At 45.0% G+C, this 70,493-nt stretch overlaps 5 protein-coding genes and 1 pseudogene across 7 annotated transcripts; 2 read left to right on the forward strand and 4 right to left on the reverse strand.

Annotated features, from left to right (window-relative positions):
* Nucleotides 1-3,349: 3,349 nt before the first annotated feature.
* On the reverse strand, nt 3,350-8,005 carry LOC116908813 (zinc finger protein 69 homolog). 3 transcript variants are annotated; one of them, XR_004389028.1, is made up of 4 exons: nt 7,886-8,005; nt 5,749-5,918; nt 5,480-5,569; nt 3,350-3,486 (listed from the first exon to the last, which is right to left on the reverse strand). XR_004389028.1 is itself a non-coding variant. In XM_032912218.1 (4 exons), the coding sequence occupies exons 1-4, from the start codon at nt 7,916-7,918 to the stop codon at nt 3,467-3,469; spliced, it is 273 nt and encodes a 90-aa protein (XP_032768109.1). In that variant the 5' UTR covers nt 7,919-8,005; the 3' UTR covers nt 3,350-3,466. The 3 variants fall into 3 exon arrangements, 1 of the variants encoding a protein (XP_032768109.1); XR_004389029.1 differs by having other exon boundaries at nt 5,480-5,572; XM_032912218.1 differs by having other exon boundaries at nt 5,480-5,572; nt 5,792-5,918.
* A 7,044-nt stretch (nt 8,006-15,049) lies between these two features.
* LOC116908812 (E3 SUMO-protein ligase NSE2-like) lies at nt 15,050-16,084 on the reverse strand. The gene has a single exon (XM_032912217.1). It carries the CDS (start codon nt 16,005-16,007, stop codon nt 15,267-15,269), a length of 741 nt encoding a protein of 246 aa, XP_032768108.1. The 5' UTR covers nt 16,008-16,084; the 3' UTR covers nt 15,050-15,266.
* A 3,371-nt stretch (nt 16,085-19,455) lies between these two features.
* Znf354b (zinc finger protein 354B) lies at nt 19,456-29,218 on the reverse strand. The gene is made up of 4 exons (XM_032912216.1): nt 29,140-29,218; nt 27,445-27,571; nt 26,633-26,728; nt 19,456-21,390 (listed from the first exon to the last, which is right to left on the reverse strand). The coding sequence occupies exons 1-4, from the start codon at nt 29,170-29,172 to the stop codon at nt 19,841-19,843; spliced, it is 1,806 nt and encodes a 601-aa protein (XP_032768107.1). The 5' UTR covers nt 29,173-29,218; the 3' UTR covers nt 19,456-19,840.
* Nucleotides 29,219-49,615: 20,397 nt separating this feature from the next.
* On the reverse strand, nt 49,616-52,076 carry Prop1 (PROP paired-like homeobox 1). Its single transcript, XM_032911715.1, has 3 exons — nt 51,968-52,076; nt 50,689-50,912; nt 49,616-49,954 (listed from the first exon to the last, which is right to left on the reverse strand). The coding sequence occupies exons 1-3, from the start codon at nt 52,074-52,076 to the stop codon at nt 49,616-49,618; spliced, it is 672 nt and encodes a 223-aa protein (XP_032767606.1).
* Nucleotides 52,077-55,990: 3,914 nt separating this feature from the next.
* LOC116910264 lies at nt 55,991-58,074 on the forward strand (annotated as a pseudogene).
* An 8,519-nt stretch (nt 58,075-66,593) lies between these two features.
* Nucleotides 66,594-67,541, forward strand: LOC116909969 (olfactory receptor 1361-like). The gene has a single exon (XM_032913747.1). The coding sequence runs from the start codon at nt 66,594-66,596 to the stop codon at nt 67,539-67,541; it is 948 nt and encodes a 315-aa protein (XP_032769638.1).
* The last annotated feature ends 2,952 nt before the right edge of the window (nt 67,542-70,493 follow it).

The raw sequence follows: 70,493 nt of genomic DNA on the forward strand, positions 1-70,493 counted from the left end.
GGTATTTATTGACGAGGGGTATAATTGTGAGCATTGACATGGTTAACTTAGCAGAATCTAGATTTATCTAGAAGGAAGCCTCACTGAGGGATTGCTAGATTGGGTGGCCTAAGGACGTGCCGATGGAGATTATCTTGATTACATTAATTGATGTGGGAAGACTGTGGATGGGATTGTCCCCTAGGCAGGGAATCCTTTACAAGGTGGAGTAGCAAGCTGAGGACCAGCAGGCCTGCACTTACTACCCTCTGCTAGATTCACGTGGCCAGCTGTCTCTGTCTCCTTCTACTGTGCTTTCTCTGCCATGATGGACCGTAACCTGCTACTGTGAGCTGAAATACCTTCTCCCTGCCCTATGTTTGTTAGAGCAACCAGAAAAGAAGCCAAGATGCCCATCTACCCAGCATTCCTACTAGTAGTTTCCTACAACCCTACACCAAATCAATCTAAGGAAATACCAAAGTATGAAAAAAGTGTTGTGCCTTCGGTCACATGTACACGTTTAAACCATGAATTTTAACACTACCTTAATGATTTACTTGTTTCTTTGGGAATGGGCTTTCATAGATCTAAGAGAGGACAAAATGATAATGAGTAAGACATTATCTGTAACTGCCCTTGGGGGATACCCTCATCCACAACATAAAGAACAAAACACAACTCTTAATGGGGGACGATGCTGTTTTAAACGCCTGCTTCTTAACTTTCAAGCAGACAGTTCTACTCATGGATGTAACAGGCCCAAACATCCCTACTCTTCCCTAAATTTCTTTCTATGAAGTGGAGGATTTGTGCTGAGCGGAGAAAGGTGAAGAGAATCTGTTGACCTGCTAGAAGTAACTGAGCAAAAGAAGGGACCCTGGAGTCGCTCAGGTTCATAGGCCCCCATGTCGTATCACAGACAAAATGTCCCAGAGGCAGTGAGGAATGAGGACAGGAAATTGCAACCTGGGAACCAGCTTTAGCACTGTCAATCAAAACTAACATAGCGAGGATTAGCATGGGGAACAGTAAAGCAGCTTAGAAGCGAGAAGAATGTGTAACAGGGCTCTTCCCTTCCGTGCTGACCTGCCTTAACAAACAGAGAAGTCGGACGTCAAGCAGGAGTCACCAGCAAACACTAAGGACTGCCGAGAGAGTCTCTCTAGTGGTATCAGCAAGCAGCACAGAGGCTGGCAGCTGTCTTGCTCCAGCTCGCTCTGGCAGCACCGTTACCCACTCAAGTTCTCTGAGAATATGTGAATTGCTACCCGGAATCCAACAAAAAGTGCAGGGGAAGATCTTTTAGCCCAGATAAACAGCGCTGCTGTGAAGAAGAGCCAGAAAGGGGTATTGTGAGGGCTGATCTCGATTGTCAACTTGACTACATCGGGGCCACTTCCTTCATGGAGAGGACATTTGTCCTAACTGGAATAGATTCTTTTTCTGATTATGGGTTCGCCCTTCCTGCTTGGAATGCTGCCATTAGTGCCATTTGTAGACTGATAGAAAGCATTCTTCACTGTCGTGTTATTCAATATGGCACTGGTTCTAGCCAGGGAACTCATAGCCAGAGAAGGTGACAACAGGCTCATGGAATCCAGCATCCCTACACAGCTGGCCTGATTGACAGGATGATGGGATTGCCTTTTGAAGGCACAGTTACAGTGCCAATTAGGTAGCAGCAGCCTGGAGGGCTGGAACAGAGTTCTCCAGAAGAAGGTATATGCTTTTAATCTTCACCCAAATATAGCAGTTTCTCCCAGTCCAGGAATCAAGAGTGTGGAAATGGGAATAGTTCCTAGTGATCCGTTTGAAAAAAATTCTGTGTCCTGTTCCTATGGCCTTAAGTTCTGCTGGCCTGGAAGTTTTGGTTCCAGATGGGGCTGTGCTCCTGCCAGGACACAACAAAACTCCACTGAGCTGGAACCTCAGACTTGCCCCCTGGCCACTTTGGGTTTCTGATCCTCTTAAGCCAACAGGCTAAGAAAGGAAGAACAGTGTTAGGAGGGGTTACTAATCCAGATTACCAGGGAGAAATTGGATTGCTTCTCTACAATGGAGGTGAGAAAGAGTAAGTCTGGACTGACGGAGATCCTTTAGGGTGTCTCTTGGTGCTACCATGGTTTGTGATTAGAGTCAATGAGAAACTACAGCAACCTAATCCAGGCAGGATGACAAAGGGTCCAGACCCTCAGGAAGGAAGGTATGGGTCACTCCTCTAGGAAGAGGACCAAGACCTGCTGATGTGCTTGCTGACGGTAGAAGAAACATGGGTAGTTAGGCCACGTGACAAAAAAATAAATTGCAATTGACATGAGTGTTTCCTTCCTATTTTGTTAAGGATGAGTTTGTACATATATACATATACATTAACTGATATTTGTGTTCCTTTATTTCTTTGCCATGTAATATAACATCAATTGAGATAACACGGGCCACAATCTGTGGCAGCTCACATGAAGGACACGGAAGAAGGAAGCTTTTGTTTCTGTCTGCTTGCCCTCCCTCTCGCTAACAGCTCACCCACCCTGCTGCCAGGGCTTTCCTTTGCTGGTGTCAGAACCTACTTCTTTGTGGTTCCAATACAGACTGAGAAGCAGCTGACACTCCCAGACCCATGGGGTTTTGGCCTTTCCTTCAAGAGAGCCATTGTTGGATGAGCCAGTTGGACCACAGCCTGTATACCGCCCTAATCAACCCCCTTCCATCTCTCTAGAGACTTATATGGAAATGATCACACATCAGAATAGGGGTCAGTGTTGGGTAGAGGTTAGACCGTGCAGGGCATGCTTGCTTTTGCTCTAGGTTCTGGACCCTGGGCGTCTGCTCTCTTTATTCTTCACTAATTTTCACCATCACCAACTACAAAGAAAAGCAGGAAGGCATAGTGGTTAAGTAGTAACTCTGGAGTCTGATTTTCTATCCTGCTCAAACTTGATTTCAGCCACTATTAGCTGAGTGACTGTGAAGGCTTCTTGACCTCTGTGTGTGCCAGGCCCCTCGTCGGCTGAATGAGACTTACCTTAGAGTATTTATAAAAGAAAAAAAAAATAGTAAAGCGTTCATTTATTAAGGGTGTGGCAGAATTTGTATTGTGTCAAATAGCATATACTTTATAAATCCTTCTGTTTATATATACTTCAGAAGCCAAGCGAGACAAAGAATAAAGCATTTGTTATTCTGCAAAATTGCTTAACAGTTTTTTTAAAAACTGAAAACACCATAAAAAACTTAGTAAGGTTCAATGTATTCTTTATTAATGTTAGCTGCCTAATTTAAATGTAAATCCTGAAGACTTAATTCTTTTTTTTTTTTTTTGGAGCTGGGGACCGAACCCAGGGCCTTGCATTTGCTAGGCAAGTGCTCTACCACTGAGCTAAATCCCCAACCCTAAGACTTAATTCTTAAGAAAAAGAAAAGCAAAAAGATTACCTACAAAGTTTTACAAACCGGCCTAGGAGATCCTCTGAGGAAGACAGGATGCTCAAAGACAACATGGCAGGCCTGCGAAGGTGAGGAAAAAGCCCGGTGACAGGAGAAGTGGACTCAGCCATCACTGCACATGCACAGAAACCTAGACACCCTCTGCAGCCAGACACTTCCCCACCAACACGACACCACTGAACAGACAGTGATTGCTGTGCACTGCACTCACTGTCTTCCCTAGCCTTCACCCTGTTCTCCTCTCTCCTAGCTCCTCACAGTTTCTCCTTGTCAAGAGGATAATTCAGATCCATGCCCTGAAGAGCACAGAGCTCGGGAGAGAATCTTTACAAGATAGGCTGTTAGTGCTGACTTGTATCTGACCTCATGTCCTCACTGCTGTTAGCTAAACTTTGGGGATGTATCTGAGAACTGACCTCTGCATTGATCAACAACCTCACAAAGAACACAGTGTAATACCAACACAGCCCAGTAGCCAGAATTTTCCTGCTTTCCTAAACTCCTAAACTTTATAGATGCCCCTCCAAGGTACTCAGTGGACATGTTTGTTTATAATGTCCTTTTGTCTATGCCTATAAAAGCTATAACAGCTCCCTTTTCTTCAGAAAATACATTCAGGGTAACCGCTGTGCCTATACTCTAGAGTATCTGTTTTTCTATTTCCTGGACAAACTGCACAAACAGAGGCCTCTAAGTCTGCAGGGGTCCCCAGGGAGAGGCCAGCACAGAAGTGGGAGTCAGACAACAGCCAGTCTCTCCTCAGCCTCCTTGGCGCGTTTATAATTTTGTGAGTCTGAATCCACAGAAATAAGAGAACAATGAACACATCTGACCCTCACCCAGAATCTCTGTGTGCAGATACTTGGGCCTCATTTATTGTTTCTGTGTGTTAGGCGTAAGTACTGGCTTTGCTGGACCTTCTTAGCTCACTGATTTAACATGCTACCCCTGCACACCCCAGCATCTTCTCCTGTGGACATTTTCTGACAGGTCACATGGTACTGATAATGGCATGACAATCAATGTAGTACTGTATCCTTTTGTTTTTGAGGCAGGGCTGATGTCAGGTGCCTCTATCACTCTCCACCTTATTGTCTGAGACTGGGTGTCTGACTGAACTGAAGCTCACCAATTTGTCCACAGTAGCTGGCCAGAGAGCCTAACGACCTTCCTGTCTCTGCCTCCTCACTGCCGAGCTTCAGGTACGTGAGGCCTGTACTCTACAGGCATGGCTTCTACGTGAACACTGGGAGTAGAACTCAGGTGTTCAAGCTTACCCGGCAAGCACGTTACCAAACCACCTCCAGGTCCCTGGCTCACTCTTTAGCTATAAAAAATACATTTTAAAACAACGGGGCTAGAAATGTGGGAAAGGCAAGATGTAAAACGTGCTTTCCGTGGAGAAAAGCCAAGGATATTGCCTCATAGAGAACTCTCGGCTGTGGTGGAGGCTGACCAAGGTACAATCGTGAAGAGCTGAACGGCGGGGAATAAATCGATGGTGGACACAGACGGGACTTTTAGAGCTGTAAATGGGACACATAAGATGTAAAGCTGTTGGAACTGCAAACAAAACCACAGCCATTTCTCACTTTTTAAAATATGCAGCCTATTCAAAACCCTTATCAAGGCAGGAAGAAGAGAAAGCTCTCAAATGTTTACAAATACAAGGGGAAGGAAGCTAGGAATATAGGTTAAGCCTGGGAACAAAAACAGTCAAAGGATGTGTTTCAGTCAGGGACAGATTTAACTGAACACAGATGAAGACAGAGAGGAAACAGCCATTGCTAACACTTCCAAATGCTCAGTGGCTCCAGGCAATGTACAAATGCTACATGTGTAGGTACTCAAGCCTCACAATGTGTCCATCCCCTCTGCCAAGACTGGGACTTAAGCTTGAGTGACAGAGGACAACTCTCATTGGCATGGTGGCACTGTCCACCTGTCTTCCTACAATACGCATCTGTGGGAGCTGGTCTCTCCAGAGACCCACAATCCCGTTCACGCTTCCTCGTAAGACACACGTTTCCAGTCCTTGCATCCTGACACTTACCCAGAGAGATGCAACCTGGGAATTCTCCTTTTCTCAGGGTCAGTTCTTGTTCCAGGTCAGAGATCACATTTGGTTTGGATGGTTGATGCTCTGCTTGGGAAGAAAGAGACCAAGTTTAGGTTCTAAGCTCAATCAGCACATACCCCCAGGACTGTTCTAATTTCCCCCTCTCCATTTTCTCTGTTCTCTACAGACTTTCCATCGTGAGAGAGAGGCACTAAGGCACTATCCTAAACAATGTCCCATGAGAGGAGGTTTTTGAGTCAAACCTGTGAATTCCATAGGCAGAAGGCTGAAGGTGGGGCTGCTCACCCAGGGAGACCAGGGTGCTCCAGTTCTCCAGCATCACCCTGCCATACAGGTTCCTCTGTGCAGAACACAGTTGCATCCACTCCTCCCAAGTGAAGTCCACAGACACATCTTCGTATATCAGTGACTCCTGAAAATACAAAATTCTCCTTGAGAAAAGACCAAGCAGGACCAGAAGGATGAGGGTATAGGCTACATTCTGACAAAAACAAGACATGTGCAACAAACCACAGACATTATGAGCCAGAGGTAAAAACGATAACACAGAGTGGTTTGAGAGCTGTGGTATTTCCTTTCCTGTTTCAAAAGCAACTTAAAGGAGAAAGAATTTATTTTGGCTCATAGTTCAGGGGTGCAGACCATCATGCTGCAAAAGACAAGGTGGCAGGAGCAAGAAGCAGCTGGTCACATGACAGTTGGGAAGCTGAGAAGGATGAATGGCCGCTGCTCAGTTCCCTTTCTCCACGCACAGCCCAGGGTCCTGGCTAGGGAATGGTGCCGCCCACCATGGGAGGGTCTTCTCACTTCAACCTAATCAAGATGGCATGCCTAAAGCCCATCTCCCAAGTGATTCCAGACTCTGTGAAGGTGGCAATTCACACTGACTGTCTCGAGAATCAAGGATAGGAAAAGAAGGTACACAGAAGTGCTATGGTGTGTCCTGAGGTGGTTTGACTCAAAGGCTCAAGTGTTAGAAGCTTGGTCCCCCTGTGGCAATGTTTAAGAAGACTGGTGAGGTGCAGCAGTAGCTAGAGTGAGCAAAGCAAACAAGCAGACCTGAGGTAAGTGAAGGAGTTAAAATAAAAACTACAAAAGAACAGCAGATAAGGGGATAGGACAGAACAGGCCTGAGACATGCCCGGCCAAGCCTAAAAACAAGGTCAAGAGATTGTTCCAGGAACTAGCTAGCCACTACCAAACTCCCTGCTCTACAAATAAAGATAAGACGCTCTCCTACATTGTGAACACTCCAGCCCACACGTACTGCTTGCTGATGAGACCTTGTACCCATTTCCCTTGCTGATATATAAATCAACCAATCAAGTATAACCACGCTGAATCCCCTTGCCTTCCCCTATAAAAAGCTTTAAATTTCGAGTCTTGGGGTCGACTCCTCTGTCTCTTGTGTGAGATACAAGCTGTCCCAGAGCTCTGATAATAAACTGCCTCGTGTGCTTTACATCAAGAGCCGGTCTCTCGAGTTTCTTGGGGGAGTACAATCCCGTGACTGGAGTGGGGTCTCCTAAGAGGGGGTCCTACATTAAGATCCTGAGGACTCACATAAAAGGACTCCCATATGTTACTGGTCAGTTAACATAGATTGAATGGTGAGCTTCTGGTTCAGTGAGAGACCATGTCTAAACATAAAAACATCATGAAGTGACAGAGGAAGATACCTGTGACCTTGTCTGGCCTTTGCAAACATAAGCATGGGCATGTACACACACACACACACACACACACACACACACACACACACACACACAAACACGGGGGGGGGGCAGGAGAGAGAGGGAACTGGTGGGACCTTTAAGGACTGGGGTCTAGTTGCTACAGCCCTTCCTATATGGTCTCACCCACTCACCTGCATTCCTGACACTGTGACACCACCCACTATGCAGTCTTCACCATAGCTAAAACAGAAGCCAGTACTGTAAGACTTAACCACGCTATGTACATGGCAGACGCTCAGGAAATGGCTGTGATTTCTATCACCACTGTGGAGGAACGACATGACACATGACTGCTAAGATGGACTCCATATTGAAACTTGCACCTGCACTACAGAAAACCCTCTGTGGCTTCCTTTCCCAGACCTTGAGATGAGTGGACACTCCCTCCTCCTCAGGCCCCTGACCTCCCCTTTCCTAGGCTTTTCTGACTCTTGATAGTGCGTCAGCCCTAGAAGCACCGATCCACCTCTCCTGTGACCTTGGTTCCTTCTCTAGCCTTTGAGTGCCATCAAGAACTCCAGCGGCAGCTGAGAACGGGGTGAGGGACAGCGAAGGGACCCAGTACTCCAACACATCCCTGTCCCCTGTAATGAAGTCCCTTCCCATTATGGGAGTTAAAAGATGTCTGACAATGAAGTCTCACCTGAGCTCCCAATGGCAGAGTTCCAACAGCCATTGCCTTCCTCCTTCCTGTGGGGCCTTCCTAGAGAATGCACCGTCTCTAGAAGCAGAGCTGAGGGATGGAAGGGAAGCCATGAGAGACTCCTGCTGCAACAAAAAAATAAAAGCCCTACAAATAAATTAAATAAGAAGTATGTGGCATCGACGCAAATACGGCTAAATATTTTACCTATGGATTTTGCTTTATTAAGCTTACTTGGTATAAAGCTAATTATGGAAAAATTATTAGTTAATCATGTTGTATAACATCTCTCTTTTTTTTTAGCTTTATTTTCTGTGGATCAGTAAGTGTTCTGACCGCATGTATGTATGGATGTGCACCACGCTTGTGTCTGGTGTTGGAGGAGGTGGGAAGAGGGTCTGATCCCCTGAAACTGGAGTGAAGGATAGTTTTGAGTCACTGTGTGGGTGTTGGGAACAAAACGTGGGTCCTCTACAAGAGCAGCAAGGGCTCTTAGCCTCTAAGCCATGTCTCCAGCCTTTTAAAAGAATCCTAGTCAAGACAAGCGCCAGATGTTCTCACTCACATGTGGAAGCTGAGTATGTTGATTTCACTGAAGCAGAAAGCATGTAGTGGATACCAGACCCTGAGCAGGGGAGGCAGGCGCACAGGGAGGTTAGTTACCAGGCACAGGAATAAAGTTAAGCAAGCCATGCTGACGGGAGCCTGATGCAGCTGTCTCCTGAGAGGCTCTGCCACAGCCTGACCGATACAGATGCGGATGCTCACAGCCAACCATCGGGCTGAGCACAGGGACTCCAATGGAGGAGTTAGGGGAAGGACTGAAGGAGCTGCAGGGGCCTTACCTGGCATCAGTGGGAGGAGAGGCCCTTGGTCCTGTGAAGGCTCAATGCTCCAGTGTAGAGGAATGCTAGGGTGGTGAGGCAGAAGTGGGTGGTTGGGGGAGCACCCTCATAGAAGCAGGGTAAGGGGAAATGGGATAGGGGGTTTGCAGAGGGAAAACCAGGAAAGGGGATAACATTTGAAATGTAAATAAATAAAATATCCAATGTTTAAAAATAGAAAAAATGAATCAAGGAAGTATTTTTATATAAGAATGCTTTTAAAACTTAAAAAAAGTTAAGAGACATATCTTTTCACCTTCTACAGCACAAAAAGTCAGCTATAATTAACTCACATTAGCCTATTTTTAAATTAGCAAGGGATTTTCATTTTTTGATTGTATATATGTATGTGTGCTATGTTCACACACACACACATGTCTGTGTGTGTGTGTGTGTGTGTGAGAGAGAGAGAGAGAGAGAGAGAGAGAGAGAGAGAGAGAGAGGGGGCACAGGGGAAAGGACATTTGGTGTTCTGCCGTACTCCTTGAGACAGTCTGTGAACCTGGAGTTTGGCTGCTGGACAGCAAACTCCAGCAATTCTCCTGCTTCTGTGCCTCACCTCCCCAGCACTGGAGTTACTAAAGCCCTCCCAGATACCTGCATGGGTATCGCCTCCGAATTAAAGTCGTCATGCATGCTCAGAAGGCACTTCTACCCACCCAGCCATCTCTCCAGTCTCCCTTTTCATTTTTTGAGACAGTGTCTCACACAGCCCAGGCTGGCCATGAACTTGCTGTGTAATATGGAGCCTTCAACCCCTGCCTTCGGCTTCCAGGTGCTGAGATTACACTCAGCTGAGGAAAGCATCTTCAATGCTCCCAACAGAAAGAAATGGGAAACATGTGAGTTTATGGACTAATTAATCTCATTTGACCATATACAGTGTAATCGATGTGTAACACTACAACTTAAAAATATGCACATTGTTTCAATTCAAAATGAATACTCATGCAAGAGAACGTGTTCCTCAGAATTTTAAATGGCATTTCCTAGAACACAGTTGTCTTAGGGTTACTGACTGCAATGAAGCCTCATGACCAAGGCTTGGGGAGGAAAGGGTTTATTCGGCTCACACTTCCACAGCAGTGTTCATCATTGATGGAAGTCAGGACAGGGACTCACACGGGGTGGGAACCTGGAGGCCGGAGCTGATGCAGAGGCCATGAAGGGGTGCTGCTTAGTGGCTTGTTCAGCCTGCCTTCTCATAGAACCCAGGACCACCAGCCTTGGAGATGGCACCATGCACACTGTACTGGGCTCTCCCTTCTCAATCACTAATTAAGAAATGCCCTACAGCCCGATCTAATGGAGGCATTTTCCCAGTTGAGGCTCCCTGCTTTTAGATAACTCTAACCTGTGTCAAGTTGGCACAAAACAATAGTATCACTGAAGATTAAGTGTCTTGTCAACATCTACTGTGAGAACAGCTTCATGCCAAACAATGCCAGAAATGGCTGTAAATACCACAGGCAGTCTCCAGCCTCATGGATGTTATAGCCCAACAGGGAACACTAATGGACAATTGCAAATCCTAGCAGTTCAAGTAGTTCAGGGAAAGCATGCATATCTAGGAATTCAGGTGCTGAGTTATTACAGTTCAGTGGAGGCCCTGGGTTTGATCCTACAGTAAAGGTAGAGGGGTGGGATGGACTGGGGATATGAGAAAGTTAGCGTTATCAAGAAAGGATTAAATATACAATAACACATAATAAGGGCTGTCGTTTGGAAAAAGAATAAAGATGCATAAACAGAGTGAGAGTTCTACGGGAAACTATAAATGAACATCTTTGTGATATAATGAAACAGAAGGCCTCTCTAATTATGGTTAAACACAGTGGCGGGGGAGGGCGAGGGAGCTGGCCCTGGGGAAAGATGGCTCAGTGCTGTGCAAGCATGAGGACCAGAACACAAGTGGGAGGATGGGATGCCCGAGGGCTTGGAGGAAGACCAAGGATGCTTCTCACCATGTATGTGGATATATGTGCACCTGTACCCATACATACACACAGACATAGACATACACATGTGAATTGTAAAAAGAAAACACAGAGGAAGGTTTATAAGACTATAGGCATGTGCGACTTTTCTGTGTATCCATCTGTTCATACAACCCATGTGAAAGTTAGGAGTAAAATGAGCTGGAGTTTAGCATAGGGGTATTATTTGAGGAAGGGTCTCACTAAGTAGCCTTGGCTGGCCCAGACTCTCTATGTAGAGCAGGGTGGTCTCAAACTCATTCCCCTACCTCTGTGGGATTAAAGGCACACACTACCACACCTAGTCTGCACCTCTCCAAGGCTTAAGAGACTACTAGCACTTCAAGTTGGTGTGGGGCCATCAGTCACTCCTACACTGCAACGGTCTTTAGAAACTGCTACTTTTCTGGAAAGAAGACGGGAGATATCCAAAGGTCTAATTATAACATTGACCTAGAAATTTCACTTGAAGATTTTGTGGAAAGGGGCAAATACAAAGAATGGCACAACTGTACCATTTACAATATTAAAACAAAACACAACAAAACCAAATAACCCGAGGATCAAAGGGGACATGAGCTCTGAGAGTCAATCATACTTTCCCTACAATTCATGAAAATGATAGCTTTAACTGCCCTTAAAAATTAGTGTTGTAAGTTTATTCTCATCTCCATTGGGTGGTGATTTAGAAGCACCTCAAGCATCTTACAAAATGCATTTCCTAACTGAAAGGCACTAACATTACTTTTTTATTTTCTGGAAGCAAAAGGTTTCTATTTATACATATAACACAATACATGGACTTTTGGACAAATTTCAAATGATTTTGCTCATTTATTTTCTAGTTAACCAATAATGAACTTAAAGAGAGGAAAGCCAGTAGGCATGTTCTTCTCCCTTAGCCAGGACCCACTCAGCAGGCCCCTCCTTCGCTCCCCCAAGCAGAGGGCTAATCCCTAGCAGCGGTGCACACAATGGCCAGAGCCCCGGACTGTGGTCCTGTGTCCTGCCAGGCTTCTGAGAGCGGGTCTCTCACGCGTTCACAGCGCGTACCGAGCGAGAGCTGCTCAGCCAGGTAGAGCTGCGGAGCATTCGGGCGCGAATGACTCTGGGGTACGGGAGGGACCGAGCCAGGGTCTCCGTCTGGGTGTCCTGCGGCCTGGCGCCGGCATGAGCAGCACACCTGCGACTCCACGCTCCTCGCCGACGACGGAGCACCGCTCTGTCCGGCCAGCCCCGCCCTCGGGCCACAGAGCTTGGCACCAGAGCCCGGGGATCCCAGTGGGAACGCCTCTGCCTCCCGGCCCTTGGACCACCCGCCCGAGGCAACCCACTCACCAGTCACTGAAGAAACCAGAGGCTGGCCGCGAAGGCAGCCGCACTGGGCGCGCGGGACTACATTTCCCACAAGGCCATGAGGCGTCGCCAGGGCTTCCAATTGCGCAGGCGCGATCGGAGGGCCGCTAGTGAGGGATTGCGCTCCTAGTGTGCAGGCAAGGACCACTTTAAAGAAACCGGTTCTAGAACCGGTTCCTTCCCCAAAGTAAGAGGACCTTAGACATCCCCTTGCATGGGGTTAGGATGAGAGGTAAGTTAGTAACGCGATGTAGATACTTCATAGCCCTCTGTAACTGGGAGATAGGGAATCACGCACTGGCCCCGTGAATTGTCACTGTGGAAAACCAACCACCTCTATGAGTGAAACTCATGGATGCTAAGGTAGTTTCGGCTGCATCCATGGCTTTGGAACTAGAAGAATATCTTAGGATATTTTCCATCTTATCTTAGGATAAAAGATAGTTTACAGACTGTAATATTTGCTTCTTATATGGTCGTCTGTCTTTTTAACGTTTTTCTTTAAAATCTGACATCATGATACTTGCATACTGCGCACTGTGATTCACCCCTAGCTACCCTAGTCCATTGCTTCCTACTTTCATTGACCTCCTTTCTTCCCAACTAGTCCTTTTCCTACACTTTTGGTCCTTTTTTCTTCCTTCAGAAATCAAATCGTCTGTTCCATGCAACAAAGACTGTGTCCTGAACCAAATGCTGGACAGGCATCTGGAGGCCACTTTTTGACGAGACTCAAAAATCCAACTATGTCTCCACACGTGCGTGCGTGACCAAATTCCTTTAACCGCACACTTTGTGTCTTAGGTCTTTGGCATTGTATTTCTGCTTTGATGGGAGGGTATCCTGGGACTCAAAAGTCCAGGAACCATACCACTCTGAGGAGAAAAGCTATCCCAGTGCAAGGGTATCCTGAGACCCAGAGTCCCAGGAACCACACAGCTCTGAGGTGAGATAGTGTCCCAAGAGAAGGGCATCCTGAGACATGGGAGCTCAGGAAACACAGTTCTAAGAGAAAGGCTCCTCAGCAGAGGCGTTGCAGTTCCAGGGGATGGTGTCCCCAGCTGAGCCCAGGAACTCAGTAGCCTGCGCTCATCACCCCTTCTCATCGCTTCTTCTCTTCATTGCTTCTTCTCTTCATTGCTTCTTTACTTCGTTGCTTCTTCTGACGAGAGTCACTTCAAGCAGAAAAATCTCATGAAAAGGGTTTATTGGATGGACCAGGGTGTGAAGGGATGAATCCAAGGATCTCTGCCCTCTGTTCCAGGGAACAGACAACAGGGAATTGGACAAAATGGCAGTGCTTATATAGTGTTTAGGGGGCAGAGTTTTGCAGCGCAGAGATTTCCAGAGTGACGATTGGTGGAATTTCAAGGTAGTTCAGGGATTGGTGTGCTTTCTGATCAAGGGTTGATTTTTTTTGGGGGGGGGGAGGGGGAGCTCAGGGATTGGTGGGGTTTCCTGCTCAGGGATTGGTGGCTTTTTTCACCCCCTTTTTCTTGCATCAGGCCCATGGATGGGAAGTCCTTCCCGTCCACAGGTGGCTTTGACTGAGGCACCATCTCTGTGAGCTGGAGAGGAGGTGCTGGCATTGTGGACAGCTCCTGAAGTACTGTTTCACCAAGGCTGTGTGTGGGCTGAGGCAGGAAAGAAGGTGTTGTCACCGTGGACAGCTCCCCAAGACAGCAGTAGTCTGAGGCAGGAAAGGCGTGGCTTCCTTGAACAGCTCTTGAAGGCCAGCTGAGGCAGGAAAGGAGTGCACCACCGTGGACAGCTCCCGAGATGCCACAAGCTGAGGAGGTATCATGGTGCCATCATTTTTACTGGAGCCTCCATTTTCGACACCTCCCGTAGGACATTTTGCTGCTCTCTCTGTAGGCTGGGGTGGGAGTGAGGGGCTTGCTGCCATTTTGACAGCTTTTGTGGTGCACAGCTCAGGGACTACAGACATATCTTTAGCTCCTCTTTGGTGTCCACTATCTCTCTCCTTGTTGGCTATAAATTTCTAGCTGCCTCTTTTTTTTTTTTTTTTTTTTTTTTAAATTCAGAGATGAGCTCTTGTTTAATGCAAGTGGCAAGTGGCTACCCCTATTGCCAACATACAAATAAAAATTCTATTGCTATTCACTGGTAGTGTCTGGCTCTTTTTCATAGTTGTCTGTACTATTTAAAAATATGAAAAAAAGAGAAAAATGTCACAATTGAGGGTTTGAGAGATTAAGAAGTTAAGAATGGTTATGCTCATGTAGAGGACTCAAATTCTGTTCTTAACACCTACTTCATGCAGTTCTAACCAGCTGTGACTCCATATCCAGGGCATCCAATTTGTCTTCCGTGGACACTTGCCCTCACGCACCCACACATGGACAGTTTTTTAATTGAAAATTTATACAAAATATCACAGTAATCCAGGAAAAAGCAACTACAGGTAAAAATGTGTCCCTTAGTTGGGCATACTGGTGAGCATCTATAATCCCAGTACTGGGGAGGCAGAGACAGGAGGACTGATACAAGTTCAGTGACTCCTGAATGCTGAAATCGCAGGCCTGCACTTCCGGCTCAGTCCCTCCAGAGTTATTTTTAGCCTACTCTCTCAGGAACTGATAGGCTGACCAGAAGCATCACTATAAATGTGGAATCTTTGAAGAACAAAATTAACGAGTTTGATAGATACCTATAAACAGCTCTCCAAAATTTGAAGGAAATAGTTTATAGATATGATTTTTTTTTCGGAGCTGGGGACCGAACTCAGGGCCTTGCGCATGCTAGGCAAGCGCTCTACCACTGAGCTAAATCCCCAACCCCTATAGATATGATCTTATATTGGTTTGAAAGTAGTAACACATTTAACAGAATTGGTCTATAGAACATATTCTTTAATGATATAAGTATGATACACACCTTTTTAAAAGACTAGAGAGTTTTGTTTTTTGTTTTGTTTTGTTTTTTTTTGAAGATTATCAAAGTTTTATTTAAAATTTCAGAGCACTTGAAAATAAAGACTATAATGTACTTGTGTTTTTATTGTGTAACTTAAAAAATGCTTTCAATTACAGTTAGCCTTGAGGGTCACTGCAGAGCTTGCCGGGCCTATTGCTGTGTACGCTCACTCTCTGGTGGCTGCGGGGAGGTAGGCTGCGGACACCCCTGTGGGCAGGGGGCTGGCTCCTACTCGGAGTGGTGCTTTTTCTTCTTGTTATGGCTCTCGATTGCCCTTCTCAGGGCTTCATCCGGAATGAGATCTGACATTCTCATGTCTGTGTGGCTACAGTCAATTTTTGGGCAACAAGCCTTCTTCCTCTTATGCTTGGATACGATCATGCGAACAATGGCTTCCTCTTCGTATGTGTGGCCACACATTTTATTTTTCACTGGCTTCTTCATTTCCAACTGTGTTATGGGGCAGATGAAATTGGTTTGGCTCTGGGTCACAATCATATCTTCATCCATTCCTTCTATCCCATCATTCTCTCTGTCTGCATGAATACCATATTGCTTCTTCAGCTCCCGCAGCTGCTGCTTAAAATGCACAAACTTTTCATTCTCTTTAAAGTCGGTGTCAGAGTTCTTATCCTGTAAAGCCAAAAATTTCTTCTCCACCAGTAATTTTAAATCTGGTACTTTTTCTGGACGTTCTTCTTTTACATGATTTATTGTAGACTGGACAGCCTTAACATAATGGTTTAGTTCTTGATCCATTTTAGCAAATTCAACCATGGCCTTGTCCATACTGTACTCACTACTCACTTCAGTTTGGGTCTCCACAAGGTCCAAGGCAATACTAGAAACTGTGTCCATCCCAGAGCTGATACAGGACTGGAAGGTTTTTAAGGAGGAGAGCGCTGACTCTATGCCACTGAAGGATATGTACCGAGTAGAACCTGAATTTGTACTGGACCATCCTGGCATCTTGAAATTGTTACCTGGCTGTCCCACCTAGCTCAGCGATATCTTGCCGAACGTCGCACACCCAGACCCCGATTTCTTTCCTCAGCCTACTTCTCCAGTGGCTGAAACGCCCCCGAGAGTTTTGTTTTTAAGATGAAGAGACTACTTAGAGGAGTATTTGGATCTAAAATAGAATGACAGTAAAGAAAAGACAGCTGGCCTAGTAGAACACATGTGAAACCTTAAGAGTTAATGGTGGAGTCAAAGATAACTACACATACCCTGCACAACATAGTACCTGGACATCCGAGAAGACAGAAGCAGAAAGCTCACTCTTCTCTCTCCTCTGAGCACAGCACGAGATTCTCATGCAAGAATTGATCCCACCATACCCAGAGAAAAGAACATCATTATCTCTGAAGCCCTAGGGTCACAGAGAAGAGCCTGAGGAAACAGATCCTGCTATGGCTCCGCACCCAGTGTATTACCATTAGATCATACACTCTTTGTTCAGTTACATTTCTCAAGGAGGCAGAAGGAGAAACGGGGAGGTCTCACAAGGCAGTTCCAGGGCACGTTCCAAATGACCTAAGTATCGACCATAAGCCCACCCATAGCACTTCCAAGCCGTGCCATGCTGGGAGCAAGCATCTCTGACACTAACTTGATACACACTTGTTGTCATCTACCATAGCCCTCCTGCCATTATGGTTTTCCTGGTCCTTATGAAATTTTTATTAACAACTATTTTAGTAATATTTTATAAAACTATGAATTTTATTTTTAAATTTGGCTTGCTTTGATATTGTTAGATCACATCCAGATGAGGCCCCACCCACCCAATTATAGCCAATGGTATTTTACCCAACAGTATACTAACATTGCTACTAACAATACAGGGAAATTGTAGGTTTTTTTTCCTCATCTCAACCATATTGTTTCTAAATAGAAATTCCTATGACAGACATTTAAAGTTTTGAGCAGATACACACTCTTAAGAATCCCACAGCAATAGTTCAGTGCACTAGCCTGTGATCCCAACAATCAAGAGGACGATGCAGGAAGATCACACATTGGAAATGGGTTGTACAGTGAGGTCCTGCCTCAGGACAAAACAGGACAGGAGGAAGGGAGGAAAAGAGAACAAAAACCAAACCAAAACAAAAAACCTTAAAAAGTAAGGAATTAATTGGTCAATCTCTGGTATTGAAAATGCCAAAGGCTATGTAACTTAGAACAGTATAGAGGCTAGAAATACACATTTTTTTCTTGACTCTTATTCAGGATTCTCATGGAAAGTTATATTTCAAAATGAGAAAAATCATTATATTTTTATGGGAAGTATTAGTACTGAAATAACTATAACCCGAGAAAGACAGACCTATTATCTTAAGTTATATCTTAAGGCTTTGAATGACTGACTACAACTTGATTTTGAAAAATAGGTTAGCTTTAGTAAGACTTTTACCATTTGTAGTGTTTGGCAAAATATCTGGAAAATTGTCTAGCTCTAAGAACAGAATTAGGCTTTTTGTTGCTCATTAAGAATAATTTTTCTCAGGCTTCCAAACTTTAACCTGTGAGCGACAGTTTCTCAAGCTGGGGGGTGGGGCGGGAATCACCTTTTCCAATCAGTCAGTCATTCTATCTTCATGATCATGTTGAAATTTTTTATAGTCTTAGAGTACAGGTGCTACTCAAGATCTCTGATGGCTCCTCTCAGCTTTCATTCCAAGTACTAATTTCCTTTAGAAGGAGTCCTCTAAACTAGGAAGGCTGTCTTCCACTGTTCCTACAGATGCTAGATCCATACTTCCTCTGGGCTTTTTTTTTCTGGCAGTACTCTTTACTTTTATTTTATGTATATAAGAGCTTTGCTTAAAAGCATGTATGTCTACCACATGCATGCCTGTTGCCTGCAGAGGCCATAAAAGGAAGCCAGATGCCTTAGAACTGGAGTTAAGGACAGTTGTGAGCTTTGGCAATCTCTTAACTTTGCCTTCTTCCTGTCCAGGTGTTGTTACTGTTCCATCTAAAGTACAGATGTGTGGATGATAAAAATTTCTGGGGCAGGGTTGGGGATTTATCTCAGTGGTAGAGCGCTTGCCTAGCAAGCTCAAGGCCCTGGGTTCAGTCCCCAGCTCCGAAAAATAGAAAAGAAAAAAAAATTTCTGGGGCTGGAGAAATGGCTCAGCAGTTAAGAGCACTGGCTGCTCATGCAGAGGGCCAGGATTTGGTTTCCAGCACCCTCATGGTAGCTCACAACCATAACTCCAGTTCTAGGATATCAGATTCTTCTGATCCCCTCGGATACTGAAAACACATGGTACACATACATGCCAACAGAACACGCATGTACATAAAATAAAGAAGAAACCTGACCTACACACAAAGGCACACATTATGCAGCTTGGTCAATCTACATTTATGCCATCTATGCACCATCAAAATTAGACCACTTGCTGGGTGCAGTGATGCATGCCTATAATCTAACACTTAGGAGGCGGAGACAGGAAGACAGCTGCATAGCTGACTTCTGTACCAGCCTGGACTGTTATAAGGATGCTGGTGGTGGCGGGAATCTGAACAAAGTTATTCTTTGGCGAAGAGAAAAACTATTACTTTTAGTCAGTGCAGAAAGTGGAGGCAACCTAATGGTATTCCTTTCTTACGACAAAGCTCGTAGCACGAGAGCTGTGCAGTCAATTTCAGAACAAGCACCCAACAACGGAAGCTAGTGTGATAAATGGGAAAGTATTATTGTTCATATCTGCTGTATGGTGCCACGATGTACAGAAAAAATAAATAAAAGACATTTATCAGGAGAGAAAAACTAGAATTGTTTAGGTAGTGCCACATTGTCAGAAAATAAGACACTGATTAGAAGAGAGAAAAAAATGGAATTTGCAGATAAAAAGATTGTGAATGCCAAGAATATACAAATACACTATTACAAAGGAGAAAAGTTGTATGCACACAAGTATCATGCAGACATAAATCAACCAGGTTACTCATACAAGGTAAGTTGTAGAAATTAGTTATGTCTACATACTAGCACCGGAAAATGGGAATTTGTTCCACGTACGTCTGCGTGTGGTGTGCACGTTTGGGGGTTCATCTGTATGATGTAAGGTGGGGGTGGTTGATGTCAACTGCCATCCCTCATTGTTCTCTTTCAACTCATTCTGGCAAGCTTAGCTAGTCTGTTCGCTTCAGGGTGGCTAAGACTAGTATTTAACATTACCTAACTCAGGACATAACAAATGTTTCAAGGCAATGAAGAATAATTCACAGCACAAAATTAGATTATGTGTATTAAGTGTGGGAGGTGTGTAGGGCAGTTAGAAAATTAGAAGAATGAAAATTTAAGAACAGTTCTCTTTCTTCCTCTTTAATAAAAACCATGCAGTTTGACAATAGTTTAGGAAAAGATAGTATGAGGTAGTATTTTGGTTTTTGTTTTTGATTTAAAAATGCATATATTTTAATGGTTTACTATTAAAATATTAGCTGTAGTAAATATGCTAATAGGTGATACTCCTTTTTCTAATGACAAACTAACACTCCAGAACTCAGATCTTTCTAGTGTTTATATATTGCATATATTATATAATGTGGATAAAATAAAAAAGCATTTCTGTTACCTTATAAATGGCTATTGTCAATGTCTGCTATGGTAAAGTATCTGATCACAAAATGTGACTGACAGGTGTGAAATTTTCTCTGTTATTATATGATCACAGTTTGTTCTTGCAATTTTAATATCTCATAGGGCTAAATAAGTTGTCTTATATTCACTATATTTATTGTCAATATGAAGTATATATCCTCTGAAGAACTTTGGTCAATTGCTTTTACTCATGCAAATCTATGTTCAAGGAGTCCTCTTCAATGTGAATTTTATAATGATTGGTAAGGGAGGACCTCTGACTGAAGAGCTTTCCACATGCACTACATTCATAGGGTTTCTCTCCAGTGTGAATCCGCTGATGGGCAATAAGTGAGGAGCTTTGTCTAAAACTCTTCCCACAGGTGTTACATTTAAAGGGTTTCTCTCCTGTGTGAATCCTCTGGTGCTGAATAAGAGCTGCACTTTGTCCAAATGACATCCCACATTCTATACATTGATAAGGTTTCTCTCCAGTGTGGATTCGCTGATGGTTACTTAGGGATGAGTTACACCTGAATGTTTTCCCACACTCGTTACATTTATAGGGTCTTTCCCCAGTGTGCATTCTCTGATGTTGGATCAGAGCTGAACTCTGTCTGAAGGCTTTCCCACAAACTTTACACTTACACGGTTTCTCTCCAGTGTGGATTCGTTCGTGAATAATAAGAGTTGAGTGGGAACTTAAGGCTTTGCCACACTCGTTGCAATTATACAATTTCTCTCCTGTATGAATTATCCGGTGTCTATTGAGTCTTGAGATAGAAGTGAAGCCTTTCCCACACTCGCCACACCTGTAGGGCTTTTCTCCCGTGTGGATTCTTTCGTGCTGAATAAGTGATGCGCTCTGACTGAAGGCTCTACCGCATTCGCTACATCTGAAAGGTTTCTCTCCGGTGTGGATTCTCTGATGGTAACGGAGGGAGGAGCTAGACTTGAAGGTGTTGCCGCATTCGTTACACAAGTAGGTCTTCTTTCTGGAATGAGCTCTCTGGCATCCTGGGAGGGAAGCGGATGCCTTCCTTCCTGGGTTATATCTATGAGGGTTTTCTCGGGCATGGATTTTTTGATGCAAAAAAAGACCAGACCTTCTACTAAAAGATTTTCCACATTCTTTGCACGTATAGGATTTCTCCAAAGTATGAGTTCTTAGATGCTTACAAAGGGATGCACTGTGGCTGAAGGCCTTCCCACACTCCTTACATATGTAGGGCTTCTCTCCAGTATGAGTTCTTTGATGTTGAATAAGAGCGGAACTTTGGCTGAAAGCTTTCAAACAGTCTTTACATTGAAATAATCTCTCTCCACTATGGTTTTTCAGATGTTTTCGAAGGGATGAGTTGTGAATGAAGGCCTTTTCACAAGTACTACATTTAAAGCGTTTCTCTAATGTCTTGATTTTTGGTTGATTAAGTGAAGTTGAATTTTCCTTGAGGCTATTTCTTTGTGTTTTTTCTCTAGCAATCTTTTGCTTACCGATTGACTTCAGGCTGACACTTGGACCAAACTCAAAATTCTTATGGCTTTTATCTACAGTAAGAATTTTTGTATGGGTGATAGAAATTATTTGTAAGCTTTCATTTTTGTTCTGTTTTTTAAAACTGTTGTCAGATCTGCAGGATATTCCTGAGGTGAAGTCCCAGTCTGCATCCCTTTTGAGTTGTTTCCTCTTCAATTCCTGAAATGATGACTCTTTAGTTTGAGTTGATTTTGTGGTTTGAAGACTGCTATTACATCCTGGAAGAAAAGCAGAAATCGCCAGTGTTAGGTGTGATTAACTCAGACTAAACTTATAGGAAGAGTGTTATTGTTACCTAAATAAATACTATAAGTTTATAGATACTAGTAAGAAAGAAGAAATGGAAAATAAACACTTTATAAGATACTGGATGTGTACTCATCATCCGGAGTGAACAAAAGGATGAAATAAGGTCACCTAAGGAGATGAGAGCTAAGAGTAACCAGTAGAGGGGTTAGAGAAGGACAAATTGAGGGGTTGGGGATTTAGCTCAGTGGTAGAGCGCTTGCTTTGCAAGCGCAAGGCCCTGGGTTCGGTCCTCAGCTCTGAAAAAAAGGCAAAATAACAAAAAGAGAAGGACAAATTGAGAAGTATAGCCTGGTATATAATGGACTATATACTTACATACATCATATATACATACATACTTACCCACATATGACTCATAAACTATGGTGCTTCTGCCATTCTTTTTCATTTTGGATTTATTAACTTCTCTTTCCTACCTGTTGGAATCCTTACTGGCCTTCCAACGCAGTGCAGGTAACTCCTCTGTTGCATCTTTTCCTGACTGGCTCTCACAATCCACAGCCCTCCTCTTAATATAGCACTTATTACAAGATATAGAAATGCATCACTTAATGACAGGGACCTTCTCTGGGAAATGTGGCCTAAGGGAGGTCATCCTCATGTAAGCCTCCCAGAGGATACGCAACACAAATCTAGATGGTGTAGATGGTCCACTTGATGGGCCATGTGTCTTGATGCAATCAAAAGATACAGCAGACATGAGAGGAATGTGACTGCTGCCAGTGTCACAGGGCCTCCTCAACCTTCCTTCCCGTAAGTACAAGCATACTTTAACACACGGTATTAAAATGCAATCCTAAAGCACGGTACTCACGTCACTGCTACTGTCAAATACTGTACTAATTCTAAAGCTATACTTTTATACTTCTAGCAGCACAGGACTGCTTACACCAGCATTGCTACCAACACACGGAGAGTACATTCTGTTAAGTTTTATTTATTCAACGTGGAGAGCAGGCTAGCTTTGAACTCACAGTGATTCACATGCTTCTGCCTCTTGAGTACTGGGATTAAAGGAGCATATCACCACGTTTAACTAGCTTGTGTTCTATTGCTTTAGATTTCTAAAGTTAGATTTACTTGTTTTACTTCGTGTGCGTCTTCCTGTGTGTGTGTATATTTATGTACAACAAATGCATCTGATTGCCTGCAGAGGTCAATGTCATATCATCAGCAAATACAGGTAGCTTATCAATTTATTCTCTAATTTATTTATCTGGACACAATAATTAATATTTCCTTAAAGACGAATAGCAGGTAAAGTGGATATATTTGCCTTGTTCTTGATTGCAGTGAAATATACCTAGTGTCTCCTCATTAAACAAATTAATCACCGTGTGAGTGCTAGGACACAAACCCATGTACTCTTCGAGAATAACAGATGCTCCTAACTGGCTGTCCATGTCTCCAGCCCCCTCTATTACCTTTGCATGGCTATAGTGTCACAAGGTCACAGTTCATTTTCATCTCCAGTTTACTCTCCTGACACCATCATTGCATATGCAGCTCATCATTGGCCAAAGTAGCACCACACAGTACACAAGGACATTATATGCGTTTAGAGAAGCATTCGACAAGACTCTGTGTCATGCAGATAATCAAGATAAACAGGACTTGAGGAATCCTCAACTGCGTGATAAAATTCAAATACTTCAGTCCTAAACCTAGTAATTTGTATAATGAGGAGACACTAGGTATATTTCACTGCAGTCAAGAACAAGGCAAATATATCCACTTTACCTGCTATCCATCTTTAAGGAAATATTAATTATTGCATCCAGATAAATAAATTAGACCTGATAAGCTGCCTGTATTTGCTGATGATATAACATCTCTTAAAATGAATTTCATGAAGAAGCATGAATTATAGAATTGGCACACAAAAGTATTCTTATAAAGAATAAGAGGAATATAAGAAATTTGAAAAACTTTACGAGTGAGTTTTTGTGGGCATCTTGAATGAAAATGCTATTCTTGGATGTAACAACCCAGTGTTCTAAAAGTGTCACAAAAGTCAGTAGCAGGTGACTTCCTGGGCCAGACAATTCTCTGTCCTTTGGGACTATGTTGGGGATGACCTTTCTTCATATTTTGTTAAAGTGTATCTCCGTATTTTATTAAAGTGTATCTCTGTATTTTATTAAAATGTATCTCTGTATTTTATTAAAATGTATCTCTGTATTTTATTAAAATGTATCTCTGTGTTTTCAACTGTTCACTATGTACCAGCAGAGAGCTACATGTTGGCAGGATTTTGGTATTGTTAATTCCAAGTCTCATCACCAGGTTTTCTATTTGTAAATGTTTGTGCTTCCCGCCTGCCCAAAAGATGAAGGTCAGACAGCCCGCAATGCCTTAGGCAACCAAAAAGATGGACTGAGTGTTGTCTTACTGCTGATTGGTTATAAAAAAGAGCTAATAGCCAACAGCTGGGCATGAAGTAAGAGGGTGGAGCTTCCAGGCAGGCGGAGACACTGGAGGGATGCAAGCAGAGCCAGGAAAATGGAGGGACACAAGGGAGAAAGCAGAGGGAGAATAATGTGGGACAGGAAGTAAAGAAATCTTCACTTCATGCACGATCTCATCCTCAGCATCCTGTGAGGAAGGCAGAGAAGGCCTAAACTGTAAGACGAGTGCAGAGGAGAAAAGGTGGACGTCAGAGAGTCAGAGTGCATCTGTGATGGCATGAAGTACTGCGATTCTATTTCCCTCCCTAGAAGCAAATGCACCTGCAGGATCTGACCATTAGAACTATTTTGGAACTCTGGAGTCCAGGCAGCATCTACAGGAAGGCCCGGGTGGTAAACTGAAGAACATTTCACACAGTAGCAGCTACTCCTTGTTCAGCAGCCAGCTCCAAGAGCAACCTACTAGCATTCCTACAGCAGCCCTCTGATCCAAGGGGCATGGAGGGTCAGCTACAATGGCAGGACACCACTCCTCTTTCCATTGGCAGAAGTGGATACCCAACAGTTAAAAGGACAGTGTCCTCTCCCCTTTACTTGCCCTTTCCCTATTTTGTAAAACCACACATGTAAGGATAAGGACATTAAAATAAACAATTGCCCTACTGTGGGAGTTGAGGGAGATTTAGAAAGTCACCACAGGGAGAAAGAGAGAGAGACACATGCTGAGAGAGGAGATAAGGCAGCTTTAAGTGTATACCTCAGTTGTTTTACTGGCACAGAAGTCTCTTATAATAACTAAAGAGAAAAATCAGCAGACCCTGGGAAGAGGAAAATTCAGATGCTTAACTTTTAATAAGAAATGACAAGGCAGGAGACTGGAGAGATGGCTCAGTGGTTAGGAGCACTGGCTGCTCTTTCAGAAGTTCTGGATTCAATACCTAGCACTCACATGGCAGCTCACAACTGTCTAAACCTCCAGTTCCTGGGGAACTGATTCTACTGTGGCTTTCCTGAGCACTGCACCCATGTGGTGCACAGACACTTTTGCAGGCAGAACATCCACACACATGAAAATGAAAATAAGTTTTTAAAAAATATCACAAGGCAGAAGACAAATAGGAAAATAGGTCCCTTCAGAGGAAGGGATATGGTAGAAGTGTAACTCACTGGTAGAGAACTTGCCTAGCAAGTGCAAGGCCTGGCTCTCCAGCACTACAAAAAAGTTGCCTTGGTAGTTTCCACAGAATTACTGTATTTCTTCAAACAAAGGTTTCAAAGATAGACAACCATGGTCTCTACACCAGAAAGTGTCACTTTAGACAAAAAAAGAAAGGCTTTCATATTCAGTGTCTGTCAGAACAGGGTATAGCCAATCTTTCAGCTCTTCCTTAATCCTCAGTGTCTGACCTGGTCCAGCCTCGGCCCTGTCTCCCAGTTCTCCCACTCCAGGCTCCCAGCCCTCAACCATTCCTGTTAGGGACAGGAAGCTGCTCTCTGAAGGACACAGGGCTGGGCCCACCACCAGGTGCTTACAACTCCTCAGTTGGGATTCAGACCCAGGACAAGCAGCTGAGGTGCAGTTTGCATATCAAAGCAGACCTGACCTCCAGGTTCTCCCGGCCTCTCTCAGTCCCCACCTGTTACAGGACAAGGCTGGCATACCTGAGCTTTCTAGCTGAGGGGCTGGGCTTCCCCTCTCCCAGAAGCTTTTCCCTATAGAATCCAGACATTTTGCTCTCCTCCCTCCCGCCTCTGCATTTTCTCTTTTCCTGCTCAAGCTCTTTCTCTTCTCCCTCCAACTTTCTCCCTTCCCATGGGCTCTTTGTTTTCCCCACTAAAATATCAGGTATTGTAAAATTCTCCTTAAACTTCATAGATGTTCCTATAATCCACGGGACAGTCCAAAGCTCTTAACACTGTACCAAAATCCAGAGAGGTTACCCAAGCTCATTTCCTTTGTCTTGATTTCCTATATAGACTCCTCCACACAGCTAAAAAAAAAAAAAATTACTTCCAATATACCCTTAAATATACTGATTTCTTGTACATGTAATGCAGCCTGCCTCAGAAATAAGAGATCTTGAGATACTCATTTGAAAAGGGACCATCAAAAGAAGGGGGAGCTAAGGTCTAGGAGCTTGGGATTTTCATTTCCCATCCTTCAGTGAGGACCAAGTACCTGAAGACGTCTCCTGTTGAGGGGCAGGTCAGTCTAAGGTTTTCTGGAGACCCTGATGTACAGAAAGGAACACAGTCCCTTGCCTAAAGTGCTTGGCAGAGCCGGTAACGGCCTGGGGCCAGGGCTTTGGCGGAACTTCAGCTTCAGCTCCAAGGAACCCAATTCTTCTGACCCCAAGGGGCTATGGTTCTCGGTCTCAAGATTGCTGTGCACTCAGTTTGTGACATTCTTAAGATACTGTGTATTCTCCTTGTGCAAGTTGCTTGATTAACTTCCTGCTGACTCTGCCCCATTGTATCATGACTGTCTATTCACTCTCTCCCATTTCCCCTACAAACAGTATATAAGATGCTATACTTCTTAATAAGTTTGCTTGAGATAAGACATTCCTGACCACAGCCTTCCTATCTCCTTTATCTTTTCATCCCTTTGCCCTTCCCCTTAGGATTCCTGTCACTGAAGAGCACCTGCTGGTCCAGGTCAGTCTCCGGGCACCAGGTACCAAGGCTACCCTCCATTCTTAGTTTGAGGAGATTCTGGGGTATCTCAGGCTCACCCACTCACCAAGAGAGGAGCATCCTTGGCTTTCTTTCTCCACTTTCCAGGGTTCTTCTCCTTGCTGCAGCACGGAGATCATCTTTGGTTTGGTAAATGGGAATCCTGATCACAAACAAAATTAGCAATAACACTAAAAAGACTCGGTCTTGTTTTAATGTGGACAAGCATTCCAAATGTGTGGGAAACCCAGCTACACTTCTACTGGGTACTTAAACTGCTCCCTGTCATGTGACAGGATGTGTCAGGCAGAGGCCAAGTGACTCACCAGGCATGACAGGGAGGAGTAATTGCACGTTATGGAAATTCGATAAGCGGGCAGACTTAGCATTCTAGAAAGGGATTGTTGGGTGTGCAGACAGAATAAAAACTTACAGACAGGTATCTGTGAAAAGGACTAGGTGTTTAATCAAGCAGATTGTTTAAAGTGAAAAACATTTGATTTCTTTTCAAGGAGAGAGTGTACATCATTTGACTGGAAAAAGAAGTGGGAAAGGCAAGGCACGGATAGGAGAGGGGGCAGAGGGAATCTTTGTTTACAGGCAACACAGAATATAACATGAAACTGCTGCTTCAACACTGAAGGAATTTCTGCCAAGTAACAGACAACAGGGAGAGTATGAGTCTCAACCCCTACGTTCTCTTATTTGGGGCATTTAGACACCTGGAAGTGGAAAAAGAGTTTCAATATTTAATAGAGATCTGGTTTGTACAGTCCTACAGCAAACCCCAGCGAGGGGGTTTTAATGACCACAGCCTTCACTCAGGGAAGCAGGTGCTGAGGCCTCCCTTGTGAATCTATGCCCACAGGGAACTCTTACCCAGTGAGGCCAGGTTGCTGTAGTTCTCCAGCATCACCTCACGGTACAGGCTTCTCTGAGAGAGATCCAGCTTCTTCCACTCGTCCCGAGTAAAGAGCACAGCCACGTCTTCAAATGTCACTGACACCTGTGAGGAGCAGTCATTCCATCTCAGCAGCCTCATACAGCACGAGGGAGGTGACGGCGTGGAAGGTGCACAGGCCATCATAAAATGCTGTCCCTGAGGGTCCTAAAGAGGCTAGGTCATCTACCATTTAGTCATGAATTCAGCCAGTGACAGACACAGAGAACAGCAGTGAGTAGGAGCCTGGCCTTGTGCACAAGGATTATGGTCAACAGTGCACTTCGAGGCAATTAGAACTTCTGGTAAAGGGTCTCTTGAGTTCTTTGTTTTGTTTTTGTTTTTGAGACAATCAATGTAGCTCCGGATGGCCTGGAACTTGATATGGTAGACCAGACTAGCCCCAAACTCATAGAGATCCACCTGCCTCTGCCTCCCTGGGATTAAAGTCATGCACCACCATGTCCAGCAAGATTCTTTACTCTTAATTTTCACATGCATGCAATGCCTATAGGAAAAATAATTTACTATGGGGAGAATCCAAAAGACAATCTTTGCTTTAGAGACTTTCCAATCTAATCAGCACACAGACACATGCACAAAATCATCTCAACAATGCAAAAAAAAAAATCTGTGTAGCTGGGCTGGTAGGCCCACACACCAGCTCCTGCTTCAGTCCTCACTCCAGAGACGAGAATGTGAGGTTGGCACTGCAACTGAAGATTTCCTCTGTTCTTAAACTTCTGGACACAAGGGCTGAAGGTTCAGGGCATGAACACACTTGACTCTCCTGGACGGAATATAAAGGCTTGAGGAAACGGAACTGCCTGAATCTCAGGCCCTTCTGGGTCATCTTTCCTTATCCTATGAGGCAGACAGGGTTGTCATTTTTATTTTATTGGTAAGGAAACTGAGACACAGAAGTTAGACTTACTTGTTCAAGGCCCAAAGATGGTAACAGAGGGATAGGTTAAAATTCAACCGTCTTGAGCATCCTACTTCCTGACCACTGTGCTTACTAATTTTCTGCCACGTATCCCATGGAACCCTCTTCATGGCTTCTTGAGAAGTTGTCCCCTGGCTTTCAGAGTAAGGCTCCTGAAACTGTGTCCCCTGCAGCATGCCTTTCTTTTGTCCATGCAGCAGCTCACCTCAATGGGTGAGCTCTATCTTCCTGCACCCCAAAATGGCAGGTCGGGATTTGTTCTCACAAGAATGGTACGGTCAAGACGTAGGATCCATAGAATAAAGGAGGAGAACTATGGGCTGCAGAAGGCTGGGGGAGCACCACAAGCATTCTCAAGGGCAAAAGGAAATAGATGAAGAATCCTGTTGGGGATTGAGAGAAACATACACGAAGGAAACAGACCAGAAAGGACTTTCCCCTCTATTGTGTCCCTAGCGACAAAAGGGCACCTGCATGTCTCTGTCGATTTAGTAAGCACAACAGACTGGGATCAGCCAACAGCGACACAAGGCACTGAGGGCGTGGGGTGTGCTCCCTACACAACCAGCCCCTCCATAGACTCCAAATTCTGATGAAGGAAGTGCTGGGTGGAGAACTTCAGTCTGGAAGGAAGAACAAAACCATACAAAACCCCTTCTACTCCGAACTGAGATGGCAATGCGCTCACCTGAGACTTCCCTTCCCTTTTGTCTGGAGCCATGGTATCTGTCTGGACTTTTCTCAGAGATGGGTACAGTGTCCAAAAATGTGATCTGAGAGAAGGAGAAAGAAAGATTGCTTGGCACCCCTCAGAAGCCGCATCTCCGAATGCGTTCCATCAGCTGAGCCCGGCTCTTCTGTTTGCAGAATGGGAAGTGGGAGCCGGGGTGGGTATCGGGGCATTGACAAGTCACCACTCTTCTGGTCTCTGTATTTCCAGAAACAAGACTCAGGTGACACTGGACTCCATCACTGAGGAGACTCACTATGCCTCCATGATTCTGGCATCATCCTATGCTGTTCACCACAGCTCAGCTGGCATTGCAAGCCCTCTTCAGATCAGGAAACTGAGGCCAGAGTGCAGCCACAGTAGGGACACAAACACTTTCCTCCCGTTCAGATCTGACCACGGGCCCACTCCAAGTGCTGCCCACCCAAATGCTCTGCTGCTGTCAAGGGGTCAATTTCCACACCCCCAGAGAAAACTCCAGAAAGGGGACCATTGGCTCATGGCGGCTCACGCTGGAGTCGCCACAGGCCTCCGTGTCCTCCAGCCTGGCTGCTCACCTCCCCCCAGGTCCCGCCACGCCTCATGAAGGCTCAGAGCCGCCACGCAAGGAGACTTAGCCTGGGGAGCTAACCCAGAACAGCGAATCGCGCCACATACACCCCGAGGCCAGATGAAGCTCACAGGGGGCGGGGCTGGGAAGGTATGAGGATCGCTGACGCCGAGGCCTCTGGGAAATGTAGTTTACTTCAGGACTCAAGGATTCTGGGATATAAAGTTGACCTCTCCGGTGCGCAGCTGCAGTGGAGAGCCCACCTCCCCTTCCCAACATCCCAAAATGCTGGAGTTCACCAGCTCTGTGAAGTCTTAGATGTGGAGTGTATTGTAATTTCACTTTTGTGGACGGTGGTAAGGGCAGCTGACAGTGGCCGGAAACAGACCCATTTCTCTCAATCACTCATTGAAATCATATTGTAAGCCTTTTGAAATAAATCAGAAAACAAAAGGCACATCACTTGGTAAGCAGTGGCTTTTAGTAGGATAAAGAGTAGACAGTGAGCTGTGGAAATAATTATATATTGATTTAGACTCAGAGGATAAAGCAGAAGAAGGACCGGCTAGCTGAAACCTAGGGCTCGGGGATTTAAAATAAAAATGAATGAATGAATGGATAGATAGATAGATAAATAGGTAGATAGATAGATGGAGAAAGATAGATGAAGACACCTGATATCTACCACTGGTCTGAGTACAATGTAACACACACACACACACACACACACACACACACACACACACACACACACACACACCACCCTGAGATTCTCTGAGATTCTGAGAGAAAAAGACCAAGTCTACTATTGTCCAATTAAAGCAAATTGTATTTTTGTGCACCCAGGAGAGCTGGCCAGTTGGCTACCTCATTCTAAGTTGGCATTTGAGAGAGAGGGGAGAGAGAGAAGAGAGAGAGAGAGAGAGAGAGAGAGAGAGAGAGAGAGAGAGAGAGAGAGAGAGAGAGAGAGAGAGGACCCCTCTGGGTTCTTTAACCCTCCCCACCACCCCTTTTAAAAACGAATTGATTCCTTGTGAGTTTCACATCATGCATCCCAGTCCTCTTCTACTCTTCTTTCCATCCCCTCATATCTGCCCCTTACCCTTGCAGCCTCCCCCAAAACACACATACAACACACACACACACACACACACACACACACACACACACACACACACAGCATAGAAAGTATTATTGTGGAAGCTGTAGTATGCCACAGTGTGTCCCACAGTACACTACTGTTCACAGTCCCTCTGTTCACACATCTTCACTTGCAAATATTTATTACAATGAGTCATTGGTCTGGCTCAAGCTCTCGCTTCTGTGATACCATTAATATTGGGTTATCACTGGAACTCCTCCCAGTTATCCTGTTGCTGGCCTGTGTGTTGGAGATTCTGCAGCAGCTTTGGGTCAGCAGGACTGGCCCAACAATTCACACATGATACGGACTTTATGGTGGGCCAACTCAGAGCCCTGGATCTGAGCCTGGGTAGCAACTGAGCTGGTCAGCTCAATGACTGTCCCTTATCTGAACCATCAAGGGTAAACTCTCCAGCACTGCTCTGGCAAGGCCACCCGATGACACCATCAGCAGGAGACAGAGTCATCTCTCCTACTCTCATGCCCTTGAGCCAGCTCACCAGTGTCTTTGTCATCATGGCATCTTCACTGTGTTGCCCAGGTGAGCTATACATAGGGTCTGCTCCCCAGGGTGCTACAGCCAGTGAGGGGACAGGGCCAGGTCCCCTACTACAGGTGCTACCTCAGGTGGCAAGGGACAAGGTGGGGGAGGGCATCACTCCCATCTCCCCCGACCCTACTCGGCCATTGAAATCCCTCTGATAGGAGAGATAAGGTGTTCCCAGGGGTTGGGGAGTTAAAAGGATACAATGAAAAGGGAAGGAACAGAAGCAAGGATACACGTGGAGTGAATTGGGTTGCAAGCAGTTTGCATCAGGTCTAAGAAAGAGTTACTTTTAATTACAAATAGAAACCTTATTCAGCAAGGTCAAACAAAAACTTATTAACTAGGATTTAGCACAGGACAAACTTTAATTACAATGAGAAGCCTCGCCTTGTGAAGACAAAGCAGGGCAAGCAGGAACTTCTTTTTGACTGTCTGAACTGCAAACAGAACTCATGCTGTAAGGTGTGTTTTCCTGTTTTGGCCTCCCACTACCCTTCTGAGATATTCGTTCCTGTTTTGGTCTCAGGGCACCAGCGTGAGTGAACATTCTTAGCTCCTACTCAATAGCTATCGTTGACACACTACTGTAAGCATTCGTTACAGTCACGGGAATTTCCTAATTCTCCTGCAGCTGAACTGTCTTCCTGATGAGTCCCATTCCCGGCTTATAAAATGCCAGTATTGCTCAAGACTGAATCCTGGGGTCTCCTCATCACTGACTCTTGAGTTCTCCCTATTATTGTTTTAGTTGCCTTCAATTCTGCAATATTCTCCCAATTTTCTTCTGAGTTCTGGTAATCCTCCAGATGTGCCCTCTGAACTCTGCCACCATCCAATTCTAATAGGGGCTGAGAGAGGGTCTCAAGTAGCTAGCCTCAGATTTGTTATACACATAAGCTGGCCTTGAACTCATGGTGCTGCTTCCACCTCCCAGTTGTTGGGATAGAAAAATGTGTGCCACCTAGCCCGCACAGAGGCCTTCTAAAGAGTGCTGTTTTTATAAGGGCTTCTATTGGGCAACTGAGAAGTATTTCACTGTCACCGTGCCCTGGAACAATACGTTTGGAGTTTATTGTGGTTAACCACAGCCTGACCTTGAGGTAAGGTCTTGCTCTGAGTTGTTGAAGGGTATTTGATCACACTGTTGTTGTGGCTCAGCCCTAGCACACATCTTTAACTCAAGAGTTTCTGTAAACAAAAGCTAAACAAAGCCAAGGATAGGTCCAAAGGTGGAGCAAGCAACCGGTAGATAGGGAGTGAACAAAAGAAAACCCGGGAAAGAGAAAGGAGGGCCTGTGAATTGAAGGGTATTTAAGGCAGAATGAAGGAGCCTTTTCCTTCTGGGATGTTGATGAAGTAGGGAGGTCAGCTGGGTGTTCTCTGCCCCCCTGAGCTACCAGGCTTTCACCACAGCATCTGGCTCCCGAGTCTTCACTTGGTAAATGGAATGTTTGGGATTTTGTTTAAAAACAACACCGCGTCAGACAGAAATGGTTCACCATGACCACTTACCTTAAATTTGGCCTCTGTATTTCCCTACTAATAGATTAACAATGTCAAATATTTGACGTGAAATATATGCCCCTCTGTTGGTAGTAATTTAGAGCTGGGCGGGCACAATACAATGTGCAAAGTCTAGAGCCTCCTTTGTATTTGAACCTGTCACCGGCTCTTTTTTCATACTAGACCTGTACGAGAGTGATTACTGATAACCACACGACACAGTCAATATTAGGGTCTCTTGAAATGTTCTCCTTCAACAAAATTAATCTCTTGATTTTAAATTTAGTCTTGGGTATGTCCTTAGGACAAGGGTTAAAAGGAGTCACATTCTTTGCCAAAATATCACAAGAATGGTCTCTAGTCCAGTTGCTGAAATTGTTTCCCTCTGAAACCTCTTGAACTGGGCTTCCATAGTCCACATTGCTCTCAGCATTGTTTTCTTTCAAAATCCTACTAGGCTGGCCTAAGCTCTACTTACAGCATTCAAGCACCCTTTGATACCAAAGTTCCAAAATCTTCATCCCTCCAGAAAAGCCCAATGGTCAGGTTATTCATTACAATGTCTCTGTCCTGGTATCAATTTCCGTATAAGTTACTTTTCTATTGCTATGACAAGACACCATGACCAAGGCAACTTTAGAAGGCAAGGTTCATAGTTCCAGATTGGTAAGAGTCCATCGCCATCATGATGGGAAAGCACTTGCAGTGAGCATCAGGTGTAGCATCAGGAGCAGCTGAGAGCTCACATCTCAAACCACAGCAGGAAGCAGAGAAAGGACACTGGAAATGGCCGTTGAACTGTTCCCACTGAAATAATTTCTACAGCAAGACCCACTCCTCCCGAGCCTCCCCAAATACCACCACCCTAGCACCAAGCACTCAAATGCCAGAGACTACAGTGGGAACCCACGACATCACTCAGATCACTACAGATATCGTGGGGTTAGTTCATGAAATACTGGCCAACACCTTTGTTACGTAACCCATTTGAAGTTGAATCTGCTGTATGTTGGAACAAACATTAATGGAACCAAGAACTGCTAGCAAAATAAGAAATTGTAGACGGGGGTTGGGGATTTAGCTCAGTGGTAGAGCGCTTGCCTAGGAAGCGCAAGGCCCTGGGTTCGATCCCCAGCTCCGAAAAAAAAAAAAAAAGAAATTGTAGACGGGTGGGGACTCTTACCATGACTATGCCCTTCCAGCCACGATTTGTAAAGCTGTCCATGAGAAGAAAGAACATATGATTTAGCATGAAGAAGATTTGACCATGAGGGAAGAGAAAGAAGTTGTGTCAAGACAGTGGGTGGCAGAGGATTAAGTGTCACCAAGCTCTCTTGCTAGGGTTGCTGTGATAAAACAAAACAACTTGGGAAGGAGAGGTTTTATTTCATTCTGTAGTTCCACACCACAGTTCATCACTGAAGGAAATCAGATCAGGAACTCAGGGCGGGAACCTGGACGCAGGAGCTGATGCAGAGGCCATGGAGGATGCTGCTTACTGACCTGCTTCCTGTGGCTTGTCCAGCCTGGTTTTTGATAGTACCAAAGGCCATCAGCCCAGGGGTGGCACCATTCACAGTGAGCTGGGCCCTCCCTCACCATCAAGAAAATGCTCCACAGCCTTGCCTACAGGACGACCTGTTGGGGGCATTTTCTCAGTTGTGGTTCCTTCTTCCCGTATGAATCTAGCCTATGTCGTGTTGACATAAAGCTAGCCAGCACACGAGAGAAGTGAAAAACTCTGGTTTCTTTAAAAAGTCAGCTATGTCAAAAGATATTTTCCTGAAGCAGACACAGGAGAAAGGATGCTTTGCTAATGCAAACACGTAAAAAGACATGATGAAAGATTCTTCACATAGGTATATTCGTTTGTCTTACACCGCACAGCTGAGCTCCGTTTATAATGACTCCCTAGAGGAAAACATACCCAAGGACTTCTGGTGGTGTTCTGTCGGCTTCTTGCTGCTTCCACAGACTTGGGCTGACTGACAGAGTGATGTCAGTTGATACAGACTCACGCAGAGTTTTAGTAAGACCGACTCAGGTACTGAGACAAGACACGTGGTGAGACCAGACCAGTAGAGGCCACGTAACGTTTAGAGGGATATAAATACAACTCAACGGACAGGGACAGGGCTTACTTGCATGGCTAGTTTACAACGCTTCGCTGCTCTCACATCTTCGTCTTCACTCCGTGGAGAGAGGCACGGCAAAGAACTCCTGGTGTCCCCAGTGGTCCTAGACCCTCCTGCTGACTCGTGCTGATTCGTTGGCGGCCTGGCTGTTCCTGCTGGGTCATGCCACCGCTGCTGATTCGTGTTTGCTATCCCGACTGCTGGTTACTCGTGAAATGTTCGTGAGTGGATAGGGCTGCTGCTGATTTCTGTGAACGAAACTGCTGATTTCCAGACAACACAGACTAGATTCGCTCCAAAGACCGATTTCTAAACAGGTCCGCTATCCCCATATCCTAATTACCTTTCTTCTCCACTACCTCTGGTGGGTGGTGGGCTGCGCGGTTAAAACCCTTATTAAAAATAAGACTTAAAAAAATCTAAGCTACACATAAGCTATATGGGGTTTGTATGATTCTAAGATCAAGGGCTACATCAGTCTGTAAGTTTGCTTTTCTGTTATTGGTAGTCCCTGAGTTCCTTTCTTCTTATTCATCTTTTCTTTGAAAACTCCACGTATGTATATGATATAGTTTGATCATAACCAGTTTCCTCTTCCAACTTCTTCCAGATCCCCTCATACCTGGCTCCCAACTTCACATCCTCTTCCTTGTCTTTATAACCCACCGAGTCCAGTGAATGCTGTCCCTGTGTGCCTCTGTGCAGGCCCATCCACTGGGATGAGAGGCCATGAACTGCAAATAGCTCTCAGCTAGGCATGAGGCCTCGTGAGCCTCTCCCTGCCCTGCTGTGATGCTGACTGACCAGGTGGGTCTTGTGTCACAGCTGTCACAGCTGCTCTGATCCCAACGGCTGCGTCAACTCCAGAAGGCACTGCCTCACAAAGTCCTTACCAAAGCTCTGGCTCCTCCCAGATGTTCTCTGAGGCTTAGGAGGAGGGGTGACATGTACATCCCATTTGGGACACAGCACTCATACATCAGCGTTCCTCTTGCCGAGAACCAATTCACTGCTCCAGTGGCAATCTCCTGGAGGTTATGTGTGCTTTCCAGAAAGTAGGGTCTGGAGCAGTAAACGAGGTTAGCAGATGTTTTGGAGGTCGACACCTGTCAGTGTTCCTGATAAGACCGGATAAAGCCTCTTGTAAACAGGCTGAAATACAGGCTGGAAAGAAGACTCGGTAGTTCAGGATGTGTGCTGCTCTTGCGGAGTGCCTGAGTTCAGTTCCCGGGACCCACATGGTACCTCACAGCCACTGTAACTCCAGCTCCAGGGGATTCAATGCCCTTCTCTGAACCCCGTGGGCACCTACACTCACAGACACCCCCACATATGCACATAATTTAAAAATAAATGAAACTTATATGCAGCTGATCGCTTGGATGTCTTTGTGGGGCTAAAGGAGCACCAAGGTTCCTGGCTACTCTTGGTCGGTATGAGCCGTTTACCAAGATCTGGTAGAGTTTGGTTTTCTAATGCCATTTCTTGTTATTCTTGTTATACTTTACCATTGGGTCCTTAAAACCAGCTAGGTGCCAAAAAAGTAATCTTTAAGGACTTAAAACCACTCCAGGGTTTTTGGTGGTGTTGCTTTTAGGGTCTTAGGGCTTGCCCCATTGCTCCTTTAATTTTTCCTCTACCACTGTGCCATATGAAGTAGTCAGGATTTTTCTGACCCTGTGTCTTCCATTGGAGCGTAGGGAATGTTTCTGACTTCGATGATGCCCCTCCTCTTTGCAGGTAGTGCACTGGCAATCTCCATGGCCTCTCTGGAGGTGACTTGGAGGGCAAGGGACAAAAAAGATGAGCTTTTAAAATTATTTTTAAAGATCCTTAACGCTTATTGGTTCAAGCCTCCAAGTTTTGGTTGTTGAACACCAGGAAGGACACTTTAACTAGTCTTGAAGTAATGGATTTTCGCTTTAACTTCTCTGTAACACTTACGAAGCTTAGGAGAATTGCCATGGGTGGAAAATCTGAGCAATGTCACACTACCCATCTCTCCTTTAGACAAAACCCACGTAACCGGAGGCAAGGCAAGGGAAATCAGTTCCTGATGGGAAGTAGGCTTACACGGGGCATGAGGAATGCTGGTTATTACCTGCTGACATACCCATGGGTATCAGGGACTGGAGTACCATAGAAGGTCAGCTGTGCTGAGTTAAGGCTCTGAGAGAAGTGGTGTCTGGTGCCCAGTTCACTGGGTTAGGAAGGACACTGTTTGCAGGAGAGTTAAGATGGACTCCACTAGGGCTGTGGGTCTCATGTGAGGGGCTGCAGTGGCTTTGCTGTGTTCTGCGGTGAGATGATCGTTATGAGGTGGGAGAGACTTTGGGAGATGTGGAGGGTGGACTAAGGTATAATTTTTTTATAGAAAATGAGCTAAAGCAATCAAGAGAGGATAAAATATGGGAAAAACAGCCAGAGTGGCCTTCCAGGGTCACTCACAGGCAAATGTAAAGTTTGTGTCATTAGAGTTCCCAGGTAGGGAAATGAATAGGAAAATGAAATGCTGTCTACCAGGAAGGGGGTCAAATGACCCTTGCACAGAAGTTGCTGCAGATCATCAGAAGGCAAAGATATTTACATTATGATTGATTCATAATGGCAGCAAAATTACAGTTATGAGGTAGTGATGAATATAATGTTATGGTTGGGGGTCACCACACTATGAGAAACTGTGTTAAAGGGTCTTAGCATTGGATGACTGAAAACCTCTGTGCAGTGTGCAGTGTACACTTCCTATCTGCTAATAAGAATACTGGAGATGTGGGCAGGGATTTGTCATTTGGTCTAAGGCCCTTTCCCAGACAGTACAGTTGATAGACGGGCAAAGGTCTGGAACCTATCACAACAGGAGACCCAGCTCCAGAGGCAGCCTTGTCAGGGAATGGCATGGCCCTCTTTTCAGTTGTTTTGTTTTGTTTTTATTTTTCAACTCGACACAAGTTAGGGGTCATCTGGGAAGAGGGAGTCTCTGCTGAGACAATGCCTCAGTGGACTGGCCTGTAGACAAACCTTGGGGCATTTTCTTGGTTGATGGCGTGGCTGGGCTGGCCTCTGTGAGCAGCGCCATCCCTGGGCCGGTGGTCCTGGGCTGTGTAAGAAGCAGGCTGAGCAAGCAGTGTGGAGTAAGCCGGACTCCTCCACAGTCTCTGCCTCAGTTCCTGTCGCCAGGCCTTGGCTTCCCTAAGTGGTGGCTCTGATCAGGATGTCTAAGGCAAACTCTCTCTCCCCAAGTTGCTCTTGGTCGTGGTGTTTACCAGTGAAAGAAAGCAAACCAGGAAAGCATTGCCTACTCTGACCTTCCTCAGGCAGAGCAGTGCAAATTCCTTACGAAGTCTCAGAGATGGGAAGGTGTTCAATGGCCCCGCAAGAGCAGCAGCCACACCCCAGGATGATGACACTGAATGGCTTCAGGAAATGTGTGTTATAGAGGGCTAGACCAGTGTCTCACAAGTATTTCACTGTGCACAACGTTGCTTTTCCGATGAAACAATCGGTAGGTGTGATATGGTCCTGTGTATTAGCGCTTGCTAACATCTCCCCACCCCCACCCCATAGCTAAGAACAATTGTGATTGCTTAGAATAGACAGTGCTGGGACCTTCCGGGATTTTACCCATCTTCTGCAAGGAAGTTTCTTTGTATAATGCTAACCTTTGAGGGCTTTATGACTTTGGAGAAGCATCTTAAACAACAACAAAGTTGACAGTTTGGGAGTTTAAAGGAAGGCACCCAGGAGTCATAATTATTGAAGATCCTGATGCTAGGACTCATTTCCCTACATATATATATATATTTTTTTTTTTTTATAGAGACAGAGTCTCACTATGTAACCCCTGGCTGGATTGGAACTCACTATGGAGACGAGGACAGTATCAATCTCAGGGACCTGTTTAGTCCTTAAGAGTGTGGGGATTAAAAGCATGTGCCACCACCCCCAGAATACCCCCTATAATCTCTTGACCATAAACTATAAAGCCTATTACTATGGTTGGTTGCGTGCCAAAACTAGATGGTAGCTTCTATTGCTAAAGACACGATAGACTTTGGTTTCAGGATGCTGAGAAATCAGGCTGAGACGAAGCGGAACGTTCCCTCCCTGCTGGATGACTTTCGTAGCCGTAGAAGACATTATGCAAGGTTCTCGGGGAGAATTGTTGGCGGACGGTCCTGCTCGACTTACTGCACTACCGACACACCAGGCAGAAATCGCCTGCTCCTGAGGTAGTGGCGTTGCTGTTGTTGGCGCACCTAACTGCTTTCTGTTTGGATTAAGGCCCACTCCCTGGAAGCTCATTCATTTTTGATACCAAAAAGGCCATGGATGAGGAGGAAGCAGCTGTCTTGTTAAATGGATGGGTTGTACACGCCCATCTCCCTTCTGCATATTTGTGTTCATACCTGTAAATCTTACTGTCAACTCCAGTCCTGGAGTGAAGCCTATTGTCATGGGTGGTATGCTGCAGAGACTCAAAACCCATTTGTGTTCCAAGTGATACATGTGGAACAGTGGCCCGAAGCTCAGTCGTAGATGGAGGAAAACAAGCAGACCTCACCTCCTTCAAGGCTTGAATGGGGGGGGGGGGGGAGGGGGGGGGGTGGGGGGATGAGGGGCGGGGAGTTAAGGTTAGAATGTTGTGTTCTTCCTTCAGAGAGAGGAGCGGGTTCATAAGAAGTTAAGGAAACTTTCAAGGCTAAGGAGCTAATGAAACACAAGCTTAATGTTGAAGGATTCACAAGTGCCTTGAGAAGCAGTGGACAGCTGTTGGGGAGAGGTGATTCTTCAGCAAATTGTACAGGGAGCTCCCCTTGCTGCTACACTCATGAGGCCTCATCCACACCAAGCTGGACTTTCTGCCTCTGAGTCACCCCTACTTCACTTAGATACCCTGTAAACTCACTGGCTTGCTTGGCCAGACTTGGTTAGAACTGTTTCTTTGGTTTGTTATATCCAGTGGTACACATTGGTTCATACTTCTCCAGGAAAAGTCACACAATAGAGATTTTTGACATGGTAGGAATCGGGTCCTGCTCCAAGCGTTCAGATCCTGCTGAGAGATGTGTTAGAGTGGTCAGGTCTATCTGACTCCTTCCTCAAGAGTCTTTGTACATGAGTTGCTCCTTCTACAGTGCGATTGTTTCATTCATACAAATGATAATTATGACATGTTTTACTTACTAGTCACATCTAGGTGAATGTAGGATATTTGCCCCTCGGCTGGTTGTGTGGTCTACAGTTAGATTTCTCAGTAAAAGTCTAAGCTAAGGACTTTAGTGCCCTCTGATGCAGTTCTCACAGTGGCCACCAGAGGACAGTGTTGTGCTACTCTTTTCTGTAGGTCAGGCTCTGCTTCCTGGGATCTTTGATAGTTAGCATACACTCAGTCCTCTTGCTCCTGGACCAGAAAGAAGAGCTAGGGGTGTTAGCTGCAAACGCCCAGGCTTGTCAGGTTAGAAAACCCTATACCTTCTGTCCCCCAGATATCACTGTGCCAGCCTGAGGCCTAATCAGCTTAATGTTGGTGCAGCCAACAATGGGTTGGACCATCCCACATCACTCACCAATAAAGATCATCTGTCATGTGTATGGCTTCAGGTGAGACTGATCTGGGCAATCCTTCAGGATGGCTCTAGGCTGTGCCTAGGTGACAGTGAAACTAATAACCAGGATCCTGTCATCAACTAGTTCTGCAGAGAACCTCCTAGATCCTGTGGAGGGCCCCCCGAAACCTGGGAAACTCAAAGAAGCTAATAGCTCTCTGAAGGCCTGTTACATGCCATTGAGGGGCTGGCATATAGCCTGGTCTAAGACCATTTGCCATGGATTGGTTTCTTGTTGCTGTAATAAAAACACTGACCAGAACAAACATTTGGGCAAGAAAGGTTTGATTTGCCTTTACAGAGTAAAATCGACAACAGAGGAAAAGCCAAGGAACTCAAAGCAGGACCCCCTCCCCTTCTGCTCAGCTCCCTTATACAGCTCAAGACCACCTTCTTGGACCACTTTCTAAGGGATGGAGCCACCCACAGTGGGCTAGACCCTCTTTACCCCAATGAATAACTATGAAAATGCCTCACAGACATGGCCACGGGCTAGTCCAATCAAGGCAATTCTTCAGTTGATGTTTCCTTTTCCTAGGTGACTGTTGTGTCATGTTAACTGTGACATTTTCCTGTGTCTTACAGAGAAATGAAGACAAAATTTCAACATTTAAGTAAGAAAAATCTGACCACGTAGGTCATTCACAAAATATATCATTTCACTGGTTGGTTAGGGTTGAATAGGCAACTTCTGCTGTCTGGTATTTGGCTCTGGGCAAGGCCCGCACAGCCAGTATAAACCAGATGGTGAGGCTTGGTGTGTAACCTGGTAACATGCCCTTGGGTCAGTACCCGGTACTGTAAAAACTGGGTGTGGTGACACAAACCTGTCACTTGAGCACTGGGAAGGAGAAGCTCATCTTTAGCTAGTCTGAGGCTAGACATGAACCCCTCTCCTCAGATACAATAGGCTGGACGATGCCTCCCTAACTAAGAACACTCAATGCCAATCACAAGGACTAAATTTTTTTTTTTTCATTTCAGCATCTGCATAAGAAACTGTGTAGCCCTGCAGGTCTGAAACTCCACTGGGAGTGTGCCAGAGATAGGAGGATGACTGTGAGTTGCTCTGCCTCAGAGGAACAGGCAGAAAATAGTGGAGGAGGACAGCCTGCACCCTCTTCCAGCCTCTCCGCCTGTGCACAGATGTGCGCCAACTACTTATACATGTGCACCTTCCTACGCCTGGATGCACACACCCACACAAGTCTTTAAAACTAAACTGCACGACTGGGGTATCCCCCCACCTCTTGAATTAAGCCCCATGTATTTGAGAATCTAAATGAGGCATCTTCCACCACACTGAGGGAATGGTATGCACTCTCCGGCCATTCGCTTACTGAGGAAATTGCTCATTGGCCTTAGGCTAGCGAATCCAGAGTCTCTGCTTCCGCTGGAAGGAAGGGTGGGGAGTAATGAAGTATAGAGCTTCACCGTGGAAGCTCTCAGAGGGCAGATGAGGTTGGCTTTCTGCGAGCCCGGGTGGCTTCACGTGGTACAGCAGGGATGGGGGAGCAGTTCTGTGTACTGACTTTTTTTCCTCTGTGATGTGGGTGAAGAGAGCCTGGGAGAGAGAGTCTGAAGAGCGATGAAGATTCTGCAGGGAGGCCGCAGCACAGCATTCCAAACATAAGCCAAAGGGAGGGGCGTCCCAGCAGTCCGGAAGCCTCTCCTGCCTTGGGAGCCTGAGGACCGGAAGGTCTGCGCTTTGGTTTTCTTCATGGCAGTGCCCTGTGAGCTGCAATGATGGGCTCTCCACTTGTGACGATGTCTTTCCTCGACTACCCCTTCTATTCCCGTCCTTGCCCCCAAGCCTTTGGCGGTAGTTAGTAGCAGCAGTCTCTTGGTTCATGTGCTCATGAAGTTCCAGTCTGAGTTTGGGTATCGAGCTGGATTAGGAGGAATCTGGTGGCGTTGGAGACCATCATGGGTGACTCCGGGGACTGTGTGGGCCCGTGCATGCAGCGGGAAAAAGTTCTGCCTCTATCCTTGGGATCCGAGGCAGCGCCCAAAAATTCTCTCCGGATTAGTCCTGGTCCAAAGCAAGGGTGAGAGGGCAGACGGGGTGCAGTCAGTCTGGGTTCATTGCCCAGCATCCAGTGGACCGGGGAGAGAGACACTGTCTCTGACTTGCCTCCAAGTCAGGAAGGTGACTGTGGTGGCTGGGGGCAATGGTGCTGCAGATAAAAGCCACAGGGCGGGGCCTCAGAGCAGTCACTTCTCCTCCCTGGGGCACAAGAATTGAGGATGCACAGTTCCAGCCTGTGCCCCTTAGGCCTATTACAGGAGAACAAGGTCCCCCCTTTCCCCCAGCTCTGTAGTTTTCCAGAAAGTCAAGCATTCCTTAAAGATAAAATGACCCTGCATTCTCTTCTGCAATTAGGCTTTGTGGGTCATTTCTGTGTTTTTATGGAGGAAGACCGATTAGCCCCAGAGCATCGATACATGTCCAGGAAACCCCGCAGGATAAAGTGAAGGGTACACAGCCTTAGTTAGAGTCACAGAGGACATTTTTATCGCTGTCGGACCCTCAGCACTGCCCGTGCTAGCCGGGATCCCAGGAATCTAGTTCCAGAGTCCTTTGATCATTCACAACAGCACCAATACCTCCTCTATAAAAGCCCATGAGCAAACATCCTTGAGGTCTCTTTAAGACAGTAAGAGAGGTCTGGCTTCTTGTGGAAATTAACCTGTGTCTGCAGTCCTCAAGAAAAGTTGAAAGGGTGAATCAGACTATCAAAAATAAAAATTAAAAAGTTAAAAAACAAAACAAAACTGTCCCTGTCAGGAGGAGACTTAAGAGTTATGGATTCAAGCCTTCCTTGCTCCTCTGCCGTCAGAAAGCACCTCTCCCCGACCTCTTCCCACCCTTAGAACTCTCTTCTGGGAAAAATCACCTTGCATACCTAGTCTGGTGACAAGCTTCTGCTGGTATTTTTCCTTGTTTCTTTTATGATTTTCTAAACCAACTATTCCCAGAGAAAAAATAAATCTCAGATGGAGACTTCAAAAACCTTAGAAATTTCAGGCAAGTGAATGTCTGGCAGACCTGGTTTGGCATTAGGATCGTTGGTGGGTGTCATCCAGGTGGAAGCTCTGGTCACACCCCTCCTTAATGCCCAGGGTTGTAAGGCAAAGCCACAGGAACTGTTAACTGCCAACGCAGCTCTGACACTCAGGGTCCTCAGGGCCTGTTATAGAGGTAACCGTTAACTGACTCTCTGGAAGCCCCGAGAACAGCTGCATAACCCTGTGCGTTTTTTTCTGCCCCATTTGACCCAGGCAGGGCGGAGTCTACCCACCCCACCCCCACTCTACCCCTGCACGCCCGTTTTCTTCCTCTGCAGCAAAGAAGTGCCTTTCTAAGATCCGCTAGTACAGCGGAGTATGGAACTGTCGAGTGCGAGCCCGGCACGTGCGATCGCTTTGTTAAAGACAGAGCCGAGTAGTAAAAGCAGAGAAACATTTAATTCAGGGTATTTTACACTAGAAGAAAGGGGACTTCGGTGTGAACTGGAGCTAAGCTCACAGGAAGGAAGGTTGGAATTTATAGTGGGACGAGCAAAGGACTAAGGGAAAACAGAAGGGGTAAGAGGGGATTCTGGGTAAAGGGACCTAAACGTTCTCGTATGGCTTGCGTCAGCTATCACTTGGAGGAGCAGAGGCTAATTAGGAATACCAGATAGGATACTGGCTCAACCATGTTAACAGGATTTTTGCCAAAATTGGACAGTTGCAGATACCTTTAAAAATCATTGTCGAATGACTCCAATCTCTGGCTTATCGAAGAATTGGAGAGACCCAAGCCTTTTTGGGGGTCAGCTTAATGTATGCAAGGAAACCCCATAATCTCCTCTTCTTTACCTTGCTCTGCTCCAAGGGTGCCCAGAGTCTTCCAAAAACTCATAAAATAAAAACAAAATCTTAAAAAAAATCTAAGACATTTTAAAAATCTTGAGTAAAGATAGGTACACTAAACTTTGTCCTTGCATTTGCCTATTAAGATTAACCTGAACTGCTTCTTCAACTTTCCTAAAGGGTGCTGTATCTGGAGGGAAGGTAGGTCACTACACATTGGATGAAACATTCCCCAGGACTTCTGGCTTGCTGACCTACTTCAAGATGTCCCTATGTTTCTAGGCATCCTCTGGGTTCCACACTGACAAGTCTTACTGTCTACATGATCATTTGTTCAACACATTTAAAAATTGACTCTTGTAATCAAAGCAGTGGGTTTGTTTGAAAAACAGCTATTTAAAGGCTTACTTTTTTATTTATGAATGTGTGCACATGCTGCATAAGGAGGCCATGAGGAGGATGTCGTATCCCCTACAGTTAAGAGTTGTAGGCTGTTGTAAGCTACATAACCTGGGTTCTGGGAACTAAACCCAGGTCCTCTTGCAAGAGTAGCAAAGTATTCTTAACCAGGGAGCCAAATCCGAACCCCTGGATTGGTTTCTCATAATTCTTTTTTAATTTGCATGTATCTGTCTTTTTGCTATTTTGTGAGTTTTTTCTTTCACCCTCCTCCCCCCTCCCCCCCTTTTCTACCGTTTCAACCCTCCTAACACTGTATATTAGAGAAAAAAGAACGGGAGGGGTAATGCTATTGTTAAACGACTTCCTGTTGATGGGGGCATTGAGTGACTTGGGGCAAGTTTGATATTCTCTGTCAGGATATCTACTTTCTCTTCCTCCTCCTCCTCCTCCTCCTCCTCCTCCTCCTCCTCCTCCTCCTCCTCATCCCCTCCTCCTCCTCTCTTCTTTGTGCATGACTACTTAACAAGCAGTGACCACAGCAAACAACAGCAGCCAAGAACAGCCAACCAACCATCGACCACCAACCCACCAACCATAACAACCCCACCACTCCAGGCCCTAGCACTTACATACCCTCCCAAGAGTCCCCAGAATTACAAACATCACACGATCACAGAAGCTATCTGCAGCTGGCAAAATCACACCCCTGCTAGAGCACGAGACAAATCATAGTCAGCTGCTGTGGACAATCCGAAGCAGGCCTATGCCCCCACATCTGGGATCAAAATGAAAGCATGTTCCTATTTCTGTGTTTTTAAAACAAACCAAAATTCTCACCGTACTTGCATTTAAAACTTTTTTTTTAGTGGCATAAAAACAATGTTTTATTCTGACATTTTCATACACAAATGTGATTGTTCTTTACTTCCACCTACTGCTTACCGCCCCTTCCTATCTTCTCTTGGTTCTTTCTCAGTGGTACGGAATTCTCAGAAGAAATACAAGTGGCTCACAAATACTTCTTAGTGCTCAACATCGTTGGCCATCGAGAAGTCCACGGAGACACCACACTCTCCAGTCAGATTGGCATTTCTCTTCTTTGGGGGTCTGGTAGACTCTGACACTGAGGCCTGGCCTGGTCACTGGGAGGCTGTGGTAGGTCCAGTCTCGCTGCAGATCTGTTAAGCTGTTTGGAGTCTATTTAATTTTGGTGCGTTCCATGTATCTGCGAATTGACCCATCTCTTCTAGATTTTCCAGATCTTTTGGAACAGGTTTTCAAATATTCTCCAACAATTCATCGCATTTCATTGGTGTGCCGTGTGATATCCCTTCTTTATCTCTAGTTCCCTTAATTTGGAATGATGTTTCCCTATCCTTTGGTTAGTTCGTCTAAGGGTTTTTGGTTTTCTATTATTTTTCCAATGAACAGACTGCTTCATCGATCTTGCTTTTATTCCCCACTTGACTGATGTCTACCCTGACCACTATGCTGGGATGGACTTACTCTTATTTTTTTTTATCCACCTTAAGGGGCATCATAAGTAGTTTATTTGAACATATATGAAAATTGGTACCAGTTTTATTGTAATATTCTGTTTGGTTTGTTGTTGAAACTAAAGCTACCCTAAAGTACGCTGTTGGTAAGTCGGGTGGTACTACGCACTATGATTTGTTTTACGTCACCTTTCCTCCTCTCCTGCCTTACAGTTTTAAGTGCACATAGCCCTCTGTGCAGCAATGGAACAGCCATGGCAGGGACAGAAAGTCCTGCAGCAGAGGAAATGCAGGGAAAAATGCTTTGATGCAAAAATGTGCCTCAGGACCTTTCTGGGCTGTTTGATTTTCATTCCGTGGAGTCTCTGAAGTCTTTAGCTTACAACCCAGTGAGTAGTGATGCAAAAGTTACTCATATTAACATGTAAATACCGTCCCTGGAACTTCAGTGGGCAGTTCTTCCCAACATATAAAGGCCAGTTTCACCCCTCATAATGTGTCTCTTTTTGGATTGGCCCAGTTAATTACTTAATCATTATCACTTAATCTTTGATCCCTTAATTGCTGTCATTTTAATTCCGAGTCCAGGAAAATCTGGTTTTTCGTTTTCTTGTTTGTTTGTTTGTTTGTTTGCGCTTCTATCTGAGAATCATCATTTTATTTTTAATCAAACATTTTTCCTTAACAATGAGCCATGTCGGGGGGGGGGAGGGGACAACAACAGAAAACCCAATACACACAGTGGCATTTGTGCCGCTCAAACAATAGAACGAACACCAACTCAACTCTGCCTCTTTCTTGCGCGTTTCAGGAATGGCTGAGAGGCCACGAGCTAGCAACGAGAGCAACGGTGGACACAATTCACTGAAAGTCGTCCACGTGAAAGGAGTTAGCATATGTGGTGCCTCATCTTTATTTTCAGAAAGGAAAGGACAGCTGTGTGCATACTCACAATTTTGATGATTGTAAATAAACAACACATTTACCTGTGACGACTAGCATTTTTCATGGCCAAGATCACTGTTAGGCAACTTTTCTAAATGGTTTCCATGTTCAAAAAGTCTTAGGAGTGATTTATAAATAGATTTGCCCCACAGAGGTCAGCGTTCCTCTGTGTGCACATCCTGGGTCTCCTTCCTGATCCTGGGACTTGCTATTCTTCTGTACAGAGTTGATATTTTTCCTCTATGTGAGTAGACTATAATGTATGATGCCAGGATCGTTTGCTAATTTTTTTTTTTATTAACTTGAGTATTTCTTATATACATTTCGAGTGTTATTCCCTTTCCCGGTTTCGGCAAACATCCCCTCCCCTCCCCTTCCTTATGGGTGTTCCCTCCCACCTCCCCCATTACCGCCCCTCCCCAACAGTCTAGTTCACTGGGGGTTCAGTCTTCGTTTGCTAATTTTTAAATAATTCTTTTCATATTTTAAGGCCTACGATATGACAAATTGAAGATTTTCTTTTTTTTTTTTTTTTTTTTTGGTTTTTTTTTTTTGAGCTGGGGACCGAACCCAGGGCCTTGGGCTTCCTAAGGAAGCGCCCCACCAATGAGCCAAATCCCCAACCCGAAAATTTTCTTAAAAAGAAACTTCTCTATAGGAGGCATTTTAAATCGAGAATCACACATATATCAGGAATATGTAAAAATCCCCATTTGAGTTACAAAGAACAAGTATACCTGTATAAAGTATGCCTTCCTTAGACAGAGAAAGAGCTTTTTGGTTGGGATATGTGTGTGCATGATTGTAACACCAGCACTCAGGAGACCGAGACGGGAAGACCGAGAGTTCAAGGCCTGTCTGGGCTGCATAGCAAATTTAAGGCCAGCCTGCAGCACGTAGTGAGCCTGTGTCTGAATAAGGTAAAATGAAACCAAACAGCAAACCTTGCTAAGAGTCACAGAAGTCGGAAAGAAACGACAGGAGGCACCTTGTTTCGGGGGTAAGAAACCTTTTAAAGTTACCCAGCATCCTCACAATGCAGGTGTTGGTCATTGGGTTCTGGTACCAGAACAGAGGAAGGACTTGGTGACCCAAAGCTGTCCCTGTACCCACAAGAACCTGGTGAATGAAAACATATGACTTTACAAAGCTAAGGGCAAGGTTACACCATGGTACAGGAATAACTCGTTAGCCGATTGGGGTAAGGGTGGACGGGAGGGGAGACAATCACAGAACTATTTAACTACACGTAGTCAATTAAATTTCAGTAACTCAAGGCGTAACATTTTTACGATGCTTTGTAATATCCAAATGATGAAGAGAACATCGGATAAGCCTCTGGAAGCAACGAGTTCATCAGCTGGGTTCTTCTGCCAAACATGGAACACAGAAAAACAAACCAAACGACCCTTCTAAATTCTACTAGTTCTACAAAATGGACGCGATTCTAGATCTCTAAAACAAAAGTTAAGTCTTTACATACAAGAAGCGCCTAGTGGGTTGGGGTTTAGCTTTCTTAGGGAACCCTTGGTGGAAAAGGCAGAAAACAAGGAAGAAACCATCAAAAGCAGTCTCCACACACACAGCCGCACGCTCGGCCTTCTCTTAGTGAAAGACGGCTACATGGACCCACAGAAACACCTAACTCAGGCTACACAGAGAGAAAATAAACTTTTAATAAGCCCCCAAGTTTTATCTCTCACTAGAAATAAAGGAACATTTAAAGGTGAGCAAAAGTGTCGTCGTCCTCAATTGCCAAGAATGATAAACACGAAACAAAACAAAAAAACCACCAAAGATGTGCTGAAGCTAATATTTTCGGTGGACTCAGGACTAGTGGAGTTACCGCTCAGCGTCTGTGTGCGATTGATTCTAGGCTCTTTTTTTCAGAGACCCAGAGACGGGACCATTCGAATATTTGCATATTATTTGCATAATCTATGCACATTGTTCCCTGTTGTATGTTTGCCCACCCACTGGCCCTATCTCCACTGCCCTCAGGTCCTCTCTCTGTGCTTTTTAGCCTGTTATCTCCTACCAGTTAACCCCCTCATAGTCTCTCAGCTCCTCACCCCGTGGACAACTCATCGGACTCTCCCCCCACCTTTTTTCCATTTCCAATCTTGAACTGCGCACCACCCCATCCCCCCCCCGCCCCGCCACGTTTCTAACTTCAACCTTAAGAGGAAAAGAGAAACCCCAATTTCTTGTGTTTCAAGAGGGTTAAGGCGAAAGGGTGACGGCACCGCTCAGTTCCAGGACTTTGGTGTCTCCAGGCTGAGGGGAAACATGGGTGGGGGTGGGGGACAGGGCAGATGACCAGTGTGGGTTGGGTGCAAGGTGGGGTACCAGTCCTCAGGCTGGGCAGGAAGAGTGAGTGAGGCACCCGTACAGGGCTGGGAGGGGAGAGCGTGGTTGTAGGGGTGAGGGAAGCAGGGTACGGGTGGAGGTGGTGTTGTATAGGTGTAGGGGTAAGGAGAGGACTCTGACAAGAAGCCAGAGAAGGTGGCCGGAGACAGATGGGCTGTTGGCTGGAGTAGTGACCGCTCTTGCTTCCGTTGCTTAGCCCTGCGGTTCTGGAACCAGACCTGAGGAGAGGCAAGAGAAGACGCATCAGCACGTCTGTCCCTCATGGGTGGCAGTGTCCCCAAGGACAGGGTAGCTCTCCCTGAGGTTTGTCCGGGTCAGGGCTTCTGAGGACCTAGAAGCCTCACCCATACTTCCAGCCTCCATCTGACTCTCCCAGCTCCGATTACTCGGAGTCTGAAATGGCAGCTTCCAAATGAGACGCCATGACAGTAGGTGGTGCCTTTAAAGCGGGCTGAGAGGTAAAGACTGGGAAAGTGTTACTGGACAGGGAAGGTTTAAGAAAGAGTTTGTAGTTCAGGCCACCTAACTCTAGGCTGAGACTTCAGGAACATGAGGCTTATGGAAATGTAAGACTGGCCAGAGGCAAGAAAGCACATGTGTGAATAGCTAGGGTTGCCTGTTTGCTGGAGTTTGTGATGGTATTAGAGGCTGGGGTGTGGGTCTTGACTTTACTTTTGTTTGTGTGGTGCTGGAGGGTCGGACCCAAGGCTTTGTATGTGTGAGATCTTCACCCCTGAAGTATACACCTCTCCAGACCTACATCCAGGAACCGTCAAGGTAGATGAGCTTAGAGCTGGGGCCAGGTGCACTGGAGAGTATGTTGACTGGCGAATGAATCTTATATTCTGGTGAATATCCTTTGTCAGGGTTAAAAGCCCCATGGTTATGCCCAGACAGTGCCCCCAAGCAGCTAGACAATGTTTCTTTCCCGAGTACCTTAGGGCATCATCACCTGGATTCTGGCTTCGCTGAGGCCAGTGTCTTGGGCAAGCCCCTCTCGAACCCAGATGTCAGGATACTGGTTCCTCCCAAAGGCTGACTCCAGCTGTCCCAGCTGTGCTGGGTTGAAGGTGGTGCGGTGGCGGCGCCGGGAGTGGGGACGGCCCCTCTGTGGGCAAAGCTTGGGTCTCCCCAGCCCTGTACCAGAGAGTCTCTTAGAAGCCTCGGGGCTCCTGTCTATGGAGAGAGGGAAATGGAGGGACACCCCCTTACTAATGGGACCACCCAGCCCATCCCTGCACCACTGTTGCAGGTCCCCTGTGTTCTGCTTCGCTCCTGAGATGTTGCTTCTCCGTGGGACTCATGTTCCCACGAGCTAAACTGTTTTAGCTTTCAAAATCACAGCTTCTGCCTTCTGCCTTTACCGCTGCTCTGGCTCCTGGCCCCCCACGTGTGTGCTTTACCTTCGGGCACGTATGACCCACGGGACACGCTTTGAGATTCTCCTCTTTGCTGTCTACTAAGGACTTCTTTGGTTGCCACGCACAGTTTTTAATTTCCTATGCACCTCCTTCTTATGTCTCTCCTTCACACAACACCTCCCCACCCTGGCCCCGCTCTGGAGGATGAAGTGTTCCCTCCCCTTCCCCCCTCCCCCTTATATGCAGACGCATTCTCCACTCTGGGATGAACCTCTTGACTTGTCTCTTACCTCTGCCCTGGCCCTGCCACCAGCCTGCAGGAACTTGAGCTCGTGGGAAAGGTTTGCCTCTCTTCCCCAAAAGCTCCCTAAGCCTCACATTAATTAGTCTAAGAGCCACCAGGGCAGAGAGAACAGAGAGGGAAGAGGAGACACCTGGGAAGGTGGGTGCCAAGGAAAGGAGGGGTCCGGAGTAGAGACACCATCCCCAGAGGAAACCAAAGGTGTGGCTCCCTGCTCTGCACCCAGTGTCTTCAGACAAGTACTGAACAGCCCTCCCAGGAGGAAAACCCCAGTCCCTCCAGCTCCCTCCAAGGAGGAGGGGCCTTGGGCAAGCATAAGGCTTCAGCTTTCCTGCTACCCTAGTGCTGAGCCTGTGCCTTTCCACAGTTCCCTCAGGCAGGGCCTCACTTCCCCACCTGTAAAGCAAAGGGTTTCTGCTGTCTCACTTCCTAAGGTCCCCAAAGCTTCAATTCTGCGTCCCCCCTGTCAACCTTCTGAGGTACAAACCATTCCCCAAAGCCAACGCAGCTTTGGGACCCACGTCTGCTGCTCCCTCAGGGACCCAAGCCCATCCTGGGGATTCACTCACCTACTGTGGAGATCAGAGTCCCAGAGGCCGCGTGTGACTCAGGCAGGGATCGGCCACAGACAGGGCCCTTTGTTTGCTTTTCCTGCTGGCTCCTTCTTTGAGCTTCCATGGCCAGCCACCCAAGCCAAAGATGGTCTAGTGCGCTGTCCTCTAGTCTGCGACTCCCTGCAGTCTTTCACTGCTTCTGTCTATCCTGTCTTGTCTTCTGTTCTCTCTTCTTCCCTGTTTCTACTTTCTAGCTCTTTCTGAGTCTCTCCCTTGCCATGTGCGTGTGTGTGTGTAGTATAGCTAGATACCTGTTTACTCACGGTTTCCCCCTTTTCCTAACTCTCCATCCTTCCTCTGAAATGACATCTCCTTTCCCCCCTCTTGGCTTTGCCCAGTTTTCTTCCTGTCTCTACTGCCTGATGCTGTTCTGTTTTCTCTTAGTTATCGACTTTCTCACGCTACCTTTCTTTCTCCCTTAGTCTCAGAGAAGAGACCTCCTCCTGGCCCCATGAGCCCGTCCAATCACTTCTTGGTCACCAGAGCCCCCAGGCTTGGGGGAGGATCACAAGTCAGATGAGAGAAGGTGGCTCTGTCAGAGGGTCCAGGGGCTGAGGCCAAGAGCTCATATTCCCAGGGGACCAGATTCTTTTGTCCTGTTAAATCTCCTTTCTGGGAGCAGGCAGGGGACGGAGGGAAAAAGACATTCCTACTGAGACACCTCTCCTCTGAACCTCACTGTAGGGAGAGGGAGTGGAGAGAAGGACATGGGTGGGGGTGGTAGGAACAAGGCATGACACCCCAGCATACGAGTGAGCGATACTGAAAAGACCCACTCCCAGGAAACTCCGTGGGTGGAAAATCACAAGTGCATGCAGGTCTTCTCGGATACCTTGATACTTCTAGGACAGTAGGACCCTCTAGGACTCACCGAAGCCAGAGAACCTTCAAACACTACTAGGCGAGCCCCACCTACACCCTCCATAAAACCTGGTTTAGGATCCCACAGCAGCTGGCCCTTCCCTGACCCAAGCCCACCCCTTGATTGACTCAGCCCTGAATGAGTGGCCTCACCAACAAGCAGACATCAGAATTCGCAAGTCTCTCTGATTTCCTCATTCAACCAATACCTCATCACTCATCCAGAACCCTGAAGGTATCATGACCTGGCAAGGTGACCTAGATCCTCCAGAGCATCTCGGTTCCAAGTGTGTCCAACTGAGACTCAGGTCTCACCTTGAAATAAATTCAGGTTCTCAGACTCTGCCATTGTGATTCTTCAAGGATACCCTGACACTTAGCTTCTCTGAGAGGTCAGGAAAAGCTGGTGCCCCTCATGCTGTCCCTTGAGGTGGGTTTGACTGTGGAACTCTGTTCTGGTATCCTTAGGATATGCCCTTTTAAAGGCAAGCCAACATCTTAGGACAGTCATTAGGGTCCCCCAAGACACACTGAAACCAGGGGACTCTTTGATAACCAGGACTTTCCATCTCCACTATATGATTCCCACCCCCTCCATAAAGTCCTGGTTTCTCAGGACACACACACACACACACACACACACACACACACACACACACACACACACACTAACCAATCCCTTACTACTTCACTGACATCATAGGACGGACAACCTAATACCCAAGGTCAGACTAACTCTAAGGACACATCCCTTAAAACCATCAAGACTATTTAGAACAGGATAGCCATCAAGGTCCACTTTGAAGATTAATTAACTTGTTATCATTATTATGTATATTTGTGTGCATACACATCTATAGATAGAGGCCAGAGGATGATTTGTGGTGGGTGGGTTCTTCCCCCCACAACACATGAGTCTCAGGGAAATGACCTGATCCACTGAGCCATCTCATAGGCCCCAGGTCTTAGGTTTTTGTTTTTTGTTTTTTTTAAGATTTATTTATTTTATTATACATAAGTACACTGTAGCTGTCAGACACAACAGAAGAGGGCATCAGATCCCATTACAGATGGTTGTGAGCCACCATGTGGTTGCTAGGGTTTGAACTCAGGACCTCTGGAAGAGCAGTGAGTGCTCTTAACCATCGAGCCATCTCTCCAGCCCAGGTCTTAGGGTCTTAATGCTCACAATATGATCCACAAAACAGCAGCACACAGCAGCTTGGGGTCAGAATCTTGGGCCTTACCTTTCTACTGCACCAGGACCTGTGACCTGCCAAAATCCACAGCAGAACTGAGTGGACGCCTTGCTCCTGCAACAAGCACTTCATCCCCATTTTCTGGTCTGATTCTCCCTGCCACCTCCCACAGAGCTTCCCTGCCCTCCTCAGTTAGTGGAAGGAAAGGTGGATTTTGATGACGACTGGCCTCATGGTTGAGAACACGAATCTTCACGCTCCTTGTTTCTTGGATATTTTGTAGAGGGAGTGCTAAATTTCCATTGTCATTCATTTTTCAAGAAAATTACTTTAAAAAATGATTTGATCATATGAAGACTCTAATTAGAAAGTAATTCAGCGTACATCATAAGGCTATAAAATAGGGCTTAAAGATGCCAACGCCAAGGGAAGGACATGCTCTACTAGGGCTGGAGAGATGGCTGAGCAGTTAAGAGCATGGAGGCTCTTGCAGGAGACCCAGGTTGGCTCCCAGCACCACCCACATGGCCGCTTACAATCATCTATGACTCCAGTACCAGTAGCACAGCATCCAATGCCGTCTTCTGGCCCTACCGATGACCAGGGACACACATGGCACATAGGTATCTATGCAGACAAAACACTCATACACATACAGATTAAAATGGAACAAATCTTAAAATGTCTTATAGTTTTAAGAAAGTATTTACAAGGGAATTGCCAGTTCGGCCTTTTGTGTTTCCTGGGAAAACCCACAGTGAAATGTAAAAATCTTCTTCACTTCTCTAGAAGCTTCTGGTTTTCTGTGTCAGGGATAGATGAACTGTTACAGAGATTAAAGCGCAGAATTGGCTTTCTGTTTTTAGTCATTACTCTCTTAGTATAAATTAGTAAATCGAACCTTAATCCTGAAGGCTTAAGGGCTATTCACCGTCCCCAGGAGGGAGGGAGAGAGAGGGAGGGAGGGAGGCTCTATTTATTGGCTGCCATTCTTCTAGCCGACCCGAGAAAGCCCCCATGTCTTACTAGAGTCTTCTCCAGTGAGAAAAAACCTCAGCTCTAAGGTTGAGCTGTGACTTTTCATCATCCAGGCTTAAACAGGGAGTCAACAGGGACAAGGACTCTATAAAGGCATCCAACTGCAGAAGAAAGCAGCCGGTGAGAGGGCCTGCGGAAGTTAAAATGCCACTATCTCAACAGCACAGATGTTCCCACAAGCACATGCTTCCTATAAATTTCCCATCTTCCTTCCAAATGTAGAACTGAGTGCCACATCTAACTCATTCTCTTACTTTATTTAGACGAAGGAGTCTCTGAGTAGACTTGAGGATGCCCCTTGAGGATGGGGCGATGTGGATCAAGTTGCCAACTTTGAGGGCCACCAGGGCTGACTCCCTGTAACTCCTCATCAGAGGTACATATGCACCCTGGACACAGAGCACCTCAGGATGAGAATAGTCTGGTGTTACCTGAATCTGGACATGCAATGTAGTTTTTCTGAGTTTGTTTTTCTTTCTTTCTTTTTTTTTTTTTTTTTCCGGAGCTGAGGACCGAACCCAGTGCCTTGCGCTTGCTAGGCAAGCGCTCTACCACTGAGCTAAATCCTCAACCCCCTGAGTTTGTTTTTCTATTCTGCACAGTGACAACCGTTCTGAGGTCCACAAGCACATTCTGATGCTGTGTTACAAGCTTGAGAATAGACTATCAGGCTGGTCCTTCACAGCCTTGAAGTACCAAGTGCAGGGAGCAGTTAAGAGGAACCTGAACCAATCTGAGTTGCACAAACAGCGTTGTCCTCACCTGGAGGAACGGATGAGATCCCTGAGAGATATGCCTACGTGCTTTTGTTTTGGGAGTTTCCCTCTGTTAAATGATATAACTTCTAACTTTCAGACGTTGATATAGAGGACCTGAGAAGATGCAGTGAGTGGCTCTCAGCTCATCTATAAATGATAGATAATGAAAATTTGGAGGAAAGAATGGGGAAGAACTAAACAGGAGCCTTAGCTATTCTACGTTGACTGAGTATTATGGGATCCATGACCGGAACACCATTCACTTCTGACCCTCTGTCTCCACCTCTAGGGCCTCTCCTTGAATTCTTTATATATTATAATTATCAGAGGATCAAAAAAGAGTACATGAGAGAAATGTGCATACTAGATGTTCATTAAATATGAGAGGTGAATAAGTTCATGCAGTCAAATATGAATAAGTATTATAGAGATTGACCAGCTATGCATTTCAGCAAAATGAACTCCATAGGACTGTCCTAGCCTCTGAGGGTGCAGTTCAGTGGCATAGCATTGCCCTAGCATGTGTGAGATGGCCACCTTAGTTTCCAACATCCCCCTACTCTAAGTAAAATCCCTGTAGTATGTGGAGCCTGGCCAATTAAATCTTCCTTTTACATTCAGCTGCACTTTGTCCACCAAGGGACACGGACTCTTCCTGGGACTCTCTGGAAAGTCAGAGAAAAAAGAGGTCATTTTCAGGCTGTTCTTGTGGATATACTTGGTCAATGTCTGTGGGAACCTTCTCATCATCCTGGTCATCAGCTGTGACCTCATCTCCACTCATGTATTTCTTCTTGGCCAACCTCTCCAGTGTTGACATCTGCTTTTCCTCAGTCACTGTCCCCAAGGCTCTGGTGAACCACGTGTTGGGAAGCAAGACCATCTCTTACCCAGAGTGTATGACCCAGTTTTTTAAAATCATATTCAATGATGTGGATGGCTTCCTCCTGAGTGTAGTGGCCCTAGTAATCCTATCACTGTCTGTCACATACTCCACTATACCATGATGATGAGACCCAGACTCTGCGTCCTCCTGGTGGCCATAACATGGTTCATCACAAACCTGCAGGCTCTCTTCATGGTTCGACTCACCTTCTGTTCCCACAATGCAGTGAACCACTTCTTCTGTGACCCATACCTGTTGTGGTAGTTTAGCTAAACCACTTTGTGCTCCAGATGGGTCACATGTGCTCACCCACCCAAGAGCTATCTAGATTCAGACAGACAGACAGACAGACAGACAGACAGACACACACACAGACACACACACACACACACACACACACACACACACACACACCCCAGTTAATTTTAAATATTTCTTGACTAGCTCAAAGGTTGGGCAGTTCTAATCCTCCCCACAACTAGCACACATTTCTCTCCTGTAATTCTGGCTTAATGCCCTCTAATTCTATCTTTTATCTTTGTTGCCTTGGCTCCTTCTGGGTGGCCCCCTAGTCTTTGCTGCCCAATATGCTTCTGGGCAGCCCTTCCGGGAGCCGCATTCCTTTCTGCCTACATTTTGGATGATTTTTCTTCTGTTCTAAGTCTGATCCATCTCGTCTCCCTCTAAATCACCAGATCATCATGATTCTCCTCATTTCTCTCTCCCAGTCCCTAACCTGAGCAAACCTAAAGGTCCTGCCTCAGTCTACCTGCCCAGTCATTGGTCATTGTCTCTTTATTGATCGATTGAAAACCAACTGGGGACAAGGACTTTCAGCGTTTGGACATGCTGATGCCCAATTTTGGGGGCTGGTTTAATTCAAAGCATTAGAACCAATCCCCTACACATACCCTATCCTGAAGCTCTCTAGTTCTGATACCTTTATCAATGACATCACATCCTTCACTGTGGGTGGGCTGACCTCTATCACACCATTCATATGTATCACTGTTTCGTATGCCTTTCCAATGTATTGAAGTTCCCATCTATTCAAGGAATAAGGAACACATGTGGGTCTCACCTCACTGTGATCTCTTTTACAGGTGACCTGACCATCTGTTTGTACCCTTCATCCTCCTAGAAAAAGACATGGTGGCCACTGTCATCTTAATAGTGGTGACACCACTGAATCCCTTGATCTAAAGCCCTAGGAATCTGGTCATGAAATAAACCACAAGAAAACTAATTATGAGAAGGTTAGTTTCATCAAGATTCCAGAACTATAACATTTTAGAAGTAAGATCAGAGATGCCCAGTTGATCTAAGAAGCGCACTGCCATCTCTTAATGTTATATCATTCTGTGTATCCTTTGGAATTGGAGACTGACACATGTACGCAAACCATTCTCTCTCTCTCTCTCTCTCTCTCTCTCTCTCTCTCTCTCTCTCTCTCCCTCCCTCCCTCCCTCCTATCTATGTATCTTTTATCTATAATCTCTCTATCATCTATCAGTATCTGTCTAGCATCTATTTGCATCTATCTATCCATCTATTATCATATCTATTTATCTATCTATCTATCTATCTATCTATCTATCTATCTATCTATCATCTGTTTATCTCTATCATGTGTTCATTATCTATTTACTCTATCAGATACTTGTCTATCATATATTTATCTATCATCTGTTTATATCTGTCTGTCTATCTATCTATCTATCTATCTATCTATCTATCTATCTATCTATCTATCTAAATGAGACTGAGACCCAGAAGAATTATTTTACTGATGCAGTGAAACCCAGATGTATCTTTAAGGGTGAGTGTAGCAGCTAACACTCTGATTTGGGGCTGTAAATCATGAGTGAAAATTGTATATGCCAGACATTCATCAGCATTTAATCAAGTATAGATTCAGTTGTATCTAATCAAATATGATTAAACATTATAAAAACTAACCAGATATTTATCTCAACAAAACAAACACCATAGGATTGATTAAAGAGAGTTAATTTTCAAACAACAGCAAAGGAAATTTGCATAAAAATTTTGCTTGAGAGCTGTTTATAATAACTGAAGTTCCGATTTAATACACCATATTACAACATGGTTGTAACCAAACTACAGAATGGTCAAAGGTTCTGTAGACTAGAGATGAAAGTCTAGACATGGCTACAGGGCCAGAATGGTGGGCCAGAAATTTCCAGAAGCTAATCTCTCCAAAAGCAGTATCAGAAAACAACAATTATAATTATTTCAGAACTTTGAATCTAGCTTGGCCAGTTATAACAACCAGGAAGTTCTTCATGAGGGAAGAGTCCACAACTTGGTAAATCACCAGCGTTCCCTACTCATCAGCTCCACTGTGTACGTGGGGAGCTTCTACTTCAGAGGAATCCATGGAATGTTTTCCTACCAAAATGTGTGTCTGGGTGGTTTGGATGATCTAACAGAACTCCAAGGGAATGGCAGAAGTATACTTTGATTACAGCCATTTAGGCTGTAGTGGCTTTTATCAATAGTCTTTGTAGGAGAGTTCAGGGGTACTGTATGAAATAAGTCATTATGGCTCACTTTCAGTCTGAGAAATGTACTCCATCAAGAAGTACGGATAGTAGAAGACACCAGACTCTTGTGTTCCCTAGCTAACAGCTTGGCGCCTTTCTACCTGGGTGCTTTCAGTTCATCTCAGGATTGAAAAGTTTCGGATAATACAGAGTCTGCAGGTCAGAAAAAGAGGGGATATCAGGCCCCAGGCAGATATCTGGGATGGGGACTATGCTATAGGTCATAGCATTGTATCACCTTGAAAACTCCAGATGATGAACTCAGGGGACAATGTAGTGTGATTAGGTGTGAGAACCTCTATTTCTGTTGCTTTGTGGTGCTTGCAGTTAGGAGCCTAGCATAGCAGCCCTCTGAGAGACTCTACCCAGCAGCTGACTGAGATAAATGCAGATATTCACAGACAAACTTTGGATGGAGGTTGGAAACCCCTAAGGAAGAGTTAGGGGAAAGCTTGAAGTCCCTCAAGGAGAAGGTAACTTCCAAGGAGATGGAAGGCCAACAGTACCAATCAATCTGACATCAGGGAGCTCCCAGAGACTGAGCCACCAACCAAAGAGCATACATGGGCTGGTCCAGGGCTGCCTTGTCTGGCCTCATGGGAGAGGATGCGCCTAATCCTGCAGACACTTGATGCTCTAAGGTTGGGAGATACAGGGTGGGAGAGGCTCTACCTTCTCAGAGGCAGAGGGGAGAGGACTGGGAGGAACCAGCGTTTGGGATGTAAATTTGAAAAACTGTGAGAACCCCTGTTTTGTACCAAATAGGCATGCTGACATGTGACTCCAAGCTGACATGTGACTCTGCGGGGTCAAAAACAAAAGCATTTGGTTTACTCCTCTGAGTCTCCTCCAGTACTCTCACTATGGAGCAAGGATCAGTGTTTCTAATACTTTAACTTCACATGTCTCTTCTTTTTCTCTTTTGCCCAGGTTTTTAAAGAGACACCAGTCAAGTCACTGATCTATATAAGAATCAGAAACCTCAAGGATTTCAAATAGCAAAGAATGCCAAATAAGAAAACTTTATTTCACAAAAGTAAAACCTAGTCAGCTCTGCCATGCTCAAACAAGTGAAATAAGAATGACTGTCATGAATAATGCAGTGTGTTACTACATCCCAGAGACATTTGAAGGGAAATTAGAATTGTTTTTTTTTGAAGCAGTGCATCATGTAGCCCAAGTTGCCCTTGAAATTGCTTTTTAGTCAGAGATGACCCTGAACTTCTGATCCTTCTACTTCTGCCTTTCCAGTGTTGAGGGAACAGGGGAGCTCCACCTGGCTTTTGTGGTTCTGTGCATCAGACCCAGGGCTTTGCCATGCACAAAGGCAAACACTCAGAAAGCTAGGAGTATTATTCCCACCTCTACTGTGATTAGTTGGACAAATTAGATGAAAAGGGAAAATAGAAAAACTTTAGCAAAAGTGTCCAACTAAATAATAATAAACTCTTAGTCGCTCAATAATGAAACCTTAATTTTATATTTTCTAAAGTCAGAACCCCAGACCTGAATGATTCTGTTGGTGTTAATATTGATGATTCACAAACTGAGAAAAATCCAGTAGCACAAAACTTTTTCATACATACATGGAGTCAGAATAATCTTAGTAATGAAAATGTAAATGTTACAAGAAATCAAACTACATAACCACCAATATCAGCAGCATTGATATGGACTAAAGAAAAGAAAAATGGAACCTGCATCAGGAGCTCCATTATTAGAGGAACTAGTCAATTACCAAACCTACCCATTGTGATAGATGCTGCTATGACCATAGGTACTGATGCAGTAAAAGTAACAAGAGAAAATTAATAATTGTAGACGTACCCAATACACTCCAAATCAAAAGACTCCTTGACCTAACAAAGAGCCTTTTATCAAACACATAGAGCTAGAGCTAGGAATATAGGTCAGAGGTAGAGTGCTTGCCTAACACACTTAAAGCTCTAGGTTCGATTCCCAGCACTGCAAAAGAAAATACACATACCATCTAAACCATGCATCAAAATGCAGGGGTAAATGTATCTAAGATGAGTACTAAATGTTCTCTGTATAAATGTGCCTCCAAGGCAAGGTAATGTCCTACACAACCTTGAGTAGAAACACTAGCCCATGCAATAAGGCAAAAGAAGATGAAAAGAAAACAATTTAAAATTCATCTTATCTGTAGACCACGTGACTTCCTATAACACATTTTTTTTTTTAAATTTCACAAAGAAAGAAACAAACAGAAACTTTATCAAATATCTAAGTCTGTTGTTAGGAAGGTGTCTTGGTTTGGTTTCTGTTGCTGTGATAAATACCGTGTCAACAGAAATTTGGAGATGAAAGCATATTTACATCTTGCAGGTCAGAGTCCATCATCAGAGGAAGCTAAGAACAGAGAAGGGAGCAGAAGCTACCGAGATCCGCCATCAACCGCCTTGCTCCGCTTGCACAGGCCCATCTGCCTAGGACTCGTATTTCCCACAGTACCTAAATCTGTGAGCAATTGGGAAAATGTCATGCAAGCACGTTCACAGCGCTTTCTGATCTGGGCAATTCCTCTGTTGAGGATTGCTCTTCCCAGGTGACTCTGGGTTGTGTCAAGTGGCAGCTGAAGCCACTATTCCAGAAGGCGGTGGGATGTGAGTCAAAACTCAAAGTCCATCATCTTGTTATACAGCAATGGTGGACAAGTGAAAATCCGTGGTTTCTCAAGTGATAGTTTAAAGTAGTGTAAGATCACTTGAGCTGGTGTAGTGCCACATGCCTTTACTCTGCACCCGAGAAGCAGAACCAGGAGAATCTCTGGAATTCAGGCCAGCCTGGTCTATATAGCAAGTTCCAGGCCAGCCAAGTCTAAACGGTGACACCCTGCCTCAAAAGATAAATAAGATAAAAATTAAAATATGAAATCACAGTTAATGCATATAAAGCCTATATCCTGAAAACAGATAAACAGGAAACCTGAAAAATGAAAGAGAGAGAGAGAGAGAGAGAGAGAGAGAGAGAGAGAGAGAGAGAGAGAGAGAGACTGAGACTTGAAAACCTCTTATCTACAGGAAACCATTGGGTTATTTACAGGATATCATTGGCTTATCTACAGAAAACCATTGGCTTATCTATAGGAATCCTTGGTTTATCTTCAGGAAAACATTGGTTTATCTACAGGAAACTATTGGTTTATCTTAAGGAGACCATTGGTTTATCTACAGGAAACCATTGGTTTATCTTAAGGAGACCATTGGTTTATCTACAGGAAACGATTGGCTTATCTACAGGAAACCATTGCTTTATCTTCAGTAAACCATTGGCTTATCTACAGGAAACCATTGATTTAGCTACAGGAAACCATTTGCTTAGCTACAGGAAAACGTTGGTTGATCTTTAGGAAACCATTGGTATAGAAAACAACACATAGTTTTCTATGAGCCAAATCACTGTATTACATAGAAGAATTTATTTTTCAAAAGACTGACAAACTGGTGTTACCCTTTTATGTGGGAAATGAACTAAAATCACACAACTAGAAAAAGAACAGGGCTGGGGATTCCTGTCACTAGGTCTCAAGAGTCACTAGAAAATCACAGAAGTTTAGCAGAGACATAGACACGTGGATCACAGAACATGTTGAGTTCGCCTGTATGTCCCCTCATATGTGACCAGTGAATATGAGACAAAGTTTCCCGATCAAACCAATGGGAGAGTATAATTTTTCAACAAATAATCATTGTAATCAAATGACCATATTAAAAATACCCAACGCAGCTTAGCTTCATATTAAATAAAAAATTAACTCTAAAACAGATATTAAAAAGTTAAGGGGTTGGGGATTTAGCTCAGTGGTAGAGCGCTTGCCTAGCAAGTGCAAGGCCCTGGGTTTGGTCCCCAGCTCCGAAAAAAAAAAAAAAAAAAAGTTAAAACGATGCATTTCTAGGAGAAATAAATAGGAATATATTGGGCAAAGATTTTGTAGCAACAAAGTTTTAGTATGTTTCAAAAACACTCTTAAAAATTACCAATCCCACTTTAGTATAATTCGAGATGTGTCCTCTTCAAATATTTGCTTAAGGAAATAGAGGGCTATGGGGGGAAGAGAGAGAGGTCTAGCTTCACTGTGGAAGGAGGAACAAGGGGGGATAATGGGGGAAGAAGGCACAAAGAGAGAGACTCGTACACATAGAGAATGTCATGTCTCCTCTCATGTGGATATAGATTCAAATATACGTGTACATGTATGCATGTATGACCTGTGTATGTGTATATGAACATATGTGTATAGCCTGAAAGTAGCCATACTGAGGGAGAGAAAATCAGCAAGGAGGTAAGATGGAGACACGGGGGATCATAAGGGAGGTGGACATGAGCAGAGTACAGTGATACATATTCTACCATACATAAACATGTGATGTATACATATGCATGTACATACATACATATATATACACATTACATGTACATGAAAATATCAGAATGAAAGCCATTATTTCACCAAAACTAATAAATTAATGAAGCAAACAGCTGAAAACATTCAAGGGAAGATGTGGGAAGAGCCTCTACGGACCCGTTTCCTGAGTCCGGGAAGGATACGTACACAACGCGCTCTAGCACATGACCTTAATGAGGACTTCTGAGGTCTCAGCCCAAGGGGCGCTCGAACTTGGCAGCGATCTTTACGAAAAGCTGGATCCCAAGGGATGGAGGATCTGCTTATTAGCTTCCAACCACTTAAACTTGACCAGAGGGAGCCATGTGCTTCTCCAGTGAGGAAGGCGCCTTCGGTTTCCAACCTCAACAGTGACTTCGCGTCCTCCAGCGTCAAGCACAGAGGCAGAAGAGATGGGGACTCTGTGAAAGCCCTCACAGCAGAGAACAGCAGGTGAGAGGGCCCAGCAAGCAATGAGGGAGGGGCGCCTTCACCCCCAACGGCGGGTGGATTCACATGGATGCAAACGTGTGAAAGGATATCAAGAAAAACAAAGATAGTCCTACCCAGTTCTCTCGCATCTGACCAAGCTCGAAGGAGAAAAGTCCTATTTTCCCTCACACGGTCTCTTCTGTCAGGGTACGCTGTCTGCTAAGAGTACAGCAAAATCACATTCAGGGTAGAAACAGAAAAGTACAAACTGCTAAACAGCACATGACTACCAGCAGGCTTGGCTAGGAGCTCAGAGGCCAGAGCCCCGTTCCCCTATACCCTTCGCCCCTGTGCCCTTGCTTGGACATCTGGGGCACATAAGGCAGCCTTGCTCACCCTTTAATCTCCATGTTTGTGCCCACTGCTTGCCTTCGTTCATCCTCTTCACTGTCAATTATACAATGCAGTGTCTCCAAGTCTGGCCACTCAGATATTCTGTCCAGTCCCACAGAAGGGTCTTGGCTTGGACCTGAGCCCATGGGTTAAGCAGCTAATTTAATTTTCTGATCCAGGATCACCAACACTGATACAGATATGCTTGTTGTCTCCAATAGCTATACACTCGCTCAGCTCACAGGAGATAACGGATGAAAACAGAGTCAATGTATTGAAGTCAGTGAAACTAAAAAAATCACAGTTTAACAGAGTAATAGAAACACCATCTCCCAGTGAGGAGGCTGCAGGGTGGAGATGGCGCAGAATTCTATTGCAGAGGATACCCAAGCAATAAGAGGACTTAGGTACATGGCATACTGTACTGTGTGACTTCCTTTGGAGGCTCAACTTGCTAGGGGTTTAAACCATGGAATGAGTTTATCATCCAGTAAGAGCCAATCATTATAAAGGCACTGTAACAAGGGCGTCCAGGCTAGTGACAGTCCCATATGATAATTCAAACACTAGAATTCTCCCTTGAAATCCTTTCTCTATCTCTGACCTCACTATGGGATCTGTCCAGAAGAGCAGATGCTAATGTGTACCAGACCTGCACTCTGATATGTGACTTGATATCACCATCACTCCCTCACCCCAAATTATTTTTTAAAAATATTCTTATAATGTTTATTTGTGTGAGAGAGCTTGAGCGCACATGCCAAGGTACACAAGTGGAGGTCAGAGAAGGTCAGAGGTTGGAGTTGGCTCTCCCTCCCATCACATGGGTCCTCTGATTGAACTCAGCTCACTGGCCTTGATGACAGGCACTTATGCTCTTCTGAGCCTTTTCTGTGGCCCGCATTTCTCACGTTCTAAGGAACATGTTAGCCGCACTCCACTGGGAACATTTTCCAATTTTAAAAAGATACTCCCCACCTCATCTCAGATCTGGGTATTAATCCTGGGTTAATGATTTCAAATCTCAGCATTTTGGCTTTATTTCCTTGGTGGGACTCACATGACTGGTTGATTCGCTACCCCAAAGCGTCTACACACTAGCCAGTCTTCTCCAAATGTTCATGTCAGGCTCACCGGTGCACCCCGTGTCCCAGCAGGCAGGCAGTATCACGCGTGTTATCCCTTCTGCCTCTCTTTCCCCAGGACTTTGGTCACCCAGAGACCAGATTTCCTCTCTTCATATTTAAGCGCCCTGAATCTTTACAAAGACACAGCAGCTAAACCTTCTTCCATCAGCCCTCCCTGACTGCTGGTTTCTCAGTCCTGAAGTTTGTTTTTTGATGGTCTTATGAATTTGCTCCTTTTCAGTCTGTAGATCTCTTTCTTCCAATAGACAAAAAAATCCCAGTTGTTTCGGGAATGTACCCTTTCTTTTGACTGAAGGAAGGGAGAGAAAGCCCCTTACACAGCTCACCGCATCCCTGCAGCTGAGGCGTGACAGTGTAAGGGCAGGTAAAATACTGAGCAAAACCGTTGGTCTGGGCTCTTGACTCTGCAAAGATTTCAGCTTCTGAGGAAATTGGAATAGTCGCCGATAAAACCTTCAAGATTCTAGTGTGGCATCAGCTAACGGATTTACTTCTTGGTTAAAATTTCAACAAATGCTAGCTACTCAAAATACAGTGTAAAGAAATAACAACATTTGGAAAAAAATCACCTCATGGCCTCAAGTTTCCACAATTTCACCTATAAAATGGCAATATAATAGCACATTTTATAATCTATAAAATGAAATATAATTATTAGACCAAGGAAAGTTTTGTACAGTAAAGAACTTATATATGTAAATGGTAGTGAACAAGAACTCAGTCCTTGTAATCAAAGTCAAGTTAACCAGACCCTTCTATAAAATTACTCAGACCACTTAGATTTAGTAAATTCAAAACTCACAATTAAGTTCTTCCAAATTATATCAATGATTTTTGCTTATGTGTTGACATCCAATCATACCTTGCAATGGAACTTTCTCCCCCACAGATATGGTCAGAGAGAACCAGTCAACAGCCATAGAATTCCTCCTTCTGGGACTTGCTGGGCAGTCAGAGCAGGAAGAGGTTGTCTTCGGGTTGTTCTTGTGGATGTACTTAGTCACTGTCTGTGGGAACCTTCTCATCATCCTGGCCATCAGCTGTGACCCTCGTCTCCACACACCCATGTACTTCTTCTTGGCCAACCTCTCCAGTGTTGACATCTGCTTTTCCTCAGTCACCGTCCCCAAGGCTCTGGTGAACCACGTGTTGGGAAGTAAGACCATCTCTTACACAGAGTGTATGACCCAGATCTATTTCTTCATCACATTCATCAACATGGATGGTTTCCTCCTGAGTGTGATGGCCTATGACCGCTATGTGGCCATCTGTCACCCTCTCCACTACACCATGATGATGAGACCCAGACTCTGTGTCCTCCTGGTGGCCGTATCATGGGTCATCACAAACTTGCATGCTCTCTTGCACACTCTCCTCATGGTTCGACTCACCTTCTGTTCCCACAATGCAGTGCACCACTTCTTCTGTGACCCATATCCTATCCTGAAGCTCTCTTGTTCGGACACCTTCATCAATGACATCACAGCCTTCACTGTGGGTGGGCTGACCTCTATCACCCCATTCACATGTATCACTGTTTTGTACGCCTACATTCTCTCCAGTGTACTGAAGTTCCCATCTATTCAAGGAATAAGGAAAGCCCTGTCCACATGTGGGTCTCACCTCACTGTGGTCTCTCTCTTCTATGGAGCGATCCTGGGGGTCTATATGCACCCTTCATCTACATACTCATTACAGGACACAGTGGCCACTGCCTTTTTCACAGTCGTGACACCCATGGTCAATCCCTTCATCTACAGCCTGAGGAATCATGACGTCAAAGGAGCCCTAAGGAAACTCATGTTTAGGAGACTCCTTTCTTCAAGAGTCTACAACTAGACAATTTTAGAACAGAGAAGACTGATAATAAAGCAGCTGATTCTGAGATAAGTATAAACTTCATGATTGCTTTTCTTACTCATGTTATAGGCTCATGTTACCATCTTTAAATATGACGCTAATGATGCTTATAACTATAAAACCATGAATTTATTGTCTCCAGATAGAACCAATCCCGTGACCCTTATTTTAGAGATACACACACCCAGGGCTTAGGTGAGCGTGTTTGCTGACCTCATGAAACACCTCACTGTGCTCTGCATGGTTGTGTCGAGCAGTGTTAGAAGATGCTAGTAGACACCAGAACTTGAGACTGCATCCGAGGGTCACAGGATATAAGGAAATCTGCAAGTGATCTTTCCCGCACAGTGTTGAATGAATAAAATATATCAAGATACTTATTGGATAACTGCAATATATTGAAGAGTTTCTGCATCAAATTTGTCTTGAGACGGGTCTCACTGTGTAATCCCGATTGCCTTGGAACTTGCTGTGTAGATGAGGTTGGTCTCGAACTCTCAGAGATCCACCTGCTTCTGGCTTCTGAGTACTGGGACTTAAGGTGTATGCCACCTTTCCAGTTTATCTTTGCATCGTCTTAAGACTCACACATCCTTGTGACATAATGCTGTGCACAATCCTGTCTAGAACTCAAGGAAATTGGAAAAACAAAGAAATTGACCTGTGCAGGTCTGTAGAATCACTAACGATCCTAGAAGTAGCCAAGACCTCATTTAAACAGAAAAATGACTGCCAAACACTGGGAAGCATGAAGGACTTAGAAAGATAAAAGTGTGTTTTATTCCTGCTTGGGGAGAAAGGATGTGTGGTAGTCGTTTCTGCAACATCTTCAACTATTGAATGGTCTGCTATTAGGGACCACTTCTGTCTCCTTTCCTGACTCTTTGGTGAACTGCATAAGCCAGCCATGGAGGTAGAGGTCTGAAAATAAGTCCCAGGAGCTCTCTCTGAGTCCATGAATAGCTTCTGAAAGTGGCACTTAAATGGGTATGAAGGAGACTCTGCATGGTTCCTACTTTTAATCACCTCAAAAGTTACTGAAGAAATGAATACCTTTTTGAATGTCTCTGTGTGTCATGCCAGGCACAGAGTGTGACTTTAATGTACAAGCACTGTGGTCACAGTCTCCAGATTCTGTGGCATTCACCCGGATGTAACCCATCAGCATGCAAGGTATCAGCCTGGAGCTCTGACAAAGGTACTTGTATTGGGGGCTCTGCTAGATTCACTTATCAGTTGCTTCCACCAAGAGGGGATTTTGTTTTTGCTGCCATGATGCCTGGAGTGAACCCCTCCCTCTCCCTGCCAGATAATTCCATGCAGAACTAATTCACCATTTGGACTTGGCTCTTTAGTAGCCACAGGGACGAGTTTAACACCAGCTCGTGAGTGCCAAGGTCAAGGCTGACCCCTCACACTTCATTCTGCAATTCATATGGCACAAAACATGGGACGAGCCAGGTGTGGTGGCCCCTGCTTGTGACCCCAACACACAGGGAACTGAGGCAGGAAGATGCGAGTCCGATACCACTCTGAACTCCAGGGCTGCAGTTTTTCCCTGAAGGGTTGGGAGGGGAAGAGACTGTAACAAATGAAACACCAGCAAACTATCTGTCAGGAACATAAATATTGGTACTAAATTTTCATGAAACTGGACATTTATAATTTTTCATGTAATACATTATATTACATTACATATATGTGTACATTTTATAAGCAATTCAGTGAGCATGTAAAAATTTCAGTTGATTTGAATAGAAAAGTTTGAAATTAGGTTCAGGTGCAAAAAAGTGGGTTGGAAATCTCTGAGGGTCGATCTCTTGCCTCAGACAGAAGGCAAAGCAGAAACCTCACACTATTTTGGAATTCCATATCCTGCTCAACAATGGCAAAGCCTAGCTTCACTTCATGAGAAATGGCCATAGTTCTTTGGTAAGAGGATGGTAGGCATGAACTACCCACTTTTCTCCATTGCTCAGCCCTAATGTGTTTGTAGGGATAACAGTCCACAACCCAGAGGGGGACTGGCTGTTGTCACAGAGGGCTTTGGGAATCCTGTTCTACCAAAATCTGGGCTCAATTATTTGGTTGGCCTGGTGGATCCTGAGGCAAGGATATAGGTAACTACCTTGTCTCCCACACAGGGCGCAGAGACTCCCTTCCCCACATGACGTTCATTAGGAGATTTAAAGGAACAGCATCATTTTCCTACATGTCCCCCTATTTGTATCCAGAGTTTTGTCAGTCCACCAGCTAACTGCAGAGATGGTAAAAAAAAAAACCTTATTTGTGAATTACACATAATTAAGGCTTCCAAGCACACATGCACACACATGAACACATACACACACAGACATGAATGTTGCACACAGAAAGGCCCTCATGGTCACCAATCGATAAACTAGTTTGGAAAGTTGACAAGTGGTCAGGTCCACTCTGATGCAAGCAGAAATATCCATGACCCCCACCATTCCAAAGGGTTAGCCTAATACCACTAACACAATACAGTACTCAGACGTAGATCTGTTTTTGAGACAGGGTCTCACTATGTAGATCAGGCTATGGTGGAACTCACAGAACTTTTCTTGCTTCTGCCTCCCAAGTACTGGGATTTAAAGGTATGTGCCACCATGATTGGAAGAAATAGATAAAAAGCATATTTTAACAAATCTTAAATTAGCCTTATTTACAAGTTAGTTGTTATAATTTCAGGATCGCCACTAAGAAAGTAGCCTAAAAAATAAACAGAACAAGCGAGGAAGAGAGGCAAACTGGCATGCTACAGACAACTAACGTCTAAAGATGTGAAAGATATGATGAAAAACTATAAAATAAATACCCAATGACACGAGGAAATGATTTTTGATAAATAACCACGCTCAGTGAAGTGTATTAAACGTTCAGGTTTAAAGGCAGAAGTTCGACTACTGG

Source organism: Rattus rattus, chromosome 9 (genome assembly GCF_011064425.1).
Source record: "Rattus rattus isolate New Zealand chromosome 9, Rrattus_CSIRO_v1, whole genome shotgun sequence".
NCBI classification, from domain to species: Eukaryota; Metazoa; Chordata; class Mammalia; order Rodentia; family Muridae; genus Rattus; species Rattus rattus.

Excerpts from the sequence above, each read along its gene's own strand:
- LOC116908813 (XM_032912218.1), bottom strand. The coding sequence starts at position 7,918 with ATGGCTGTTGGAACTCTGCCATTGGGAGCTCAG. Across the intron at positions 5,573-5,791 it reads GAGCACCCTGGTCTCCCTGG|CAGAGCATCAACCATCCAAA; the intron begins GTGAGCAGCCCC and ends TTTCTTCCCAAG. Across the intron at positions 3,487-5,479 it reads CCCAGGTTGCATCTCTCTGG|GCCTGCCATGTTGTCTTTGA; the intron begins GTAAGTGTCAGG and ends TCACCTTCGCAG.
- LOC116908812 (XM_032912217.1), bottom strand. The coding sequence starts at position 16,007 with ATGCCAGGATGGTCCAGTACAAATTCAGGTTCTACTCGGTACATATCC.
- Znf354b (XM_032912216.1), bottom strand. The coding sequence starts at position 29,172 with ATGGCTCCAGACAAAAGGGAAGGGAAGTCTCAG. Across the intron at positions 27,572-29,139 it reads AAAGGGAAGGGAAGTCTCAG|GTGTCAGTGACATTTGAAGA; the intron begins GTGAGCGCATTG and ends TGCTCCTCACAG. Across the intron at positions 21,391-26,632 it reads CCAAGGATGCTCCTCTCTTG|GATGTAATAGCAGTCTTCAA; the intron begins GTGAGTGGGTGA and ends CTTTTCTTCCAG.
- Prop1 (XM_032911715.1), bottom strand. The coding sequence starts at position 52,076 with ATGGAAGCTCAAAGAAGGAGCCAGCAGGAAAAGCAAACAAAGGGCCCT. Across the intron at positions 50,913-51,967 it reads GACTCTGATCTCCACAGTAG|ACAGGAGCCCCGAGGCTTCT; the intron begins GTGAGTGAATCC and ends CTCTCTCCATAG. Across the intron at positions 49,955-50,688 it reads TCAGCGAAGCCAGAATCCAG|GTCTGGTTCCAGAACCGCAG; the intron begins GTGATGATGCCC and ends GCCTCTCCTCAG.
- LOC116909969 (XM_032913747.1), top strand. The coding sequence starts at position 66,594 with ATGGTCAGAGAGAACCAGTCAACAGCCATAGAATTCCTCCTTCTGGGA.